Below are 72,089 nucleotides of genomic sequence, written 5' to 3'. Positions count from 1 at the left end.
CTTCGGAACTGCTGGTCTCGCTGGCAGTTTGTCGCTGGTCTCTCTAATGACATAAATCCTCAGGATAAATTAATTGCCAACGTATATGCCCCATTGGTGGGTCTTTTATATTGTCAGATTATCAATTCATATCATCTTTCAATTCATATATTATTTCAATAATAATATAATAAGTAATATTCGAGTAAATCAATCATATTATTCTTTATGATCATACATCATCAACAAATATCTTCAATCATAAATAATTTTTAATAATTATTTTCAATCATAATTAATTTCAATAAATATTTTCAATCACAAGCATGCCATGAATTAATATAATTCAAATTTATAATTTATCAGATAAATTCAATAAAATAAAATACTACTTATCTCAAAAGAAAATTCAAACTAAGGATTCCTAGAAATCTTGAAAATCCTTCTCTGAACCTAATACGTCAAATATCATATTTTTGATCAAAATTTTATCAAATTAAAAAATAAAAATAAAAATTCTAAAATTCAATGTCCTCACATGGATCAAGTAGATTACAGCATCCAAGATTTTTAGATTGATCCATGGAAACTCTTTTGTATTTCTTTTATTATTATTACTATTATTATTATTATATTTTTTTATTTTTTTAAAATCTATTAATCCTAAAAAAATCCAAGAGAGAGCAGAGAGAGAAAGTCTCTCTCTCCTTCTCTTTCTCTCTCTTCCTTTTTTTTCTTTTTCTTTTTTTTTTCTTTTCTTTTTTCTTTTTTTTTTTTTTTCTTTTTTTTTTTTTTTTCTTTTTCTTTTTTTCTTTTTCTTTTTCTTCTTTTTCTTTTCTTCGTGGTCTTCCCTGGCCGAAACAGGGGACTGACAGATCCCCTCCCTTTGACCGGCTGTCCGGACCGGAGCCAACACGGCGACGGTCGGTGATAAGGGGGCAACCCTCTCGAGTTCGAAGATACCAAAGTCTGAGTCGGCAGTGATCGTCGGTGCCAGAAAATCAAAGAGAAGAAGAGACCAAACAGGAGGGTCCCTTCTCCAACAAAATCCGGCGACATCCGTCACTGGCAGTTGTACACAGAGGCACGAAAAAAAGGAGAGAGAAAAGAGGAAGAGGAAGAAAGATTTACCTCAGCCTCCGGTGATCCACCGGCGAGAAATTACGGCGAGCACGAATCAAGGAGCCGCGGCTTCAATCGAAGAAATCAGGGAGGAAGAGAGGAAGGAAGATCGATGAGGGGTTCTTAAGAAGGGGAAGGCCTTTTTATAGAGAGCCCTAGGATCTCTGGTGGTCCTAAGACTCTCGATCCATGGTGGCTCATCGGAGAAGAAGACTCCTATCGGGAGTCTTCTTCTCGATTTCTCTGTTTTCTTTTTTTTTTTAATTGGGTTGGGCTTGAGTCTTCTCAATTGGGCTTTGGGCTTGGGTCATAACATTCTTCACCCTAAAAGAAATTTTGTCCTCAAAATTTTTCATACCTGTGGTCTCGAAGAGCTGGAGATATTTTTGCTTCATTTCTTCCTCTAGTTCCCAAGTAGCTTCTCTTTCCGAATGTCGACTCCACTGTATCTTGACATGAGGAATGTTGCGACATCTCAACACTTGTTCTTTACGATCCACGATCCGTATCGGATATTCTTCATATGATAGATCCTTTCTAGCTTGCAAGGGTTCAAGTTTCACAATATGACTTGGGTCTGGTAAATATTTCTTCAACATAGAAACATGAAAAACATCATATACTCTAGCAAGTGAAGATGGTAAGGCAAGTCTATAAGCCACCTCATCAATTCTTTTCAAAATCTCGAACGGACCCACATATCTAGGATTCAATTTGCCACGAATGCCAAATCTTGAGCTTCCTTTTGAAAGAGACACTTTGAGAAATACATGGTCACCAATTTAAAATTCTAATTTTCGTCTTCTGTAATCTGCATAACTTTTCTGTCTACTTTGTGCTGTCCTAAGTCATTCTTTGATTAATTGAATCTTCTCAACTGCTTGTTGAATAAATTCGGGACCCAATATTCTCCGCTCCCTAACATCATCCCAGTGAATCGGTGATCGACATCTTCTACCATATAATGCTTCATAAGGTGCCATACTAATACTAGCCTGATAACTATTATTATAAGCGAACTCAATCAAAGGTAGATGCTCATCCCATGAACTTTGCATATCTAAAATACAAGTTTTCAATGTATCTTCTAAGATCTGAATAGTTCTTTCTGACTGACCATCAGTCTATGGATGAAAGGCTGTACTGAAGTTCAATTTTGTTCCTAATGCCTTGTGTAAGCTCTTCTAAAATTGTGATACAAATCTAGTATCTCGATCCGATACAATCGTCACTGAAATTTTATGTAGCCTTACAATTTCTTTTATATATAATTTTGTCAGTCTTTCCAAAGTGAATCCAACTCTAATTGGTAGAAAGTATACAGATTTTGTCAATCGGTCCACAATCACCTAGGCTGCATCATTTTTACTTGGAGACTTAGGTAGTCCACTTACAAAATTCATAGTGATATGTTCCCACTTTCATACTGAAATATCGAGAGGTTGAAGTAGTCCTGCAGGTCTCTGATATTCAGCTTTAACTTGTTGACACACCAAACATTGAGCCACAAATTGAAGATCTCTCTCTTCATATTATTCCACCAGTATATTTTCTTTAAGTCTCTATACATCTTAGTACCTCCCGGATGAACTGTATAACTGGTCTGATGGACTTCCTGAAGTATTTCTTGTTTGAGTACCGAATTGGGTATGCAAATTCTATTTTCGAACCTCAACAAACCATCATCATATATCTTGAATTTAGATTGAACACCAGCTTCCACTGAATCTCTTATTTTCATTAATTGTGGATCACCATTCTGGATTATAATTCTTTCAATGAGTGTTGGCTGAACCCTCATGTTGGCTAATCATACTATTGAGTCATATATTCGAATGTCTAATTTCAGTTTTCTTATATCCTTCAATAATTGACTTTGATGTATGATTAAAATAGCCAAATTTTTCATAAATTTTTTACTAAGGGCATTAGTGACAACATTAGCTTTTCCAGGATGATAATGAATTGTTAAATCATAATCTTTCAACAGTTCTAACCACCTTCTCTATCTCATGTTTAATTCTTTCTGCGTAAAAATATACTTCAAACTCTTATGATCAGTAAATACTTCACACTGCGCACCGTATAAATGATGTCTCCAAATTTTCAGGACAAAAATCACTACAGCTAACTCTAAATCATGTATTGGATAATTCTGTTCATATGGTTTCAATTGTCTTGAGGCGTAAGCCACCAGCTTACCATGTTGCATCAATACACAGCCAAATCTCTTTTTAGATGCATCACTATATATTGTAAATCCTTCATTTCCTGTTGGTATAGTAAGGATAGGAACTGAAACTAATTGTTGCTTTAATTCTTAAAAACTCTGTTCACAATCCTCGATCCACTCGAATTTAACTCCTTTCTGAGTAAGACAAGTCAAAGGTGCAGCTAGGCAGAAGAATTCTTCTACAAATCATCTGTAATAATCTGTCATTCCCAGAAAGCTCCGAATCTCGAAAATATTTGTAGGTCTGTTCCACTGTATCACAGCTTTCACTTTTGTTGGATCTACAAAAATTTCATCTTTAGATACGATGTGTCCTAAAAAGACTATTTTGTCCAATCAAAATTCATACTTTTTTAATTTAGCATAAAGCTTTTCTTTCCTCAATATTTGTAGTACACACCGTAAATGTTCTTCATGCTCCAATTTGCTTCTTGAATATATCAAGATATCATCAATAAATATGATAACAAACTTATCAAGATAGGATTTGAATATTCTATTCATTAAATCTATGAAGATCGCTGGAGCATTGGTTAACCCAAATGGCATCACTAAAAATTTATAATGTCCATAACGAGTTCTAAATGCAGTCTTTGGTATGTCCTTTACTTTGATTTTTAACTGATGATATCCTGAACGAAGATCAATTTTATAAAAAACTTATGCATCTTGCAGCTGATCAAATAAATTATCGATTCGAGGTAGAGGATACTTATTTCTGATAGTGTTCTTATTCAACTCTCTATAGTCGATACAAAGCCTCATACTACCATCTTTCTTTTTCACAAACAAGACTGGAGCTTCCTAAGGAGACACACTAGGTCTTATAAAACTTTTATCCAATAAATCTTGTAATTGATCTTTTAACTCTTTCAACTCCATGGGGGCCATTCGATAAGGAGCTTTAGAAATCAGACCGGTATTGGGTGCCAACTCAATGATAAATTCAATTTTTCTGTCTGGTGGTAGTCCGGATAAATCATCAATGAATACATCCAAAAATTCGTTTACAATAGGAATATCCTGTAACTTCAATTCATCATGTTCTATATTCTTTATTGATACTAGATAACCTCTACATCTCTTTCTTAGCATCTGTCTAGTTTGCACAAATGAAATAATACGTGGAGGGATGGTTCCTGTACTTCCATCAAAACTGAATGCTAATTCTCCCGGTATTTAAAAGTTCACTCTCTTTCCATGACAATCCACAGAGACATGATAAGTAGCAAGCCAATCCATTCCTAGAATGACATCAAAATCATGCATGTATCTGTCAGTAATTCTTTTTCTCCTATTCTGATACTACATGACTTGCACATACTTTCTGTACTCAAAATACCACCTATTGATGTCTCAACATATAATTTAGTTTTCATAGGTTCACATACTATATCATGTTGTCTAATAAAAATAGTGGATATAAAGGAGTGTGTAACACCAGAATCAAATAAAATAGAAGCATAAATATCAGATACAGGAATGATACCTGTCACCACAGCATTAGAGGCTTGAGCATCTTGTTGTGTGAGTGCATAGATCCTTCCTTAAGTTTTCGGCTTTTGATCTCCATCCTTTGTTTGTGTGGATCTATTCTCATTCCTCTGGGGGCAATCTGCAATTTTGTGTCCTTTCCGTCCACAGCTAAAATAAGAATCACTATTCCATGGGTAATTAGAAGACTCATGCTCTCTTCGGCCACATCTCGAATATCTAGCCGTCTCATTCTCACGATTCTTATCATTTGCTGACTTCTTTGCTGGATCCTTATTATTCTGATTTCGTCCTTAAGTTTCACCAAACCTATTTCTCTTTTTCTGATTCCATTCTCTCTCCGCATATGCTTCATTAACTTTTCTCTCAATTATTAGAGCTTTATTCACAACTAAGACATAAGTAGTTAACTCATAGGGTACAACTTATTTTTTAATTTCCATCTTCCGTCCCATTTCAAATTTATATATTCTATCTTGCTCAATTTCAATAAATCTTGGAATAAATTTGGCTAACTCCGTGAATTTAGCTTCATACTCTGCAACGGATCTTTTTTCTGTTTCAGATAAATGAACTCTTGCTTTTTCTGTATTCTGACACTTCGAAAAAAGCACTTGTCAAAGAATCCACCTTGAAATCTCTCTCAAGTGAGTGATATCCTATCGTGTTCATATTTTTGCTCAAGTATACGCCACCAGTTGTATGCCTCAACTTGTAACAGATATGCTGTGTAGCGAATCTTCTCATCATCATGGCACTCTTGCACGGCGAATGCCTTCTCCATCTCCATAATCCAATTGTTAGCTTCCAGTGGCTCGATGGTCCCTTTAAAGGCTGGAGGAGCCAGCTTTTTAAACTCGATGATGTTGTTTCTCTGCATTGGATGTTCTCCATGTCCAGGTATCGGTGGAAGATGCTGACGTGGCTGCACATGTTGTTGTTGAAGTAACTGTTGCTGTGTTTGTACTAGTCCTATCAGAGTTTGCATTAATTGAGTCATGTTCGGCTCTTCCTACACTTTCGGAGTAGTTCTAGTAGGGTCAATGATTCCATCCTGCTGAGATGTGCCGCTATTCAATTGGGGAGTGTTATCACCAAGTGAATTTGATGTTCCTCCTACTGCTCTTTGAGTATTCTTCATTCGTCGTGGGGGCATATTGACCTATGACAAATTTGGAATGATAATTTATCCTTGATAAAGTTATAAACTTTCTTAAGATAGGTCAAATCATAATCATCATAAATAACCTCTCAAATTTTCTGATATCTATCCATCACTCGTCCATTCTATTATACATGTCTTTATCTATCTACTTATGCTCTGATACCATAAAAATTATCACGCCTCCGATCCGAGATTGTGAGTCGAAGGTCATGGCAACCACCACATACTCATAAGAAACTTTTCCATAAGCATGCAAGGCATCTCATCATGATATCATACACATAAAGTTAAATAAATTTTAATTTTAATGATCAAACCTTAGTTCAAATAACAAATCAAAACTCAGTATCAAAAAAAAATAATAATTGTCGGATAAAGTCAACACTTAAAATAAAAATCTTACATCAATTCTGAAAAAATCCTAAATCAAATAAGCTAACTCCATCTTTAATCGCTCTCCCAATCGAAATTTCGCATCATGCTAATTTTCTGGATCTGTAAAGAAAAATATAAAACTCATCATGAGCTAAATAGCCCAGTAAACAGTGTATACCTTTAACTGAATAAATCAGACAATAATACTGTATATATCGATTTACTGATAATAACAAAATCAATATGTAAATTCATGAATTCATAATTTAATTCATCACACTATTAATCATGTATAAAATTTTAATTCATCATAATTTCAAATTATGCCTATCATCTTAAATTCATCAAATTCTTAAGTTCTTCTTACCAACTATGAACTATGACCATATTTTTTTCTGTGGCAGGGTCATAATACCGTGTATCTTCTTACGGTAGGCTGTGAATCATCTGGCAGCAAAGTCCTTCTGAACCGCTGGTCTCGCTGGCGATTTATCATTGGTCTCTCTGGCGACATAAATCTTTAGGATAAATCAATTACCAACGTATATGCCCCCATTGGCAGGATCCTTTACATAGCCAGGTTGTCAATTCATATCATCTTTCAATTCATATATTATTTCAATAATAATATAATAAGTGATATTCGAGTAAATCAATCATATTATTCTTTATGATTATACATCATCAACAAATATCTTCAATCATAAATAATTTTCAATAATTATTTTCAATCATAATTAATTTCAATAAATATTTTCAATCACAAGTATGCCATGAATTAATATAATTCAAATTTATAATTTATCAGATAAATTCAATAAAAGTAAAATATTATTTACCTCAAAAGAAAATCCAAACTAGAGATTCTTAGAAATCTTGAAAATTCTTCTCTGAACCTGGTACGTCAAATATCATATTTTTGATCAAAATTTTATCAAATTAAAAAATAAAAATAAAAATTCTTAAAATCCAATGTCCTCACATGAATCAACTAGATGACAGCATCCAGAATTTTTGGATTGATCCATAAAAACTCTTCTTATATTATTATTATTATTATTATTATTATATTTTTTTATTTTTTTAAAATCCATTAATCTTAAAAAAATCCAAGAGAGAGCGCAGAGAGAGAAAGTCTCTCTCTCCTTCTCTTTCTCTCTCTCCCTTTTTTTTCTTTTCTTTTTTATTTTTCTTTTTATTTTTTTTTTCTTTTTTTTTTTTTTCTTTTTTTTCTCTTCCTTTTTCTTTTCTTTTCTTTTCTTCGTGGTCTTCCCTGGCTGAAATAGGGGACCAACAGGTCCCCTCCCTTTGACCAACCATCCGGATCGGAGCCAGCACGGCGAAGGCCGACGGTAGGGGGCAACCCTCTCGAGTTCGGAAAGGTCAAATCCGACGGTCGGCAATGATCGTCGGCGTCGAAAAATCAAAAAGAAGAAGAGACCAAACAGGGAGGTCCCTTCTCCGACGAAATTCGACGACACCCATCATCAATAGTTGTACACAGAGGCACGAAAAAAAAGAGACAGGAGAGAGGAAGAGGAAGAAGGGTTTACCTCAGCCTCTGATGACCCGCCGGCGAGAAATTACGATGAGCACGAATCAAGGGGCCGTGGCTTCAATCGGAGAAATCAGGGAGGAAGAGAGGTAGGAAGACCAGTGAGGGGTTCTTAGGAAGGGGAAAGATCTTTTTATAGAAAGCCCTAGGACCTCTGATAGTCCTAGGACTCCCAATCCATGGTGGCTCATCGGAGAAGAAGACTCCTATCGGGAGTCTTCTTCCCGATTTCTCTGTTTTTTTTTTAATTGGGCTTGGGCTTGGTCTTCTCAATTGGGCTTTGGGCTTGGGTCATAACAAGTATTTTGTGAGATGGATTGCTGGTATTGATTGTTCAAACAAACAACACACCCAAGTGTCATTATAAGATCTCATCTCAACGAAGGAGAAACTCTATAAAATTACTATCTACCTCAATATCTTTATAATTACAATACCCAACTACACTCATAGCTTTGAACAAATTTCAAGTGCCTAGAAATATCGAATCCTTACTTTGGAAAAATACTCCCTCTACTTAGATAAACCCCCAGTACTCCTAGACTCTTTTCTGACTCTATGGTCAATATTTGCCACTTACCCTATGCTGTATAGGATTATTGAAATAAGAGATAGGTATGATTTTTTAACTATTCTTTCTTTTAGATATGCAAAGAGATTTTAAGAAATACTCTACTTTCGATATCCCTTTATCCTTTTGACATTATATGATGAGATCTTTTGGTTGCTTTACCTATAAAGATTGAGTTTATTTCTTTACTATGATAAGATACAAAAAAGATACACAATGTATTGATTATTTTGACATATTTTTACAATTATGTTTCATTTTTTTGTACATATTAAAAGATAAAAGAATTTATCTAACATAAAAAATAATTTTTTTTCTTGAGAAGATGAGAATAAATGATAAGCCATAATTTTTGAAAGCTCTCACTATACAAACCTCATTGATAGTGGTCTTTATGGCATTGATGGAATTATGACCATAATTGTATGGATTATAATCTAATATGACTTTATATTGCTTTTTGTATTTGAATTTTTATGGTTATTGGTATGGCTAAAAATTTTTATTGTATTTATTTGTTGATTTATATATCATATTTATTTTTACTATGTTTACATCAAATATATATGCATGCTTATATATATAATCATTATATGTATGTGTACAATATATTTATATATCATAAATACATAAACACATACATGCATGCATGCGTAACTGTTCATATATATATATATATATATATATATATATATATATATATATATATATTTGTATATTATATCTACATATTTATGTATATCATATATGTGTATTATGTATGTATGTTTATAGTTATAATGAGTACACATGCATTCATACATATATGCAAACACATGAACATGTTATGCATGCATTTATATATGTATTTATAAATATATAACATATGCATATATATAAAAAAAATTCTCTTATTTTAATTATTTTCAATTATTCTCATTATATGCATACGTAAATTCATGTATTGAAATAATATATTATATTTGACAATGCAAACATAGACATTATACATGAAAAATGAAAATATATTTGTATAAGTAAAAGAGAAAATGATACTAAACATAATGCCAAAAAATATAATATATAAATCAAAAAATATATTGAAAATTTTAGTCCAAGTTATTAAGTACAAAAATAGTTTAGTGATCTATATTCGTACCACCAAGAGAGGGTTAAGAAAAACTACCAAAATTATTATTTTGGAAGAAATGTTTATACATATAAATAAATATATAGATGCATATATATTATATTATGTAAAAATACTCATAATGTGTGCATACATGCTTAAATTGTATGCATGTAGATATATATATTTGATACTTTTTTGAGTATACATAAATTCATACACATCTATTCTATTGTATATATAGATTTATACATACACACACACACTCATACTCATAAAAAACATATGTATAGGTGTATTATGTATATTTTATGCATCCATAATTTTTTATAAGCTGTGAACTATTTAAAGGATGCATCGATCCTGCTGGACAAAATTTACAATTTTTATCATTTGTTTTAGAAGTGATAATAGTTATAAATCAAAGAACATGGGGAAGAGAGTCCCTGTTCTCTCCGTCCCCCCATCTCTCCCCTCTCAACTCTACATGGGCTCACAAAATGAATATCCTTAGGTTGATTCCTAATTTTATTTATTACTTTGTACAACTACCAAAATTGAGGAAAAAGAAATGAAAGAACCTAGTCAGATAGAGAAAGAAAATGGAGGGGAAGTGAGGGAACAAATTGAAGCTATTGTGGAAGGAGATAGAGGTCACACTATCATTGATCTAGATACGTGTATTGATTTCTCATGGTTTGACATATTGATTTGCTGGGGATTTCCAACCAATTTGATATTTGCTCTAATCTTGGCACTTTCACTAACAAAAATTTTTATAGCAACTATAATATTGGTGCATCTCTATTGATTATAAAATTAATAGAGATAAGATCGTATCAGGTTTACTTTTGTATCAGAGCACACCATTATCCAAACTTATGTGTCAATGAATGCATATATAATCTATGAAAGAATGTAAGATTTATTTGAAATCCATTTTATATTGAAACATTTACAATCCATAAAATTAGTAATTCTAATCCCATCTATCTTACTATGTTATTCTAAGTCCATAGATGTCTTTGAAATTTATTTGCTTGAACTCTAAAGAGCTACTAGTGAGAGTTTTAGTACATTGACATGGAATGCTACTTATAAAATGAGTTTTTACAGTATAGTATAAGCATATTATTTATAAGAATGATTCTTTATATCTTTTTGACACTATAAAGCGGTATAATTTTAGTTTTTTATCTATGAAAGGTGAGTTTTTATTTCTTTTCTATAATAATAAAAATAATATGTAAACAAGCCTATATAAAATATAGAATTTATGGAAGTGACTTAAAATAGATAATTGATGGCTTTTCACCAACTCCTGAAGATCTTTAGTCTCATACATCTGATTTCTCCAAGAATGCTCAAAGTTTCCATCCTTACACTAGTCACCTCTTATATGATCTACAATCTCATACATAGCCTACAATGAATCACTTCAAATGAAGAATTGAAAAAACTTAAATTGAAAAAAAAATTTAAAGGAAAACTTTATTGATTATGACTTGATATCAAAATAATACAACTATGACTTATTAATAGATATAGATTGGACCTTATATGAGTTCTCATAAAAAATAAATAAATAAATAGTGCTAAGTAGTTATATTCAGAGCCTATTTATAGGCCATATGTTATCTCTTTTGGTAATTCTAATCAAAAAAAAAAATAGAATCATAAAATAATTCTAAAAGGAAAAGAATTCTTGGAAAGGCTTATTTACAGGCTTCCCTAACATCATTTGGATTTGTTTCTTTTTCTTTTCCTTCTTTCATGCTATAAATAGATGCATAATATGTTAGTTTTAAGGGCATATTTTTTATTTTTATTTTTTTTTTTGCATGTATATCTTTCTAAATATTTGACTTTACATGAATGTCTTCCCAAAATTGATGTTGTCATGCATACCCTCATAAAGTTTTTTTTTTTGCATATATACATTTCTTTTTCTTTTCTTTTTTTTTTGATATGCACCTATATCATCTAACATCATTAAATTAAAAATTGAAATAACTAAAATAGGGTACACATACAAAAAGAAAAAAAAACCTATAAAGATATACATGAAATAACAACTTTACAAGGGTATCTATGCAAATTTGAATATTTAAGAGGGTATTCATATGAAAAAAATCCTTTCAAAAAATATTACTTACAAAAAATTTATTTTTCCTTTCTCTATGGTTATGTTTTCATTGAATATTGAATATAAGTTGAGAATTAAATGAAGAACAACTATAGGAGCATCAACAACATTATTTTCTCATGGAGGAACCAATTGTGATTGCAATTCATACATAGGGAGCAATTGAGAAGGGGATATAGTAAGGGAGGTGAGAAATAAAAGAGGAGGTGCATAGAGATTTGAATGAGGATGAGAAGCTTGTTCGCTAATTTTTCTATATAAGAACAACTTCACCTCTTATCCAAAAGCCAAAAACAAAAATAAGAACAATCTTATTGGAGCTAAGGCTGCACAAACCTATGCATGATTACAAGGCATATATGTTGATAAATGTCAATAAATAATAAAAGTTAGAATTCTTTATTAAGAGAAAGATGAAGCGATAAAAGGGAGAGAGACATCGAACTATAATTATCTAATTCTAAACTTTTGGATGTGTCACCTAAGACTTAGATTTAGAACATGTGCTTGCTATGTAGGGGTTTTGACTACTGGGGTTGATCAGGAGAGCTTTAACGAAAGGTAGAGAGGGAGAAAGGCTATTAGTGTGGAGAATTGAATTAGAAGAGAATATGCCATAATTTGATGAAAGAGATTAGAGAACTTTAGAAATTAAAAAATGAATCGTTAGTGAAATGGATGGAATGAATAGATCATGTAATTCCAGAGAAACTCATTAACTAGACCCATTTTTGTCATAAAAAGGTAATTTCATAATTATAGTCAATTTTTAGTTTAAATAAATTTGATTTTGACTAATAGCTTCAACAAAACCATTATGTTCGGGGTATTCATGCAAACATAAAATTTTAGGAGGGTATATATATATAAATATAAATTTTGGAAGGGTATTCATACGAATTCTAATATTTAGAAGGGATTTATGCAAAAAAATTTTTTATAAATATATTCATTCTTTTATAAATTTTGAAAGTTAGAGATATTTATCTAACACATAATGATTTTTATTATAAGATAATTCTAAATAATAAGTAACAACTAGAATACAACCGGTCTTACAACTCTCATTAATATTATTCAGTCCAAAATTATCAATTGGAGCTATTACATTATGTGGTTTAGTCTCTGAAATTTAAAATTATGATGCAGTGTTGACATACTTGGCTAATGTTCTACTACAAAAATAAATGGAGAAAGAAGAGTTTTCCATTATTTCCATCCTCCAAAATCCAAGAAATTTTATTTGTCGAAGATGAAATGCTAAGTTAGGTTATGTACCTTTGTATTAGAAGTCAAATGGCTGCTATTCTTCTATCATATGGTGTTGGAGATTTTATTTATTACAGAAAATATTATAAAAATGTAAGATCTTTTCTACTTGCCTACTGATCGATATTTTGTATGTTGAATATTATGATGTCACTGCTTCTTGCTTTTTAGGCCTTGCTATTTTTATTTCATATGCGAATGTCAAAAAAAAAATTCTATCAAAAGTTGTGGATGAACAGTATACTTTAATCTTATTTTTGCAAGACCTCCATCATCACTCATGGCATTCACAACATGGGCATCGATCTAGGATTCCATATGGATAATTATTATTTATTTCATTCTCATCAAAAAAAATTATTTTTTAAAAAAAATCTTGCCTTCTTAGTAGGTGATAAAACATAGTCTTGAAAAGAAAAAAAATGTTGTTATACAATGATGTCAACTTATCTAACATCTAATCAATTTAACATACTTCCTACAGCTATTAAAAATAAAATAATCAAGGGATGACTTTTATTTAAATAACTGTTATTCCTCCAAAATTGTTATAATAGTTATTATTTTAATTTACACAATCTATCATCAAATATCCATCTTATTCAAAAAAAATATCACACAAATATCATCAAGTAAAACCTTTTTATTCAAAAGTGGTTTATGTATCTTATCACCTATCTCTCGCTATCACAATTTTAGATAAAATAATAATTTTTTAGATTTAAACTAATCAAGATCATGCCCTAATCCATAATTGATAAAAGATAATTTACATGCATAAGCTTATGGTGGCTATCGCATGCATAAGCTCGTGGTTTGTGAAAGCTATCTCATACATAATTTATAAAAACTATTTTATAAATAATCATGAAACTATCTCACGTACAAGTCATAAAGGCTATCTCATAATAAGCTTATAAGAATATCTACATGATGAAATTAGTCCCAACACTTTTACTTATCCATTTGATTAATTAACTTTATTCTTGTCAAATAAAATATATTTTTATTTTATATTTTTTGCTATATTTCATATTAATCAGTATCATATTTTATGTGACAAAAATCATCAATATCAAAAATACATTTATATGCTCAAAGAAATATGATAGATGGTAGGATATATATATATATAGACATACATGGTATGCATACAACACTGACAATCATACAATAGACGATATCATCCTGTGCAAAACCGAATAAATTATCGATATATGATACATATATAAATATAGTTACAAATATAAATGATCGCGTGCAAAAATTTTTATCTTTATCAAGATAGAATCAAATATAATATGTACCGGCCCACACCTTAATATAAGAACTAGGGTTTAGAGTAGCTTGCTCACCATAGAATCAAATCCCTCGTAGAATCAAATCCAAGTATAAAAAGAAAATCATAATTTCTCACAAGAAAAAAAAATCATAAAGTTAAAGTCGACAGCCCAGAATCCCCCCAAGTCCTTTTGACTAAATCACATGGATCATTTAGAGAGAAAGTGAGAAGAGAGCGGAAATGAGAAAACCATGGAGGCTTCCTCTCTCTAAACAAAAGGAGGGGAGGGTTGGCCAGCGATCGCATTGGTCAGAGGGTGATCGCCTGGGCAACAATTGGTGACATCAACAACCGACAATAAAGGTAGGCCAACGGAAGAGAAACAGAAAAATAAGAAATAAAAATAAAGGATTCAGTCTAAACATAGGGAATGTAGTGGATTCGACTTCAATCATGGCAGCCAATAATTTGCCATACGGCCATGAAGCACTCAGGAGAGTAGCAGAGGCCTCAGCAACTAGCGGCAACCGACGGTAATAAACGGCAAAAACAGAAACAGAAAGTCTCGATTCAATAGTAATCTGGTGACTTGCTGGCTCTGATCAGGCCGAGGAATGACACCTTGGAACTGGGAAGAGTGCAGAGGAGAGAGATTTGAGTCCATTACCTCAGCTCCGATGAGGTACTAAGACTAGCTCGATGAGCAGTCTCAACAAGAAACCAAGTCACGATGACAACAAATGGCGACCAAGAGAAAAATTAATGGTGGGATGCTAGAGGAGGGGATCTTCCTCCATAAAGGATCCCAGCGCTCCACCCAAGTCCGACAGCTAAGGTCTCCTGCTACTAACAGAATCCGGAGAGAGAAACTCCAATCAGGTGTCTTCAGGCCCAGCACATGTAAAAGCATGCACGAGTGGCCAGTCTGGGCCACTTTTGGCCGGTCCAGACCGGTTTAACACAAAGTAGGATCTCACAATACTAACACCATCAAGCACACAGCCTACAGACAGGTGGTCAGCTGGAAGCAAAGGAAAATATTTTCAGTCAATTTTCTTTAGTGCACAGCTTTCTTTCTTCTTTCAGTCAAATTTTCTTTTCAGTCAATACTTTCTTTCTGTAGTTCAGCCGGAAGCAAGTTTCCTCGGATCGTCAATCCAAACTAAAGCGGAATGAATTCCCCTCATATTTCAAAAACTGCGCAAAACAGTGACATTCAGTTAGGCTTATCGTCTCCACCTTGAAAAACTACCCAAAATTCATATTAGACGATTATGAACCATCCAATTTATCCAAAAAAAAAAAAGAGAGAAATATGGAGGTCAAGGCAGGATCAACCTCAAGTCCGCCGTAACCACAACCGCAAGAAGGCTGTACGCCTGTACCAACAGAACTGGTAAACCAAGAGACATAAACAACATAACCAGGCCTGATCGTGCACGTATCATGAGATTCATACTGAACTAAGAACAGACTTTGATCAGCACAAATTGTAAATGCCTAGGGCCGTTTCTTTGGCGTGGCTAAACTGCTGGCTTAAATACACAGACAATGCACTGAAGGATTACTTTAACAACGTATAATTTACTCTTTTTGAAGCTTCAACAACGACACCATAGACAATGCACAGCTCCGGTCGGCTCAGGACTCGCCCGAGCTTTCGACAGAAACGATGGTCCATGTCTACAAATGAAGATCCAGTCTAGTTCTGAGAACAATTTATATACCTATGTTGATCATTGTTAAGAACTCTGACATAACAGAGACCTTTGCAGCCATCGGAACATCTAAAATAAGACCCCCACTGGTAAACTCAGACCACCGATGTCTGCAGATCCACGAACCTCATTATTGTCCTGAGATCTCATAGGAGATGTAGTACTCATTTGCAAGATAAGAAGCTATTGCTGGAAAGTCTGATAACTTGATCTTTTTTCTCAAATAACAATTTAGTAAAAATAATCCAATGCTTCTGACATACAGAAAAGATCGATAAACATAGATAATAATCTGTTACATCAAACCACCAAGATCCTTTGTGCAGCAGAGGATAAAAAAAGTAATGTCCATCAGACTTAAGGATAACAAAATCAGTGAAATGCCATCACATCGCCTGCCATGACAGAGTAACAAAAAAAGTAATGTCCATCAGACTTAAGGATAACAAAATCAGTGACATGCCATCACATCGCCTGCCATGACAGAGTAACGTGAATTTTTTTTTATTTTTTTCCTCCGAATTAATCAAAAGCACATGATGATACGTAAACTACCTGAGAAAGGTCTGCATGAAAATGTGTTCACTGCCAAGTGAAGCGTTTCCAAATATGTACCAACTCATGTTTGTAAAAACTTGTGAGGAACAGAATCGAAATCATCAAAGTCAAACCTTTGTCTTTCCCTACCAATCTGCATGACAATGAAAATCCTGTTAATGACTAATAAGCACAGAGAAAAGAGATCAAAAATCCATTCTGAAACTCACCTTTGTTAAATAAGCAGGATCACATGAAATGTGCTCATCTATTGAGCTCAACTTTTTCGACAATGCCATTAACCTAAGCAAGGATAAATGAGAGAATGAAGTACCATCAAACAAGATTTTAGACATATGGGTCACAGACAAGGTGACAGTAATAAACTAACAAAAGGCTGGAAGCTGATCATGTACCGCTGGATTGACGAATCAATATGCTCTATCATCTCACAAGTTTTGTATTGCTCTGGATCCTCATGAAAACTGACCATTCCATCCTTTTGGTTTATTGTAGCAAATATCTCACCATCTTGAATCTGGAATTACAGAATAAAAAATTATGATTACCGATCCATCAAAATAAGCTAAAAATATTCGTGATGGAATTATGCAACAAGCAAACCTACCATCCGAAGTACATGCATCTCAGCTTCCCTTGGGGTCTTGAGCTGTGCAGCACCAGCTATATCTTGGAGTGACAGAGTCAAGTAAGTTTGAGTCAGTCTCTGGATATTCCGCTTGTATAGAGAAGATAGAACTTGCCTCACCAACCCAAGGTTGTTATCCTGAAAGATGATTTAAAATGACTCACATGTCACAAGAAACCAAGGGAACATCCCTGAGATTCACCTCATACGGCACTATAGTAAAGAAGGTAGGAAGGTGAATATATCCTAAAATAATTAGCAGGAAAAAAAGGCAAGAAGAATCCACAGAATCTCGGTATACTACTGAAAATACTGTATAGGTATCCACCACCTTCAATGAAATACTGTATAGGTATCCACCACCTTCAATGCAGGAAGAAAAGGAAATGAAGAGGATGAAGGAAGAAGCAGAAGAAGAATCAAGATCTCATAGAAGTGGTAGTCAATAGAGTACTCACAGCTTGAAATTTTTCAATATTTGTCTGGATGGAGGTCTCTAATTCAGAAAATTTCCCCGTCGCATAGCAATTAGCCAAATCAGTATATGGCTGCCAAAACAATAGTACAACATCCGTAAAACTTTTGGCAACTACAGTTGACTCAAGCATAGAATATATCAGAAATGGTTCAACAGCAAGGCATGCATGTACAGCATCTGCAAGAAGAGGTAAAAGCAGAATACATAATAAGAGAAATATGTAATAAGCGAAATATGTGACAAACATAGTGGAAATGCGCCAAATGTTACCATCACATGATAAGAAAATTGCTATGCTTACAGCAAGAATGGATTCTTAGTCTAAGCAGACATGGGTGATCTCCATGGTTGTTTTGCTAGGTCTACCAATTTGGGAAGTTCTATGACTGCTAGTTCATGGCAATGCCACTTGCCAAACTCCCACCTTGTCCACCTCAATTTACATGCTCCATTTAAACAGTACCTGTGATGATCTATCATGCAGATTTTGGTATTCTCTTATGTTCCTCGCAGTCCCACATCATTTGTATCCATAGCACATCTAACTTACTAGGCTAGGTTTTCAGCCTTCTCAATCCTCTAAAAGTACACAAGAATTACTTTCCAACCTCACATTGCATGTGTTTTTTATTTTCTTTCTGGTAAGAAAGAAGGGTCATACACTTCAACTATAAAAGCTCAAAATAGACAACCTGTACGATCTGCTGGAACAATAGACCAAAGCCCAGCAGGATGATAACAAGCCCAGATCCATCAGCATGGCAACTTGTAAGCGATCCTGCCAATCTGATCGCAAGACAGGTTACGTTCCCTATAAACATGGGAAATCCTCGAAGTAGGTAAGTTGCAGACAATAATCCTGAAATCTTTAAAACAAGGGCACCCAGTTGTTGCATCAGAACATTTAATCCAAGCACCAATGATAGAACCATTTTAAGCCGAAATATTTTCTGCTTGCACTTGCTCAGTGGTAAACCACAAACCCCTCCAACAAGATGTTGGTACAACAAAAGGCACCAAATTTCTTGTTAAAGGAGCCACACCTACTGCAACTATTCTCCCCATAACGTCCAACAACACAGCTCGCTCTAGATAAACTGCCCTGGACAGTCTCATCAAACTTCAATTTGGCATAATTGGAAATTTAACTGGAAGGATTGAAGAGAATGTTCATCTCCTATATCCATGCCTTCCTACATCTCTGCTACAAAGCATATTCATTGAAAACAATATTTAAAGATTGAGCTCCAAAGAGTGTGCTATCTGATTCAGGAATGGAGGGAGGGGAGGGGACCATGATTGAGACCATAACCTAGTACAATACTCTCAAGCCCATAATCTTTTATCATTGGCAGACCATAATACAACAGGCACCATTAATGCAGCACTACTTATTTATGTTTCCTACAACATAGTCTGATGTAAGACACCTCAGTAAGTTCCAAATTGTCAAAAAAATGGAAATGGAAGAACACTCTATGCTTGCTGGTTGGGAGTCAAATTTCCAAATAAATTTTCATTTTTCTGAATTAATTATGCAAAATCAAATGAGGATTCTAAAGCCCAAATTTAAGATGGGAATTCTTCAGTAGAATATTCTATACAAGAACTTTCTCGACAAAGACATACAAGAACATGGTTAAGGACATACAAATTAGAATAACATAAAAGTCAGCAAAGAAATTGATCATCCATAGGCCACAATTGTAAAAACAGAGGACAAATGAATCTCAAATTACCACAATTGACTACCTGAGTGTAGTTTTTAAGGTTCCTCTGAGCAGTTCCAGATGTATACTTTGGGAATGAAGGAACCTGTTACAGATATTTATTAAAATCAACATATTCAAAATTAAGATTCTAACAGGTTTAATCAATGTCCAATTTAAAAAATATCAACCTATACCATCACTACAGCTATGCGAAAGCTAGACCAAGAATCACAACTAAAGTACGTAACCGAACAAACTAAACTAAATGCATTTTCTAGAACTTAAAAAGCAGCACTACAAATTCTGTTGTTGCAGCAACCTGAACAAATAAGAAGGCTTGTTGAATGGCATTTCTAAGAATCATTCAGTAGACTGCATTTCAGATGATCGAGCTTTCTAGTATATCAATGAAACACTAACTGTTTTCACCAGATGGCGACCATTTCGACCAATCACTAACATATGCATGTATATGTTCCCTTCCATCATGATAAACAAGGATTACACACACCATAGACCTCTTATGCTTAATCTTTACACATGTATAGCAGTGTTGCCAAGCCAATTTGTCGAGGTGCCTTGGCCAAGTCTGCAGCATAGCCAGAAACTACTAGACCACTTGGACTCTGTAGTTTGTATGGATCCATATTGTGTATTTTGTTTAGTGAACTCAACAATGTTTAATATTACCAATTACATTATATGTAATTAGGTCTCTGCATGTGTGTGTCAAAAGAGTGAATGTCCATGTGCACATGTTTGCATAGTTGTCTCTATATATGGTAAGTCACTCTAATTATTTAGAACATAATTGCCTAATATATCTGCTCAAGTATACAAAATGCCAAGGACAAAATATAAGTAGCAGTGTTTTAAGGCGTCGTGCGTGAGGCCATCCATGTATACATCGTTCCCTGATTGCTCCGTATACCCTATATGTGGCTGGTATATGCAATTGGGTGGCATATAGGTCAAAAAGAAGGTTTGCTTAAGGAGTGTCTAGCAATTTAAAGAAGAATGACAGGTCTGTTAGATAACAAAGCAGTATCTCCATATACCATCACTTCTAAACTGAGTGCAAAAGGCTGCCATGCACTCACTAGCTAAAATTACTCTTTATGCTACTTACCTTCCAACAGTAAGGTACTTCAGCCTATGTTACATGGACTCAGGTGCATGTGTCCGTTGCAGGTCCATGTCTATGTGCCGGATCCTTTCAATCCCTAAGAATTTCTTTTAGCAAAGCTGTGTCCAAATGTCATACAAATCCCCGTGATTGTTGGGTGCAGGTACTTTAGACCAACTGAAGGGTCCACATAACATAGGCTTCAGCTATGCAAATGCCCCCACTTTAAATGACCTCCATTCTTCTCATACTAAAGCCATTCGTGCTATATGGTTATAAAGAGATTTACCATTTCCACTCTCTTTTCATAAACCCCTATGTTTCAACAAGTGATAATCTTCCAAACTTAAAACTCATCTCTTATAATACACAGGGTGCAAGTTGTTTCGAAGCCAGGACATCACCAAAGATGAACATGTAACTCTGCACTTTCAACTGACTAATTCCATTTATTCCATAATTGATAGAAATTATTAGTACCTTCAACAACCACAAAAGTATATCGTTTTAGGAAAGCACATGCATGCACACACTTAGACACTTATATCATCACAAGAAAATAATGTAATCAATCATTGTAGGATCTGTAATTTACTTGTATAATTTTAACCCAATTCTTATTTAGATCATTTCATGTTTCTCACAGGTAATCATAAAAGGAAATATATAAAGATTTTAGGTATTTATATTTTGAGATGTATGACAGAGGTGATAAAATGATGAAATTGTCAAAAGGATACATAACCACATGACAAATGCAACCAGAACGATTCACCCAAGAAATAAGGAAACACAGCTTTCTAAAATTGGGCAGTTATACATTGTTAATTTAATATGATATAAGTGTGATAAAAGTGTTACATATAAGATATATATGCTATAAATTTCTTCAGGATGTTGCTTTGGGACATATCAAGGGTTCAAACATCAGTGCCAAGTATCCTCCGATCAATCAGACCAGTACTTGGTTTCACCAATGTATGACTAGTAAAATGGATGGTAAACCATGAACCAAGGCATCCCGAACTGTCCAGTTCAAAGCATACCAAGCCATATTAGCTGCAAATTGAAATTGTTCCAACAATAAAATTGAGAAACCGACGCACAGTGAGAGAGGGAAAGAGTGATAGGAAGGAAGGGAGGGAGAGAGAGGGAGAGGTTGGCAGTGAACAACGGCTGCCAGAACAAGGCCAAGGGAGGGCGTTGGGCCCTTTCTTCTCCATGCATCAAGATGGGGGCGGAGCCCCTATTTCGTTTCAAAACAGGGGCATCAGCCCCTCTTTCACAATAGAAGCAGGCACTTCCGACTTCATTAAAAAAAAAATTCAAAAAAAAAAAAGAAAGAAAAAAGGGCTTCACCCGTCCCAATGCATACAGAGAGGGCGGCCCTATTTCGACAGCTGCCACTTACCATGCCCTCCCCTCTCAATCTCTCTGTCTCTTCCTGTCTTTCCTTTTCCCTCTTCCTCTCCCTCCGCCTCTCTCTATCCACCACACTCTCCCTCTCCCTCCCTTCCTCCTCCCCCTCCCTCTCTCTCTTTTTCTTTTCGTCTCTCTTCTTCCCTTCCCCCTCCCTTGGCGGTTTTTTTATCGGTCCATGCCGAACTGGCAAGGCACGAGAGCGTACATAGCATACCGTACTGCTGGACTACAGGCACGAGTGCCAGTTCTGTACTATAGACCTTGCCATAAACCATATGTGAGTGTAACCTTGAAGTAAAAATCTCAAAAGACGTTTATCAGAAAAATCTAAAAAGAACATTAATTTGGAAAAAAATCAACATAGGAATGTGTAAAACCTTATGTAGGTGTTTTTCTCACTACGCCTAGTATAATGGTTCACATAACAGTATATTTTGCAATACAAAAGCTGGTACCATAGGGGTGCATTACCCAACGTTTAAAAACGTGCGGTAAGGTGAGACCTTTGGGTACTGAATCAGGTGAGATATAAGCATGAAGGCAAAAATAATAGGCTCACTGATTTTGTAAGAGGTTTAGAAATGTAAGAAAAACAATGTGAAAACCAGCAAGGTAGGGTATGTAAGTGTTATGTTCAGACCTAACTACAACTTTTGTTCTACAGACTGCATGACCAATGTACCACATGCAGAAATGACAAATCTGAATGGTTACTATGCAATAACATAGCATAACTCAATCAGGAGTTTAAATCCAAAGAAAGCATCATGCAAAAAATACAAAAAGCAATCCATTTTCTCCCCTCTCTAGTTGCAGAAAAAAATGAAATCTTAACTGACAAAAGATTTAATTCAACAATACAAGGTATCCATATGCATGAACCTCTTAATGAAAGTTCACATTATAAGCATAATCAAGGAGCAGAAAGGTGACTGGCTTGAGCAAGTATGAAAACACTCTGATTAATCTTGATGCTATCAAAACCATGGAACAATCAAATACTCACACGTCCAAACTAACTCCATAGACAGCAAACTTGACGAAGTTCACTAATGAATAAAAATTAATTATAATATTGCCAAGATCCAAGCTATAATGTGAAAATTTTAAATGTCGAAATGATTTTGCAATACATTGTCATTTAGTCCAACAATTGGATTATGATACTATTTTATTTCTGTGAAACGAGTGTCAGATACAACAAAGATAGTGATACAGAAATTAACAAGGCCAATCATTCTTTCGGAACTCAGTTTTTATATCAGTTTATTTTGAAGTTTAGAAGATTTAATTCAACAATACAAGGTATCCATATGCATGAACCTCTTAATGATCCTTCACATTATAAAGCATAATCAAGGAGCATAAAGGTGACTGGCTTGAATAAGTATGAAAACATTCTCTGATTAATCTTGATGCTATCAAAACCATGGAACAATCAAATACTCACACGTCCAAACTAACTCCATACACAGCAAACTTAATGAAGTTCACTAATGAATAAAAATTAATTATAACATTGCCAAGATCCAAGCTATAGTGTATAAAATTTTAAATGTCGAAATGATTTTGCAATACATTGTTATTTAGTCCAACAATTGGATTATGATACTATTTTATTTCTGTGAAATAAGTGTCAGATACAACAAAGATAGTGATACAGAAATTAACAAGGCCAATCATTCTTTCGGAACTCAGTTTTTATACCAGTTTATTTGGAAGTTTAGAAGATTCTGACTATTCAGTTCTGTCAGGTAGGTCCGTCATTGTAATGATATTATGATTCTAACTGCTCAAATATCAAATCATTCTGCCTTATGTTGGTATTTTGAGGTATAGATGTATCTTTTGCCTTCATAACATAATATCATTATGTTTTACTGCTGGATTACGACAATTTTTTGTTTCTATGAAACTAGTTTACTACTACTGGTCTACAACAAAGATGCTGTTACAAAATTTCACAACATCAATCATTTTGAAGGAACTCAATTATATATTTAGGTTTATTTAAAGCTTTATAAGATTCCATATATTCAGTTCCGTCAGTGACACCAATTCACTGTTTAATTTGCCATGAACTAACTTCAACAAGATTGCTCCCTCATAATAAAACAGTGGAAAGGTGTAGGACATGACCTATTATGCTTAAAAAAGATCAACAGAGACAACCTTTGAGACATGCAAATACTTTATGTTGTAAAACTGTTATAGTGGAAGCCCATGTCAATTAAGCTAAGGAGAAAATTGAGGTCCATGCTGGATTTACTGCCATTTTATGTTTAATCCCCCTTTCACTGAAAATTCTATTCCCATCCCTTGATTTTGATGACCATTTTGTTTTTAGTCCCGAGCCATGCATAAATCTGTTAAAATTAGGTGCAACTTTGTACAGAAACAAGTATAACTGTGTAAAAAAATAAAGAAAAAGTTCCCATTGTATACAAGGGGACTAAATATTAAGCACTAACTCTGTAGGGATTACAAGTAAAATAGCAATCAAAGACAGGACAAGGTGTTAAGTTCTCCTAAGCTAAAATACTAGATTCATATGAAAATCTTTGTGGTATGGTACGCCATACAGGTCAGTACTGGTGCATAGCAAGCATACAATGTCATTCCGATGCCAACCAGTATACAGTATGGGGGCTTACCGAGTGTCAGTACAGGGGCAAAACCCTTGTACCGGGCATAGTGACACCGTACCAAGATGTCACCAATATGACGTCTAGTATCAACAAGGCGAACCTTACTTTGCACCAGTACTTGGCATTTGAAAAAAAATGTGGAGCAAGGAAGAAAGCAAGCATACCTGTCCATTGTGAATAAGTGAAACCAGGACATACTTTTTGAATGCTTCAACAGCAATTGCATTTAAAGATGTCATTGGTGCGGTAACAACCTGCAATGAAGTTAACTTTATACCGCGTTACCAGATTGATAAATGAGATAACCAAACAACATCTAGGCACTTTACACACATTGTGAAGACACTCCAAGGCTTTATGGAAACGCTTTAGTCCTATATTTATCATTCCCCTGTTACACAAATAGATCAGTTAGAGTATGACAGGTTTGGCACCTCCGCCAGTACAAGAAGCCAAACTGAGCATTTATAATCAATAATGACTTGAAGGAAAGCAAGAATGTAAACCTGTTAAACAGTTTCAGTATGAAATGCTGACAATCTGTCCTTACTGGGCAGATGATTAAATTATTAGTGCATAAATGTCTATAAGAAGATGAAGCCCAAAAAGACCACTTTGTTCACAGTCTAACATATATATATATAGGGGCAGACTTTGGATAAGGTCGAACGGATTTGGACTCAAATCCAGTCAGGTCAAAACTGGACAATGGGATCCTACATCGATGATCTAAGCTATAGGATGCGATCTACTATCTCAAAACTGCTTACACACCAAAAATCATATGATTTGGAAACCTCTAGCTTATGCATCAAGTGATCAAAAAATACATCTAATTTAATTTTATCTAAGTTGTCCAATTTTTAACTACTTGATGCATAGGCTGGGGATTTCCAAATCATATGATCTTTGGTGTGCAAGTAGTTTTGAGGTAATAGATCATGTCCAACGGCTTAGATAATCGATGTAGGACCTTTTTGTAGAGTTTTGATAGACCAGATCTAACTCCAAATTCGGTCGACCTTATTCTAGTCTAGCTACACACACACACTTATGTATGCATGTATTAATGTATGTATATGCATACATGTTATGTACATATGTAAATACATATTTGTAACCCAGGAAGTAGCTTTTGATGTTCCCAAGTCTCAGCATTGTTAAAGCCTCACCTATAACTACGCACAATATCATTCATTTCTCAAAACTAACAAGTTCCTAGGCTATCTTTCTGAATTATCACATGTTACAAATTTATGATAATAATAGCATGTTTGGTCAAATGATTCAAATCAAAATCTTACTTTGGATTTAAGTTCATCATGCAGTTTAAAACAATCTTAATCCTTCTCATGCAGTCTATGAGACATGCATATATATGTATACTTGTTACAGGAGAATTTTATCCCAGAGAAAGCAAATTTACAGCATATATTACAAGGAAAACATAACAATTATGAGGGTCTACCAGAACAGTTAATGGCCACATGCCACAAGCACTATGATGATGGACTATATAAATTTATTATTGGCAGCACTAAAGCATGTCCAACCATCCAATGTAGATTACTTGTGTAAATAAAAACTCTTCTACCACATGCATGATTTAATGGTTCAAGATTCTCCATCTACTTGAATACTCTACTATCGCATCCTTTATTTAAGTAATCCACTGCCACTGGCAGAATATAAAATGGAATCTATGGAATTGCAAGAATTACCAACTCTGCAAGCACTCATGCATAAATCAACTCAAACCTAGTTGGAGGAGTGATTTTGATGCCTAACTAAAGGAACCTACCATCCAATTCCCAAACCACCATTAGGACTTATTTGCAAGTTTGTCTCATTCAAGGCTTTATTTTTTGTTACCTTCTATAATTCTAGACAAATACATGAGGTCCCAAATGCTAATAGATACAAACCCCCTAAAGGTCAGACATTGTGGAAATGAATATTATTCTCTTTGATAATTCTCCCAAATTCTTATTTGACGAGACATTGTGGAACCTCATTGTGCAGCACTACAATTTGAGACGAGATAAAGGTCAGGAGTTCTCCATAGCAGCCCTGCGAAAACTGCAAGTGCAAAGCCTAAAGGTCTAATAGGAAAAGGAAGTGCAAGAAATTCTAGTTTTCCCTTCTACACCTATCAATAATATCTTCTCATCCTTTTACCTCTGTCATCATTTTGCTTCCACAATTCCCTTAGTTTTTCAATTGCTTTTGCTCCTTTCGTAACTTATCCAATTCATGACTCAATACATGCTGTGGATTAAGGGCATTTTTAATCTCAGCATATATCATAGACCCAAAGAAAGACCATCTCACGTGCAATAAAATACTTGTACTGTTTCATGTGTATTCTTTGAGCCCTTCTCTCTTTGTTTTTTTTTTTTTTTTTTCTTAATCCTCGTCAATGTTAAAGAAAAAAAAAAAAAAAAAGAAAGTGCATCTATGATAAATTATCCTTGCTCCCCATTCAAGACATATATTCACTTTGATACCTCAACATCAAAGGTTGGAAACAATTGTCTATTCCCTTTATCAAAATCATTAGTCAGGAAGATTAAAATTACTCAATTTGCCACACTTGCAAGTTATATGCAACGGCGCACTATTGACAGCTCACTTATCTGTTCCTTAAACCACCAAATCTCCTACAGTTTCTCATGAATACATGATTTTCTATCTTCAGTACATCAAATACTCCTAGAATTCTTGCGATAAAACATTACCAAGTTCTTAAGACATTTTCCCTATCTTGTACACCTTTTAAACCATATAGGCCAAGGTTAGCTGAATTGAACCAAACTGGCTGGTTCCAGACATACCAAACTGAGCCGACCCTCCCTCTCTCCCCTCCTCTCCATCTTAGTCCGAAGCTCTCCCACAATGGCTTGAACCTCTCTCTCTCTCTCTCCATCTCTCCCACCCTCCCTCTCTCTTGGTCCCACTCGCCAGATCCAGAGCTCTCGAAGCTCCCCCACGATAGCTCAAACCTCTCTCTCTCTCTTGGCCCCTCTCTCTCCCCCCCCTCCCTCTCTCTCCCTCCCTTCCTCCCTCTTCACTCTCTTCCCTCTCCTTTTCCCTCTGCCCCTCCCTCTTTGGCTCTCCTTGTTTCAGTATACCCAAGAATGGCTACAAAACCATACCACATCGAATAACTTACCGGCCAAGATGAGTACCCGCATCGGTTTAACAAACCTTGCTACAAGCCCTTCTATCTAAAGACAAAAAGATACAAGCTACACTCAGCCTGGATGTCACTCAAAGCTAGCACCGTGCAAACCTCCTCTCAACCAATACATATTGCCCCAAACTATTGTTCTGCCTAAAAGAATAAAAGTCTTTGGTACATTATGATTTAGCCAAAAAAAAAACCAGTCATTTTTTTCCAAAGAAAACTATTACAATTATAGCCAAGAATTTATTTACTAAATAATACTAAATCTAAATAAGATAATATAAGTTGGGTTTGTATTTCTAAATGATTCATATGCTTAAGAACTACTTAAAAAGGACTCCAAATTTCCAAAGGATTTCAAAACATCCAAATTTCTAAAGGATTTCAAAACATACTTACAGAGTATAGGTGAGAAAATGAGTTATGGCCCTGTTTGGGAAAATCCTACAAGAGCTAGTGGGATAGGGCAGAAAAAGAGCAAAGTGACAAAGTAGTAAGCCATAGCAGGAGAGGGAGAACTCGCAGATGGAGAAAAAGCCTCTCAAGTTCCTTTCTTCACCTAGTAGGGATCGAGCCCCACTATAATCCCATGCTCTTCTTTCCCCTCTCCCCCGCTCTCTATCTTCCTTCTCCAGCCCATCCTGCCAGATCCAGCCAGATTCAAAAGGAATTTCCCAAATAGGCCCAAACTCTTATTATGCTTTTGGTTTACTTGACTATCAAACACAGGATTTTAAGATAGCATATCAACAATCCAGGACACCATTAAACACAATTTGGCAAATTATGCTCAAACTCCAAGTTGGTCCACATTCGGACCAGGTTGTAGGGCCTTATGTTGGTTCTGCTGCTATAGATGAAGGTTTTGGACCTGATGTTATCAAAGCATCATAGAACATGCAGAACCTTGTCTCCATTTAATATGACAAAATTGTTGAGATTTTACATAAGCTTTCTGGATGTTACAATGATTAGCAAATGAACAAGTATTTGAGAACATTTTTAATAAATATGTTATTCTGAATCATGATGTGTTTCTGTTTCCTCAGTCAAAAGGTAGCAAACTCTTCCTCATAGATTCCTGTTTGCAAATTGTAACTCCCAAGTAACTAGAGAAAACATTTTAAAGCTCCACTATCTTTATTTAAAGTACAAATGTATAAAATGTAAATAAAATTTAACTAACCCATAATAGCAATAGAGGAAGAGGTCCCTTGGCTGATCAACCTCAAAGATATCATCATCCAAAATGCTTAGGCCAGCTTTGTAGCACTTTGATAGCAGACAGAGAAGAAGAAAGTCTGGATGTAGAGTAGTCAAATGCTCAGAGGAAGTTTGAAGTTTACGAATAGCAGTCCGCAAGGGAGCCACTCCCCGTATTGCCACTTCAAGCTGCATAACTTGATCCTTGAAACTCTTACAAACAGAAGTAACTGCATAAATAAGACATGTACTATAAAAATATGGATATAAAAATTATTTATAACTAGAGAAAGTGAAGAACACATGACAAAAGGACACATAGCTGACAGGGTTCGAGCATGATCAAGACTGTCATACATTTATCAGGAGCTAGACGTATCTGTTCTGCTGAGCAGGAATCAATAAATTCAACAACAGTCAAAAGGTAACCACTAGCTTGCTCCTCCAAAAGTGGTCCAGATGAGTAAGCCTCCCTGTCGAACCATTTATAGTCAACAAAGCAAATAAGCATTATCTAGCAGGAAGCTTTAGTTTAAGTGAAGGGATAGCAAACAATGACTGAGTATACAAAAACTGAAATAGATGAGATGAGAAAATAAGAATAAAACAGAGAGGAACAATGCAAAAACAAGGTGGTTAAATTATCAATAATTTGCCACTTAGAAAATTATCCCCTTGGCTTTAAAACTTGCAATTACAAGCATAATAGAGCATACATAAATGGTAGCACACCTCCAATTTATATCTTGCAACTCTGAATAATATGATCATATAGTAATAATTGCTGAACCAAAGCACTATCTTTGAAAAAAAAAAAGTAACATAAGAGCACGATTAGTAGAAACATCAGAATGAGATCCACCAGCAGCCATTCTTCATGAGCCATGAATGTGGCCATTAACAAGATTCCATGAACTGCTTCTTGCAGTTTACTTCCCTCCTAATTCATGTCTATGTCACCAAAATAGCTTCTCGAAATCCTTCCTCACGGCTCCTAACAGTAACAGTCCAAACATTCCCTCTTAAGAAGATTGTGTTTAGCTTTAGTTGCAAAAGCTTAAACCATCCTAATCAGCTATTAATCACAACACTGGTCTCCATGGCAAGATTGTTGAGTGTAAATCCCTAGCTGACTGCCCAAATTATTGCAAAATGATCTCAGCAATAAATACTAATCCTTGGAGGTCCAGAGACACAGGTGTTGGTGGGTACAAATTCATTACATATTAAAAAAAATAAACTACAATATATGAATAATTTTCTACTAGTAGTTTATCGACACATTAGGTGTACATGCATTTAATTTCCACATTTCTTTACATGCTTCCAATTTCAGGCATGGGTATCTAAAAATGTTAAGGGCTTGTTTAGATATTCCTATAGGATTGAGCTAAAAAATTTTGTAAGAATCAGGCCAATTGGCTCATACATCTTGCATTTTCTAAGATTCTGTCCAAAGCCCAAATCCTGGCCTTTGGGCTACAGGAAGAAAAAAGACCTATAAAGGCCTTCTTTCCTCCCACATGATTTGGGCTAGGTGGTATTTGGTTGATGCAGGGCCATTCTTAAATGGATGGCCCAATCCATGAATCATACCGGATTTTCAGCCCAATCCTATAAGAACATCCAAACAGGCCCTAAGATTGCTTGTTAAAACTGCTCAGCATGGCAATGCCCTACACACCAATATAGATGTCAATTCTTATACCAGCTCTTAAGCAAACAACCATGTTAGTAATGTCAATGAAACATAACCAAACAAATTATAATCAGGATGAAGAAAAGCATCAATGACACCGGATGCTTGGCATGTTGCAAAACAAGGGTCAACCGAATTGAAGGCCCAAGAAAGTATCAAATGGTGAATCTAAAGCATATGGTCCACTGCTTCAGAAATAGCAGTCTATATGGCCACATATGCAGCCATGCATGTATGCAGCCTCTTAAATGGCTTGTGTAGAGTCTAGGCAGCTTTTGTATGTAGATAGGTCACAATAGCACACACACAAGTGAACTGCATGAGCACAAGCCCCGGATGTGCGGCCCTCCACCTCCACTATAATTTTGCTTCTTTTGTTCTGATTTTTTATTGAGCTATTTCTAGGTTTTAATTCTTTTATCTGTTCCTGTGAATTTATTTTTGACTTAGATTTTTCTTAAATGTGAACTGCATAAACACTCAACTGCAGCCATGTACCACTTAGGTACCATGCGGTAGCTTGACTGCTGCATACTTTTTTTGGAACCTCGAAAACAACACAATTAAGATGTCTCTATTGGATCAAGAATGACACAAAAACTAGGAATGTATGTAAAGGAGCTTAACAAAAGTATTGGATGAGTTGTCATGTTGCTTTAAATTGTTGGCTATGCAGCAATAGAAGAAATAATGGCTCACCAGGACAAGTTGTCAGTACTTAACATTTAACAAATAGACAAAAACAAAATTTAGATAAGAATTCATGGCCTTTACCTTCTATACAACCAACTACAAAATTACAGTTTTGCCATTCAAATCTGAATAGAATAACTTTGTCACATAGATCTCAATTCAAACTTCAAATACCGGTTACCTCATCAAGAAATACAGTGGTATAGGAGTTAAATATAATTTGGATTTTCATCCTTAGATTCAACTGCTTTCTCTTTTCTCTTTTATAATGGAGAATTAGGTTTATTTTACAAGAGTTGTACTGTAGTATAACTTATACTATAGAAAAGTGATGAAATAAATTGAATCCTCGATAAATGTATTGGTTCCAATATTATTTGATTCTCACCTTGATAGTGTTGGTGTCCTTTAGGCCAAGTAGAAAATTGGGTAGTTACTCCTAGGTTCCTTTAGGAAGAGAGAATGCAATACCTCTGATCATCTACCATTCTATTCTTGTTATTAACATATCCAAAATCATTAAGCATCTAGTTTTATCAAAAAAAAAAGAAAAATGTAAAGATGATCCAATTGAGAGTACGCTCTAGACATCAGCCAGCAATATTGATTGTGGTAAATTTCCACAACATGTTTTAACCCAGACTTCCCATATGCAGACTGAAAAATAAACTAATTACTAATTCAAGAACTCTTCATCTACTACATACTAATTGATTATGAAAAGCAAACAATAAATATCGGCCATGTAAACCTGAGACCATGTTAATATTTTTTTGTCTGCTTTCAGTAGTTTTCTGAGCTATAAATTTGTAATAGTAATACTACACAGATAGTCATCTTACAACATGACATGTTGGCATTAGTCAAAGGCCCATACAGACTGCATTATGGAACAAAGGGACGGTTAGACAGGACTGAGAAGAGACAATGAATCACCTGGTTAATTGAGTTAGAGAATCCAGGTACAGGTTTAAAAGGAATTAGGCTTTGAAGGCCCATACAGACTGTATTATGGAACAAACGTACGGTTTAGACAGGACTGAGAAGAGACAATGTATCACCTTGTTAATTGAGTTAGAGTGTCTAGACATAGGTTTGAAAGGAATTACGATTTGAAGGACTAAACATTTACAATATGCATTCTAGGAATACGGTTTTAGAGACTAGGGATCATAAGGCTTTCTAAGAGCAAAGTCATGTATAACATTAAGCCATAAGTAAAAGTGCATTGAGATGAACCATGATGGTATAGAGAGAAAAAAAGCAGTGAGAGAAGCTCTTGACAAAGTGCAGTTGTTTATAAAACTGGGGTAGTAAAGGGCCAAATGCTTTCTTGCTAGCCAAGCTATTTGACATCACTACAGACCAAATTGCAAAACCAGAAAATTTTTGTTTTAGAATTCTCTCTAAGAAATTGGTAACAAAAGATTTCAGAAGGATAAAATCCATGAACATAAAAAGAAAATTGCATACTCAATGATAAACCCTAGCAACAAATCAATACAAAAACAAATAAACCATAAATCCTACTAACACCAAAAAAAAAAGATAATTAACGTTAGGAGGAACAAGAAAAGAAAGAAATAGGATGTGAGCGTTATTTATTGCTTTTAAGGATGCCCGACCAATTCATAACCAAAAAAAAAAAACAAAGAAGTAACAGTCCGCCCAACTGCCCTAGGAGGGCGGCATACACCATAGTAAGATATTGAAACAGCTTGCGACAAAACCTAGCCGCCCGTATTGTTTGGCATCAGATTTGAAGCAACAAAACCCGACCTAATATTAATCCTCGCACAACATACAATACTCCAAATTCCTACAAATTAACCTTAATCACATCAAAAGAACGCGATCAATCGAGATGAAGAAATCAACCAGATGCGAGTAGAAGAGGATTGTAAGGGACATGCGAGGCTTACAGAAGATAAAGATAGCCGAGGGAGTGCTTGGAAGGGTCGAGCTGCTCCAAAAAGGGGAAGAGGCGAGAGGCCTGGGAGCGGAGGGAGTCCTCCGATTGCTTAAGAAGAGAATGGAGGTGTGAGACTTCCTCGGGGTTCCCCGATAGCGCCTGGACGTGGGCGACCAGAGCTTCCACGGAATCCATGGCGATCTCCAGTCGAGCTCGAGAGGAGACGGAAACAGAGCGCTCTCGGTGCCGCTACGAGGCAAATGGATTGGGACAAAAAAAAAAAAAGGCATGCCTCCGTAACGCAAGCAAGCTTTGGACGGAGAAAGCAATGGACGGTTGCGATCTGCTCTACTTCATTTCCACGCACGAGACGCAACGTCCATCAGAACGGCAAGGCACCGTCTATCAGAATGATAATGGCACCCAATCGACCTTGAGTAGACTGCTACCCTCTGTTTGGCCCATCCCACGATAGTTTGCTTTGATCATCTTATAGCATCATCTTTTAAATTTTGGGGTATTTTTAGACATATTCAATTAGCTCTCTCTCTATACGAAACTTGTTCACTTTTCACCATCAAATCTGTCTTTTACAACCACGTAGGAAACCACACCAGCTTTAGATTCTGGCTCAGGTCTTGCTTTACAGCTGCCATACGTATAGTGATCTCTGGACATTAAGATATGATGCAAACAATATCCTCCACGTCCTATGAGCTATGGATTAGAAGGGTGATGAGCATTTGCTAAAATAAGTATAGGGCATTTGAGAGGTCAAAATACTTGTATCTTCTAAAATTCTTGCACTTTAAAGGATATTCCGTGATCATAAGTCCCATCGATATATGTTCCCTCCTTTTGAATATTGTTGATATGTTTTGATGAGATGATTTATCTCTTTGATTATATCGCCTTCCAAGCACCATAATCAATCAAAATTTTTTTTGGACATGATCTTGTATGGCACAAAAATATTTTAAGGAGCTGAAGGATTCATCTTCTACATCACTTTTAGTAATTCTTGCTCACTTCATTTTTCTCGAACTGTTTGTCTTCTACAACAAGATGAGCCAAGATCTTACTTGTGACATCCGGTCTATCCGGGCCACCCCTCTCCTCCGGTTGCTCTTTCCTTATACTCCAATCACCTCTCTCCTTCCATCATTCTCTCCCATGCATCTCCCCCCCACCGATGCTGCCTCTCTCTTCCCTCATTTTCTCTCTCTTCTTCTTCTTCTTCTTCTTCTTCTTCTTCTTCTTCTTCTTCTTCTTATTTTTCAACTTCTCCTCTCTTCCCATGCTCATCATCACCATCTTCATTCCACCTCAACTTAGATAAAATTTAAATCTTACTTTTTATTTTCATCTTCTTCTTGTTAATTTTTGTTTTAAAGAGAGCAGGTTTGCAGCAATTGGAGGATGGCATGACCATCCCTTTCTTCACCAAGAGAAGAACAACTCTCTTTCCTTTTCTCTTTTGGTATAGGCCTAGCTGTCTACTTATTCTCTTTCTTTATTTCCTCAAAAATAAACCAACATCCTTTTGATCTCTCTCCCTCTACATCCTTATGTCCTTTTCTAAATCTATCCATCAATTGGGTTGAGCCAACCTCATCTTGCACTGATGATTAATCTAAATCAAAAATTAATCTTCAACTTATTCACTTCCCTAATTTTCTAATTTGAGATTGATTTAATTTAGGTGGATAGCAACTCTAGTTAGAAAAGAGCAGTGCGGCGTCTCTTCTCCAACGTACTAATTGAGATAAATTCAATCCATTAGTTTCTTAAGTTAACCATATATCTAGGATAAAATTGATAAGTTAGATTTTAGAGATTTAGAAAATTAGGCCATAATTATGAAAATTAGAAAAAATGATAATTTTTGAATTTCATAGTACCAAATATTTATTTGGGGTTACCTGGATGTTCTAGGTGTACGATGAGTTGAGTTGGCATATTTATTGGATTTTACGACTGATAGAGATAAGAATTTCTAATCACAATCATTTGCATGCTTATGAATATTTAGTATCATATGCTAGAAATTATAGATATTACATACTTGCATGTATACAAGCTTTGATTCTCTATGATCCTAAATTATATCCAATTGCACAAATATAGTATATATAAATAATTTATAAAATAATAATAATGAAATGAAAGGGAATAATTTGTAATGATTTAAAATTTAGATATCTAGACTAGTCATGATATCATTATGACCTTGTCACGGACAGAAATATCTTATTAATATAGTCTCACCATGAGCAAGAACATAATACATTTATCAATATGGCCTCATCATGAGCAAAAGCGTGGTATACTTTGAGTATAACCTCATTATAGATAGAAATATAGTACTTGAGTATGGTCAATCACGGAAATATCATGATTATGAACTATCCAAATATCAAAAAATCAAATCTGACCCATATTAAATATATTATAAAAAAATTAAAAATGATAATAATAGCTTAATATTGATGTTAATAGCAATAATAACAATTAAAAATAAAATTTTTATTTAATGAAATTGATGATCCGGTTATGTATGATAGGCTTATCAAGGCTATTATTTGATGGAACATCATATATATTTAAATTATTACTATGGTAACTTGATGAACATATTGATGTCAATATTAAGGTAGGCATATAGATGCTTAATTGTTGATTATTGAGATTTGAACCATTATTTTCAAAACAAATATATTAATTAAAGTATTGATTTCATTTATATGCTCGTGTGTGTATTTAAAAATCCTTATTGAGCTATTAGCTCACATTATTATTTCTTTCTTTTTTCAGAGTTGCAAAATACCTAACTTAATGGGGGGTTTAGTTGGAACTTTTGTGTGAAAAATAATAATAACTAAGTTTTTGTATTTGATACCAGATGTATCTGAACAATGTATTTTGGATAACTTTAACTTTGAGTAAAGATGTAATATATTGTTTGCATTAATCATTAATCTATCAGTATTAAATATTCTAATTCAGCTTTATTAGATGTTGCATATATTGTTGAATTACACTTTAGGGAACGTGTGGTCGTATCACATGGCCAACCTAAGTGTGGGGTTTGGGATATAACATTGCTTTTCTTTCTTTTTTCATCCATGAGAAATAAGAGAAATTAGAGATACCGATTCAAAAATCCTATAATCTTTATTTATTAAGTTAAATCAATGGCATTGCATCTGTATTGTTTGCTGATATAATGATTAACATCAATGCTAAGTTCACCACTCATTAATCAAGTTATGACTATGAAGGAATACTACAACCAATAAAACAATGTTATTCCTCTTAAACTAAGTAGGAAATCCTCTGCATTGATTTATGTTAGGCATTATATTCCCGATTGATCAAACTTTTCAAGTGCTCTCTCAGAAGTTTTCTTTAAGCTTCTTTTAGATCACACATCACTTTTTCTAATAAACAAATATCAACTCACTTTGCAAACTTTTTGTATATAAGACTCGAGCTCTTTTGCAATCTCGAACCTAATTATAGCATGGTCTATTGACCGACCTAGTTCAAAACAGGCCTAAAAAAAGATAGAAACAGTGATCAAGTTGGAAAAAAAAGGGCTTCAACTCCTCTAGACTCCATCAAAGACTAAAAAACTCTAGATTCTAATAGCCCCAAGATACACCACCACTACCAATAACCCCCATCTCTCTTTCTTTTTATTTTTTTTATTTTTTAAAAATTTTCTTTATTATACTACCCTCCTCGAATCTTACTAGAGTCAAGGCAATATGCCTCAACCACTTTGGCTATCCCTCACCTTGCTTATCCTTGTTTAGGGCCACCATCATTGGCATGGTTTTCACCAGAAAGCATTAAATTTTACTATCCAAAAATCTCTCCTATTCCATCATGGGTCTCATCTCCTATTTTGAATCCAAAAATTACCACTTCCCTCTCCAACCGTCTCTCCTCAATGCTTTGTGGCTAACATTGAAGTCTCAACAATTGATGAGCAAATTCAGTCCTAAATCAATGTTAAATTCTTTTAATCCCACCCTACAATCGTTCTTCTTTATTTTTTCCTATCATTTTGCAGGCTATATATATATCACGATTGTTCATCTTCGATTCTTCAACTACCACCCATCATTGCCATCACATGTTTTAAGGACTTCTGTCCTTCAATTTCTCTCTCTCACCCTCTCTTTGTTAGCCTAAAATATGGGCTCTCCTCTTTTTCCTCTCTCTTTCACTTTCACTTTCTCTCTCTTTCTTGCATTGCTCTCTCGCTCTGTCCCTTGTGGACCATAGCTGAGGGTCTCTTTCTCTTATTTTGTCTTTGTATGCCTCAATCGATCCTAGACCACACATCATGTTGGCCTTCACATTGATTTACGTCGAGTATCATTAGACCTCACCATTGATAATCTATATCATGATACCTTTACCTAATCAAACTCTTATTTTGCAATCCAACTGATTGAATTATCGAGGTAAGTTTGATTTGGGCGACTAGACGACATTATCTAACTGGACTTATTCTTCTTCTATCTCTTCCTCATATTTTACTGTCGTTACAGTTATTTTTTTTCAGATTCTTCTAATGATTTATCTTGATTTTGTATAGAGGTTAAAATCATCCAGACAAAAAGTTCAATAAGGATTTACACTCTAATCCTTAAATCAAGGTAAAACCCTAACTTATTTATCCATTTAATTTGGTAATTAATATAGATCTAGGTAGGATACGGAAAGATAGGGTTAGAGATTGTTTGAGGATCAAAACTAAACTAAAAAATTAAATAATAAAATTAATATTGCTTATGTCTAATCATAGTGGATTAATTTTCTAAATATGTCAAAGATTGATTTTAATTAATTAGATATTTTAGGTGTATCCTTAGGTTGATAAGCACTTTGTTTGGATTTTTTGCCGGTAGAGGAAAGAACCTCCATCCATAATTACATATATACATATTATATATATCTTTGTTTATGTATATGTGCCATGTATCAATGATTCTAGTTTCGCAGGGATATTATACTAATTTGTTTCAAATTTTATATAGAATATGACATTAATTTATATTTTAATATGATAAATATAAAATTAAATCTTGCATATCTAGATGATGGACAAGATGTATTTGGATTAGCTATGTTAATATGGATTGCTAATTATAGGCTGGAATATAGTATTATACATTGATAGACATGGACTGAAACATGATATTTGATAACCTCGCCATGAGTAGGAACATAGTATGATGATTTTTTAATCATGATCTAGAGCATGATTATCATTAATTTAATGTTAAAAAGATAACTATTATTAATCTAAATCATGTTAATCATAGAATCGAATACAAGTTATTGGACATCACATTTAAATAGAATAATTATTTTGATGATATGTGAATATAACACCATTGGATAGAATATTTATTTGATAATATATGATGTAGTATACATATGCATGATGATTGTTAAGTAATAACTATAAGTGATGGATAGTCGATGCATGATTTTATGATATTTATATTTAGGATAAAAATTAAGAAAAAAATTCTCTACATTTTATCTTAATTTGTAAATATTTGCATCTTCAGTTTCAGTAATATCCATCCTATACTTTGCATATTATTGTAATGTCCACTTCTGACCACCTAAATTGAGCTTGATCTCATTGTCGATGCCTACCTGCCAATATTTTTATCTTTAGTTGATTAATGTGGAATTTGTTGTGATATCAATTGTTGAGATCCAACACCATCCTAACACCACCTAGGTCTGATGCCACTTGTTGGATAGGATCTATACCACTCATTATGGTAGGAAGAAAGAAGAAATAAACATAACAGCATATAATCAAGTATGTAAAATAGTCCAAGTGCTACTTTCACGAGACATGCAAGCTTCACTATGAAAGAAAAATAAGTATAAAAGAGATCTCCACACTCTCAACTCTCCGTACACAAACCTCTCTCAACTAGAAGCTACCCTCACAAAAGCTTTCTCAAAATTTTTCAAGGAGATCCTCTCACAGGCCTACCAATATCAAGATCCTCGATGCCTCTGGATGCTTTCTGTGGAGCAAACCACTACATCATGCCTCCGGCCACTCACACGGTTGTTGGCTTGCTCTATCTGATGTTGTGCTCTGCTGCGTCTGCTCTGTTGGCTGCATGCTTTTGACGCTCGTCGAACTCCTCTCGACTGCTGTCAGAGCCTCTCTCAGCTTTTCCACTTTCAACAGTACCCAACAACCCTATTTAAAGGCCTTCAATCCGTGTCTTCCACCAAGTGAAAATGGAGTTCGTATTGGACTTCAAACGGACTCTGAACCTTGTTGGAACACCAAGTCTCGACACCCTTAGGAAATCCCTTTTATTGGATCTGCACTCGACCCATAGCTGTGCGCCCGCAACCCACTTTCCATCAGACTACTGTAGCTAAGCTACAGTAAATGTGCACCGCAATTTTTGCTTGTGAACCCTTAAGGGTCCACAGGCCTGCCATGGTCATGATAACAGGAGAAGATCCATCATGGACCGTGCGAAAGGCATAGAGAAATGAAGAGGGCAGCGCCCCATGCATGCCCGCGTGCACCCATGTTGGGCCCGCCCGCATGCTGGGTTAGGCTCTCTTATCTGCGCTCGTGTGCTGGGCCACGGGTCTGGCTGGGCTGCATGCCTGGATGGGCCGCGATCACAGGCCTAGGCTCATTTCCTATCCTCTGGCCTATGTGCTGTGGGCCTTACTGGTCTGCACACTGCATGCCCCACTACTCCACATCTTTGGGCTCCGCACGATGTACTCTTCGATCTGGACTTCACTGCATTTGAGTTTTCACTCCTGTGGATCGAATTCGATATATTTTTTTTAACAATTTTTATCTCGACTCGATATTTGACCTCCACCTGACTTTACAAGCTTTTGGATCTCGCCTCCATATCCTGAGGTAAATGTTTGCTACTCATGGATGAGCAAACATGGGAGTCGAGCTAGGCCACTTGATCCCATCTCTATCCTATATGATCTGAGACCTACTCGAGATAGCCACCTAGCAACATCGCTTATCATTCTCCCGAGTCTCCTGTCTCATGCCTGATCCATCTCCACCAAGAGTTTTACCTCGCACTAGGCTCCCGCTAGCGTCCTCCATGTAGATGACTCCTTCTTGCATAGAAAGCATCGATCAATCCTTCATGGTTGATCTCTATCTTAATTGCACATGTCTTCTCCATCTTAAATCTTGATCAACACCATCCCAACATGTGCTCTGGTACCAACCTAGCTCTGATACTAATTATTATGATATCACTTGCTCTGATACCAATTATTGGGATCCAACACCACCCTAGCACCACCTAGGTCTGATGCCACTTGTTGGACAGGATCCGATACCACTCATACGGTAAAAAGAAAGAAGAAATAAAAATAAGAGCACACAATCAAGTATATGGAATAGCCCAAGTGCTACTTCCACGAGGCATGCAAGCTTCACTATGAAAGAAAAAATAAGAACAAGAGGAGATCCTCACACTCTCAACTCTCCGTATACAAATCTCTCTCAACTAGAAGCTACCCTTACAAAAGCTCTTTCAAAATCCTCCAAAAATATCCTTTATAGGTCTGCCAGTACTAGAGTCCTTGATGCCCCTGGATGTTTTCTATGGAACAAACCACTACATCATACCTCACAGTCACTCATACGGCCATTGTCTTACTCTGTCTAATGCTGTGCTCTGCCTCGATGCTCTGCCTATGTCTGCTCTGCGGACTGCATGCTCTTGGCGCTTGCCGAACTTCTCTCAGCTGTTGCCAGAGCCTCTCTCAGCTTTCCCACTTTCAATAGTGCCCAGCGTCCCTATTTAAAGGCCTTCAATCCACATCTTCCACCAAGTGAAAATGGAGTTCGTATTGGACTTCAAATGGACTCTGAATCTTATTTGAACATCAAGTCCCAGTGCCCTTAAGAAATCTCCTTTATTGGATCCACACTCAACCCACAACCGTGTGCTCGCAACCCATTTTCCATAGGACTACTATAGCTAAGTTATAGTACATGTGCATCATGATTTTTGCCTGTGGACCCTATCCTTAAGGGTCCACAGGTCTGCCATAGTCTATGATAATAGGAGATGGTCCATCATGGACTATGCGAAATGCATGGAAAAGCAGCCGTCGATCCATGCACCGCACGTGGACTGCGTGAAGAGGGCAGCACCCCACCCATGCCTGCTGGGCCGGCCCATGCGCACCTGCGCTAGGCCCACCCGCATATTAGGCCGTGCTCTCCTATGCGCACCACGCGCTTGGCCGCAAGACTGGCTGGGCTGCGTGCCCGGCTGGGCCGCGCTCACGGGCTTGGGTCCATTTTCTGCCTTCTGGCCTGCACAATGTGGACCAAGCTGGTCCGTACACTGCACGCCCTACTACTCCATGTCTCCAGACTCCTCACGACGTGCTTTTCGAGCTGGATTTCTCCACATCTAGATTTTCGCTCCTGTGGATCGAATTCGAGATATTTTTTTCAATAGAATTATCAATTTATTTTAAGATTTTTCTTGGAATGGCTTGAACTCAAAAGAGTCCATGTGGCAAAATACCCAAGTGGCACCAAAATTTTCTCCCAAAACTAAATAAATTACCACTACTTTAGCCTCTTTTGGTCTATATCTTGTTCTCTCTATCTCTCTCTCAACTATGGACAACGAGTTCTTCAAATTTAGAAGTTTGAGAAGAAGAAAATTTGATATTGGTAGTGGCAGCCTGAAGATATGTCGTTGCCATCTTTTAGTTGTGAAAAGACAGCATGAATCAATGCAAATCCAAGAAAGAGGTTTTGGATATGCCCTAATAATGATGTAAAGAGTCTAATTTATTTAACTTTATTTTACTTGATTTGATATTACAATGGGAAGGATAATGAAAATCATTTTTAATTTTTTTTGTAGTTTAATGGAGGTTGCATCTACTTTTAATGGTTAAATCTCGAGGGGACTGGATGTGCATTCAAGGTAATCAACAAATTATAAAAAAAATTGAGAAGTTAGAGGTTGAGAAGTTGTTGGTCTAGATTGAGGATGAAAGTATAGAATATAAGACATCTCTACTTGAAAATCAACTTGCTAAGCTAAAAAGCCAATCTATATTAAGGGAAGAGAGAGGAAGATGTGACAGATTTATAACTATATCTTGTTTGATTATGATTATTCTGATTTTCTTGGCCTATAGGCCTAATGAATCTATTTGTCAATCCTACTTACCATGATAATGTATTTATCTTCTTGTAAAAGTTATAAATGTGAATGCAAACCATGTTCTGGCTATAATTGGATGGATGTCTACTTATAAAGCCACTTTGTTATTAAAATAGTTAGTAATAAATCAATTACCATACAATAATAATTTTTTTACAAATCGTCCATTATGACCATGTTACATATTAGTGGTGCTAATATATTAGATTATTGTGGTATCATTACATCTTCTAAACTCTTACAATATTACAATGGGGTCAGGTTTTCCACTTGTTATCAGATCTTAAAAGTGAATATGCCAAATGAAGATGTCACAATACATTAGCAGCATATTAACTACTAAAGTGATACACAACCAATAGATAACTTAAACAATCAAAGTTTCAGCTAGCACTGGCATATTAACTGCACATACATTGGTGAAGTCTTCTAGTATGTCATAATATATTAGCAGTATATTCACTGCTAATATGATATGTAACCAACAGACAACCTAAACAATCAAAGTTTAGATGGTACTGCTTAACTGCATATATATTGTATCAGTCTTCAAGTATATCACTATACATTAGCAACATATTAAGTGCTAATATGATACATAACCAACAAATAACCTAGACAGTATAACATTCATAATTCATTGAAAAGAATATATCACATTCATAATTCATTGAAAACCAATGTATGACATTCATAATTCATTGAAAAATAATGTATTACATTACATCGAAATCAAGGTATTACATTAACATTGATAGCCAATGTATCACATTCAAATTGAAACCCAATGTACCACATTCATATTGAAATCAAAATCAATGTATCACTCTATCACATTCATATATTATTTTCAAAAATGTAACATTCACTTAAATTACAATCAACACAACATTCATAAGTATAACCAAAATCATCTCTAAATAGTCATTGTTACTGTCCTCTTTCAGAACCATGTGCACTACTGCCTTGAGTTGATATGATCCTTTGATCAACTATAGTGCCACCCTTGCTACGACCACCTCTTCTAGTACCATACTTGGATCTCCTTTTTCTTCTAGGTTCCTATAAAGTAATGGAAAGCTTGTTAGTGATTGTAAAGTAGTTAACAAGCTGATACACAATCTTTAAGTCTCATTTGGTGGATAATACCAAATCCATTGCTATTTCAATATACGTGGGTCAACATCGTTAGTACTTCCACTTATAATTTGCCACATTATAGTTTTGCATAAATAATACATAAATAAAATATATAAAATATATGAATAATCTAATTATTCTTACAAATAAACAATTCCTATAGATAAACTTATATCTGCATCTCTATCTTTTCTCTTCTTATTCTTTTGGATTTTCATATCAGGTCTCCTTAGCTCTTACAAATCTTGTAATTGTGTCTGGCCTGCATACAGTTTGAGCACCTCATAGAATGATATCTAACTCACTCCATCCTATTTTTTAGGCTTATTAGGACCTCTCTTCATACTCTTTTTAGGCCTTCCTGGTTGCTTCTTCATTGTAGGAGGATCAAGAGATTCAAAGTTTATTTTTTTTGAACAAGCAGAGGTTCACACTATCTAGTACGAGAATGCCCATAAAATTAGAAAATAAAATATCCCATAGGGTTTATGTGCACGTCTGTCTTATCACTAGGTCCAGTCATTGATGTGCTCAATCATGTAAGAGGTGACTCAATCAGTGATACTGTTTGCCTCCCGAAAGATATGTTGAATAGATATCATAATGGAGTCATGCAAGAAGTCCAAATATCATGAAGGAGTAGGTGGGACTTCAGTTGCTTTATGTCGTCCCAGATCTAGTCTATAACAATGACAAAATCTTCTTTGATGAAATCCTCTCCGTCTGTAGCTCAAGTCTAGCATAGATATAATACCCTCTCCGTCTGTAGCTCAAGTCTAGCATAGATATAATACCCACTCATATGGCTCGAAACTTCACTTTCGAGATGGAAGGCTCGAAGAGATGTGCCCCTCCTCACCAGCAATCTGAGTTCAGACTCCAAATGAGAAAATCAGCACCACTACTGCTATCCCTGATATTACCATCGAAGTTGATCTTAACAAACTCTAAGAGAGGGGGCTCTCAGGAAATGAAGATAGCCCTGTGAAAAATTTATTTTCACCCACTGTTCCTAACTAAAAACATGATAAATCATGGGCCCATATGCTTTTATAGAGGCTTCCTTCCTATAATAATGATCGATATACATCCTAGAATATTATTTCGAGGCATATATGGCAGCTATTGGATGTTTATATGGAACTCCTGTAACTTTCATTTGTTACACCCACAAGACCATTTGTTTATGTCAACACAAAATGTCCTACTAGAATAATTCACTTGATATATTAAATTTCCAACATATGTAGACAAACACATATTTAATACTATTTTCTTTTCTTCCCGTATCCTTTGTATACTTGGTGTTATTTTTCATTGGATGCTCTTATTCCCATCTCACTTTATCTGAAACCTTTGCATAAGTGCAAATCTAATCCACTCTGCCATTGTGAGTATTGGCCTATATCCCTTGCCTCCACAATGTAGCAATTAAAAGACTCGCAAAGATTATTCACTATCAGATCTATCTTGCTCTTATGCTGAATATGTGTCTTATCTATATCTTTTCTTATGCCAGGCATATAGTCATAAGTTGATATTGATTTAATTCTCAACTTCTCCATAATAATGTTAAATTCAAATTTTGTATATGCAGATGCTGCCATCCGTAAGTTATCTTTCAAAACTTTGCCTTCGTGTCCTCTATCTTTGAAGTTGGCATACATATGCCACATGCAGATTCTTAATTCTACGACTAGAACTATACTATCAAAGGCTCTATCAAACCTTACAATATAACAAAAAAAATTAGAAGATATTTGTGTAATAAACAATAAATTATTTCTCAGAGGCAGCAATCTAAGAGGAGAGGGGGTGAATTATGTTTCTTAAAAATTAAAGACTAAAAATTAAGATTTAACTTTGAAACAAGTTGTATCCAAAATAATTTAGATTGTGTAAGTGAGGTGATGAGCAAGAAATTAAAAGTGTAGCAGAATTAAAAAGAAGATAATTTAATCACAATCATGAATATAATAATTTTATAATAGTTCGGTGTTAAACTCAGTACCTACATTTACTTTCCAACTAAACTTGCTTGAGAATTCTAACTATAACTTCTTAAAGATTATGGTTCAATTATTTTTTAAAATTCACAATCTAATCTAGTTGGTTTTCATTAGCTCACCAATCAAAATCTTACAATCGATTATTTTTCAGGCTCACAATCAATCATGATTGTTTCTTTTGAGCTCATAATTAATCTTGATTGATTTTTTCGAAAATACTAATCAAAACCAAACAATATCTAATTTTTTAGGTTTGGACTAACTCCAAGTTTCTACATCCAAGAAACTTATTACAAATAAGCAATGATTGAATAGAAGAAATAAAGCTAAGAATAAGAAAACTTTTTTAGATCTGAAGAAGTCGAGATAGTTGAGCTTTCAATACTTAGACTTCTTTCTTGAATGCTTGAGAGATTATAGCAGTCTTTAATACTTCTTTTCAATGATAGAATGGGTGGGCATAAAAAATCAAAAAATCAAATCAAACCAAAAATTAGTCTTAACCAATCCAAATTTCTCGATTAATCAAACTGATCGATTCCATTTTGGTATGGTATTTTTAAAAAAACCAATTTTTTGGTTCGATTTCAGTTTCATGATTTTGAAATCAATTGGTTAACCGAACTGAACCATATATATATTACTTTCATTTTTAACTATTAGCCAACCCATCTATCTTTTAATATTTTTTTCATTTCCAAATTTTTTTTTCTTTCCCAAGATGCATAGTTCTCCTTCGATCTCCATCTCTCTTCCTCATAAAACATACATATACAGTATATTCCCTCCCCAATGCCCAATAGTCCAATGCAATAATGCATCTCTTAGACTCTCCCTCTCTCACTCTCAGTCCTTATCTCTCCATCTCCCTGCATCACATGCTATGCACGTAGCCACGCACCCCCTCCCCCCTCTCTTTGAGTCCCTTCTCTTCGTCTCCCTGCCTCACATGACGTGCATGTGCCCCCTTCTCCAAGCTCTCCCCAACGGATAATTGGCCCCTCCATCCCCCTCCAACTCCAAGTCCCCAGTACACTTTCTCCTTTCTCTCACTCTAAAAATATTATTTGATTTCTCTGAGATTGTGCATCCATGGAGGTCTCTAATGCTCACCAACATGTCTATTTTTTTTAATTTTTTTATCCTCTGACTTCACTTTTGAAATCTATTTTTTTTATTTCTAAGTATGTTGAGATCGTAGAATCTGATTTTTTTTTTTTTTAAAATTAACTTGACTTTACCTTTTTTTCTTGGTAGACGTCAAGTATCGGTGATAATGCAAAATCAACGGTGGAGAGTCCTAATACCAATCCTATTCCTACACCTTCTGATATTGGCTATTCGGCAAAGCCTCCGAAGCCTAGGCCTTCAAAGGGTAGTGGAAAAAAAAATCTTTTGGGTGTGGGAGCACTTCACCAGGATTGATTGTGAAGATCTAAGTGTACAAAGGACGACGTGCAACTATTGTAGTAAGAATCTTACTTGTCCAGCTGCTAATGGTACTAGTTGTTTGAATAATAATTTGAGTAGATGCAAAAGTATCCACACAATCAAGTAGATAAGAAGCAAAAGACTTTATCCTTTCAACCTATAGTAGGAAAGGAGGGGAGCTCTACACACACTAGCTGCTTGGGTTTTTGATTAAGAAAGGTGCAAAAAGTCACTTGCTAGAATGATTATCATTGATCAGTTGCCCTTTAAGTATGTTGAATGTGAAGAATTTCATAATTTTTGTAATGACATGCAACCACATTTTGAAGTTCCTTCATGATGCACACTTTTTAAAGATTGTTATAATCTTTTTTTGGATAAGAAGAAGTTAAAGAACTTTTTTAAAAAATTATCTTCTGAAGTTTGTCTCACCATAGATACATGGACTTCTGTGTAAAATCTCAATTATATGTGTCTCACTACTCACTTTATTGATGATAATTGGAAGTTGCATAAAAAGATCTTAAACTTTTGTCAAATTTTTAGGCATTCGGGTGAAGTAATTGGGAGAGCAATTGAGTGTTGTTTGCTTGATTGAAAAATTGATAGGGTGATGACAATAATAGTAGATAATGCTAGCTCAAATGATATGAAAATTTAATATTTGAAAAAAAGACTTAATAGTTGGAAAGGGATTGTCTTAAAAGATAAGTTCTTACACATAAGGTGTGCTGCACATATACTAAGCTTCATTGTTAGAGATGGATTGTCAAAGGTGGATGATTCTATTGTTAAAATCCATAATATAGTGAAATATATTAGATCCTCTCCGATTAGATTACAAAGATTTAAAAATTATGTCGAAAAAAGAGAAAATAAAATGTAAGAGCATGGTTTGCCTGGATGTAGAAATAAGATGGAACTCTGCTTTCTTAATGTTAGAGACAGCTCTTAAATTTTAGAAAGCATTTGAGTTGTTGGAGAGTCCAGATTCTAAATATGTAGAGGAACTTACTAATATTGCCAAAAAAAAAATAACATTGGTATGCCTAATAAAGTGATTGGGATTATGCACGCAACTTGCTATCATTCTTTAAAATCTTTTATGATGTCACTACTAAATTGTCTGGCTCATATTATATCATTGGTAATGAGTACATAAAAAAAATCTTCAGCATCGGAATGATCATCCCTAGGAGGTGCACTTCGAAAGATGTTGGTACAAGTTTGATGGCTTCCAAAATGAAGAGAAAGCATGACAAATATTGGGCAAATATTGATAACATCAACCTTTTATTGTTCATTGCTATGGTTGTTGATCCTCGTTACAAGTTACAATATGTGAATTGGATAATTAGTAATCATATGAACTTGAAAAGGCAAAAAAATTGTAGGACAAAGTACAACAAGTTTTGAATTCTTTGTTTAATTTCTATAGTGCTACACAATCATCTTCTAATGTGCAATTAAGTATTCAATCTCAAAAAACATGTGAGACAGAGGTTGATTGTATAGAAGATGTTGCAGATTTCGTGGATTCATTGCATACAAAGCAACAAATTGGTCAAGGAAATTTAGAGAGCAAAAATAAGTTGGATAAATATTTAGGGAGGAGTGTGAAGATCATAAGAATAAGTCCTTTGATGTATTGAATTGTTGGAAAGTTAATTCTTCCAAGTATTGGATCCTTGCATCTATGGCTCGTGATGTGTTGGCTATCTCAGTATCAACCATTACTTCAAAATCCACTTTTAGTACTGGAGGTTATGTGCTTGATCCATTTCATAACTCTCTAATGCCAAGAATGGTAGAGGCTCTTGTTTGTGAATATGATTGGTTGCGAAGAGCATGTGTTCCTTTTTATACAGAGAAAATCATAGATGATACGGAGTCAATGGATTCAGGTAAGGCCTTAAACTTTTTTTTAAAAAAAATTAATGTTCATTATTATGTTTATGTGTGTATGTGTCTTGCTTTTCTTTAGATGCATCATGCATAATGGACGAACATCATGTTATACCATTGATGACTAAGTATCGCATTTGAAGATAATGTTGTAAGCTTCTAATAAATTTATTAATATATTATTATTTATTTATTTTATTATATTGCATAAGTTTTAACTTGTAATTTACCTTTTAATTTTGTAGATTTATCAAGCTTTATTGGATAGCTTCCATTTTGAAGTGAGTTATGATATAAAGATAATATGGAATCTTATTTAGAGTTGTAATTGGTAACTTATGCTCATGTGATGTTTAAGAACTTGTTTTTATAATATTTTAGATGTATTAGATAATTGAAACTTCATTGTTGTGTATTTTATTTGATAATTAAGATTGTATTTCATGATTTTGAGTATTTATTATTTACTGGACTTTTATGTCACTTATTAGCAATTTGAAATAGGCTTTAATAGAAAAAAAAATTAAAAAATTGAAAAACCATATCGGTTACTAGTCTATTGGTTAACTGTCTAACCGGTTCGATTTTAATTTGATTTTTTGTAAAATCGATAGGATCGGTTCGATTTTAAAAATAGAATAATGGTTCGGTTAACCAATCCATGCCCACCCCTAAATGGTAGTTGCTTGGAATTCAACAACTCTTCCTTTCTTTCAATCAAATTGAATGTAGGAAGGATTGAATTTATGATACCCTTAACTTTCTTTCTCTTTCTTTTTTGGTTCCACACACTATCCACATGTTTAAATTCTCAATATGCTTCTTTCTTTCAAAAAGTTAGTTTTCTCTACGAATTCTTCACATTTATTGACCCAAAAAAGTCTTTATTTCATGCTTTAACCATTGGAAGCATGAAAATAGCCACTGGAAAGAAATTAGCCAAGTTTCAAAAATTTTGAAAAATTAGCTGTTATTTTATCAGAATTTACTGAGTCGGCTCACCAAACTTTGAGTTGGCTCAGCAGTAGGTACTCAAAATTTAACATTCTATCTTGCTCTATCTGCCTGAAACAAGATCGGCTCAGATGCTGTCTTAGTTGGCTCACTTGAGTACTAGATCAGTTCACTGACTCTCTGAGTCGGCTCAGAATAATTACTAATTTATACTATTTTCTATGTTTATCTTTCTCTGAGACTGAGTCAATTCTTTTTTTTATTGAGTCAGCTAAGCTTCAGGTGGGTTTGCTAAATTGATCATTGGGTCAACTCAAAAATTTTTTCTGAATTTGTAAGGCTTCTATCTTTCCTGTTGACTAACACTGGATCGATTAAATTCTGTTTGGATCAGCTTTGTGGTATGCCAAAAGAAGTTTCAGAGAGCTTTCTTGATCTAAAATATTTTTAAGCTAGACTTGCCTTCTCAAATATTTTTTATGCTTATTAAGAGGTGCATCTGGACTAATTTTTTTTTTCAACTCATAAACTTCGTTGCTTCCAATCTTGAAGGACTTGGTTTGGAAAACTGAATTTTCTTGAGAATACAACCCTTTGAATAATATGTTTTAAGCATGTTGAGGCAACCTACTATCACTCTCAAGCATATTATTAGTAAACATAATTTATACTCAAACATCATGTATAGTAAGAAAAAATATGATTTTGACATAATTGATGAGGTATGTGCAGCATCTCGACGGGTCATCATGCAAGAAATATGATATATATGCTAGGTTATGACCTTCCATGTACTGGAGCATAACTATTACTAGTCTAGTATCAAAATTAAATTATGATTTTAATATAATTGATGGGGCATGGGTAGCCTATAGATTGGTTGGCCATGCAAAAAGTATATGTATATGTAGGGTCGGTTTTGGGTTGGGATGAAGCATGTGTTTGGCTTGCTATGGTCTAGGTATGGTTATAACTAGTCTAATACTAAAGTCAAATCAAAATGAAAAATTATGTTTAACTAATATTTTTATAAGTATAATATTATGAAAAAAGGGGCATTTGGACTAGCTGACATGTGTAAAATATAGTATAAGTGATGTCAATTATGGGAGCTTAAAATGGACTTGTTTTCTATTTAGGACCCTATAGGGTTGGAAGATGCATGGCAGGTGTCTTGTTGGTGTTGGACCTTATCAACTAAGACATGGGCTGGAGTATTTGCAAATCTAATTCAATGTTGAAAAAATAATGCTGTCAAGATCCAACTTATATTAATTAATCAATGAAAAGTAATCTTACTAAATTACTATTGAGTAGAATTATTGATTTGACAATATATGACATGTTTAATAGAACTTTGACAATATTATTTAATTATCAAATTGTTGATATATGAATGTTACTATTTTCTTATTAGCTATATATATTTGCTAAAAGATATTTTATATCATACTGGTATAAATGTGGTGGATTTTTATTGGATTGTAAAACTCACACCACTCGTTATCTTTTCTTTCAAGAGTCACAGAATGCTTAATGGTTGACTATAATTTGAGATCATTGGTGAGTGAATGAATAGCTGGAGCATCATTGATACTAGTAATAGTTGAATAAAGATCATTGTTATCTTATGATGAAAAGGTTGTAATAATTTTTAAGGCCTTACATATTCTTTGGGGTCTTGTCTGGAAAGCATACGGTTGTGTTACGTGACTGATTGGGTGATGGGTTCAATGTGTGACATTAGGGGTGCATGGTGCCATGCCCATCATATGTAGTTTGGTAGAGTATCATAAAGATAAACATGTATTGCATCCAATGGTTGAAAATTACAATTAGTTAGTAGGATTATTCTTCAAAACTATGAATTAAAGATGTGTATCATTTTTGCAAAAAGAGACTTGATGTGGATGACAATCAATTAACATGTTAGTCAAAGCCAACTTTACATTATGATGTGATTTAGAGGAATAATAAATAATTTGTAAGAGCCAGCATAGATGTGTATTTATTCTCTTATATAGGATCAAAGAAGCTGAATAATACCTCTTGACTAGTCTTTTTGGATGAAGTCTTAAGCCACAACAAAATAATATCAATATAGATCCATTTCATGGCTGATATGGACTAGCAGATACTACAGCATGAGCCCTTTTGAGACTGACTATGAATTTATTGTGATACTTATGATTGGATTTGATTGGATTTGGACTCTTAGCTTGATGAAGATGCTAGGGCTAAAGGTGGCAATTAGATCAATTTGGATCGGATATAGGTCGAGATGGATACAAGTCGTATTAAAAATTGGCTACTCCGAACCTATCCTATTTATTAAATAGGTCAAAAATTTAAATTTGAACTCAACCTATTTAATCCAATCCAACCTGCATAATCCATTTACTGAATAGATCAAGTCAGGTTAAATGTGTCAAACAAATTAAGAAGATTTTTATCGGATTAAATTAATTTAAATGAATTAAATAGGCTAAGTGGATTTGGTTGAATAGCATAGAAACAAGTTAAGCATATTTTAAATGGATTAAATAGGTCTTAAACAGGTTAAATCGATTATGTAATGGCTTGGCCTAATTATTAAATAGGTCAAAGCGGGTTAAATAGGTCGAAAGTTTAAACCTAAACCTAGCCCGCTTAGTAAACGGATTCGAACACTTTGACCTATTTATGACCTAGACCAATTTATGTCAAACTCAAATTTGCTTAAAGTGGATCATTTGTGGGTCAAGTTTTGGGGCGGGTCATAAATTATCATTCCAAGTTAGGGCTTAAATAAAGAAATATTTAAGGGCTCTGGGGATATATGTTTGGTCTCTTGTATTGGATCAAGAAACTTAAATAACATCTTCTTGGTTGGGTGAGGTCACAGGTTGTTACACTGTCATTCTTGTATTTTTGAAATTATTTAGTCTAATTAAATTAAGCTGTCATTGGAAGATTTAATAGAAAAAATTAGGCAGATTATTAATAAAGTTACATATTAAAATTTGTTTTCTACTTCTAATTTACTTATCATGCACATGTGGATTTACAAATTGAGATATAAGTGTCATTAGAGGAGTGTAAAATTTGGATGAAAGTAGATCAGATAATATCCATCTGAATTATCATATCTGAATCTATTTGGATATAGATAGAAATTCGAGTATCCAATTAATATCCATATCTATTAAAAAAAATAAATATAGATATGAATAGATAACTATCTGATCCATATTTGAATATCTGATTCTATTTATAATTCTATTTAATTTTACGAAGCACTTATGATTTTTTAAAAAAATAAATGACCATATTAGCATGCTATTGATTTGATTTATCATCTACTTAGAAATATCTTTAGTTCTATGATTATAAAGTTTAATCATCTGACTTATATCTATATTTGATTCATGTTTTTAGTATTCGATTTGATCTGTATCTATTTAAAATAAATATGGATATAAATTTTTGCATCCCATGAATATTCATATTTATATATATATTTATTAAATAAAATAAATATAGATATGGATATACTAATATCCGATTTGTTTTCAACCTTAGTGTAAAAAAATGCAATCTCTTTTCATACTTGTAAGGGTATGCATAGGTCGGATTGGATTGGTCTTGAGCTAAATCCAAAACCGAACTAATTTATACTAATTTCCTAAAACCAATAGCAAAACCAAACCGACCGTCTACGAAAATTGCTTAAAACTGGCCCGAAAAATTCAATTCAGTCAAGTTTGGTTTATCGGATATACATTCTATTCTATATATTAAAAAAATATAAGAAAAATGAATATATATATATATATATATAAACACCTTGGTAGTATTAAATTGGATCGAATTGGGTCGGTTTCAATCAGTTTTCTGGAAACTCAAATCGAAACCGAACTGAATTTTTTCATTCAACAATTTTCCAAACCGAAACCAAGGCAAATTTTTAGAAAAAAAAATGATATAAACCAAATCAAATAGACCAATTCGGATTGGGTTGGCAGTTCTACCGGTTTTTTACACACCCCTTTCTACTTACGTATTGACAAATAAGTGTGGCTGCAACAAGCTTTTGATCAGGAATCATTCATCTTCGCTTTTTCTTCTTTCCTTGATTCATTTCTTCTTTTATTTTCTGATTTAAAACCTATACCATACTTGATTCAATCAATAGCTTGGAAAGTAGACGATCTGATATTTAAAATCTCTCAACTAGACATTGCCATCTTTAAAGCTTTGAAGATATTTAATGTTCCTCTCTTCAGAGATTAGGAAAAATTGCTAAACTACATCAAGCAAGGGTGGGCTATGCATATATACATACGTATATGTATCTATGTATGTGTATGTATGTATACATACATGTATGTATCTTTGTATGAATGCACGGGCGTGCGTGGACGCAGAATACATACATACACGTTCTTATTGAGACCCTTGTTGGTAAAGTGCAATATGGAAGCAAGCTGCTGTGTACTTGGCGTCCTTTGAACTTTCAGACCTACATCACTGCCACCTGCAGAGGTTCCACCTTTCTCCTGTGAATCACTTGGAACTTTCCAAATCCTGAAGAGCCAGTAATTTTGAAAGGAACCTATCTTAGATCCGACTACCAATCAATTCAGCATCTGAAATTACAACAGGAAATTTTCCTATTTGCCTGATCACTCCATTATCATGGTAGTAGTTTTGATCCCTCGTCTCAAAAGATGAAGTAACACCAAACTGAGGGCATCCAAAGCTATCTTTGCAAGTTTTTAATCAACAAGAACTGTGGCTAATATGGTGGTAATATCTTGCTGTGAGTACCAAGGCAGCAGTGCATGGGAAAATGTCTACTATTATACCATCCTATATGCTGTACATCATCTGTATCTTGTGGAGCATATTGTTTCCTAACTAATGAAAAAAGAATGGAGCATATTGCTTTAGTATTTAAAGTACAAATTGACATACATACAGATATGTGCTTGTAACCTATTTTTGCCTTTCAAACATGTGGTTTACTATCCCAAGCAAACTAGTTTTTGTTTGGTTCGGCGTTCTTTCTTATTGATTTCTTTTTTTTAAAAAAAAAAATTCACATGCCTATTGTTGGCTTGAACACGAACACATTAATGACAAACACTTACCATCCCATATTGGTTCAAAGGCTAGAAATCAAGCTTATTATTTTTATCTTTATCTTCCTAGCTTTTGTTAGGCTGATAATTACAGTCTTTGATGGCAATACAAGAACTAACAGCATGAGACTGGGTCAGCCATTTGCTGGCTGACTGATTTTTTTCAGAAATATGAGCATAAGAAAATTTTCATGTCCTCTGGCTATCCATATAGCAGGAATGCGATGGTGTAACTCAAATTAGTTAATAATTGCAGAATCCCAAGAATTGCTCAGTGGAGCAACAAGACGGTCACTATTAGATTAGAATTCAGATTGGGGTGGGGGGACGGCTTGGGAACTTCTAGTAAAACCCATTCGAAAGAGAGGATTTCTATAGGTAATGGAAAAATTTTGAGGAGTTCTATGCTAATATTTTTATAGGTAATAATAAGATCATGAATAGCTTCAGAAAAAATTGATCTACTATTTACCCATTCTCTTAAAAAGCAAAGGTATGCCACATGGTTGCATTTATCAAATAGAAGACTCTTGTTCACTGCCAATTCCAGGAGACAGCCGGGGCAATATAATGTCCATTCATTTAATATGTAAAGATGATCGAATAACACAAGCAACTAAATTGTTTTGAGAGCAAGAAATAGCTAACATCATGACTTAATTTTCCTCCTTCCCAGCACCCTCTTTTTCCTTGTTTCTGCTGGATCCACTGATCTATTGCTTGTGAAGTATGTGAGATGCTGGCAAGGCTAACAGAGGAAGGAGCAGCATATGTAATCAAGGCAACTATCAGTACAGTCATAACAGCAAGAACAACTGCAAAAAGAGAGATCATAATAGCTACAAACCTAAGAACCTGAATAACAAAAAAAAAAAAAGAAATGGAAGAGAAAAATTAAGAGAAGATTGAGGAGATGAGAGCAACAAAACACTTGCCATTCATTGATGATCCTATCCTGGGTGTCATCTGTGCTTGACATAACTTGGGAAGAAGGTGGCTCCATCTTTCTTTCCCTTCCAGCTCTCTGCGCAATGAGAGACTGCTGAAGCCTGAAAGGATGAAGGATGCTAAAGTCTTCAGTTCAAATGCTTTTTGAGAGGTGCTGCACTTCAAAAGTTGATAGAGATGGCCAGTGGAGGGGCACATGGCCTTGGACCTTGGGTCCACACTTTTGTCTCTAGTGTTGGACGGAAAGTTGAAGCCGTGCTGGGCTAGTTTTATGAATATTTTTTTTGACTGATGACCAGGAACTTTATTCATACTTTTTTAAACAAGTTTACAGTACCCTAGCTGTAAGGTTCCCACTTGCTACGGCTATATTTGAAAGGCAAGAACATGACACTGAATTAAATGTGTCTCAACCAAGATTTTCTCATTAGGAATTCAAATGATAGTTGGGCAATCACATCATATTGAATCACAAAGAGTTATAGAGTCCAATAAAAAATATATATGAAAAGCATCAAGGAATCCAAGTACTGGCCTGTGAGAGGGTACGCCAGCAATGTGATTGTTAAGAGGAGTTAATTATTCTATTGAAGCAGTAGTTAGACCCAAAAACTAGAGGGATTAAAGGACCGGACTTGCTAATGCTTGGGACTATGTATCACTGCACGTAGGGGTTGTTTGATGATTGGCTACAATTGGGAGGCCGCAAGCTTTGAAGTCAAAACAAGCTTATGCGAACTTGCAATTGCAATTGCAGGCTCCAGCAAAAAAATATTTAAATTTGCGGTTGGAGTTAAAATTGGTTGCAGCTCCAAATATAAGGAATCCTGTAATTGAGAAGGATTTTGTGAAAGAGGTCAGTTCATCACTCCAACCATTCACAGTCTCTTTCTTCAAGATGTTTTGAAAATACTAATAACAAAATTATAGTATCATTATAATATCACAATATTATTTTATTATATTATTAAAAATATATTATTATAATAATAACAATATAATATTATTATAATATTAGTAATACTACTATAAATAAGGTTTCACTAACGGAATTTTTTGGTGGACATGATCTATCAAAAATTTCTGACGGATTATTTGTCAGAAACAACTCCGTCATAAAACTCATCAAAATTTTTTATAAAAAATTTTTAAAAATATATAAAAAAAATTTTGTGATCGATTTTATGATAAATTATTTATCAGTAATATTTTTGACGAAAACTTCTGTCAGAAGCATAATTTTAATAATTTTTAAAATTTTAAAATAATTATTTCTGATAAAAAAGTAGTCAGAAATATTTTAATAAATAGAAATAAATTTTGTGATTGATAATCGATCAGAAATTGGCATTATAAGCTCGAAAATAAAACTCAAGATGTGTTTTTTAATTTAAAAAAAATATTTACAAAAAATAGATGGAAAAATTCTAACTTTAAATCATGTCATAAGGAACCAACCATTTAACCACCGGGACGTAACCTAAAAGCAAATGTTTATTGATTGACAAACTACCTATACAATTTAAATCACTATTTATAATCTTTAATATGGGACACGGGACATTGTTCTCTATTCTTTCGAATAAACTTCTCTCACTATTCAGCTGCCGCATTTCATATCCCTCATCGACCTAAAACCTATCCAGCATTGGAGGTTCCCTATTCGGCTGCTCAAAGCCTTCTACCATCCAAGCTTTGCTATTCGGCTGCCCCAAGCCTCTCACTCGACACCTGAACACTGAAAAAATAGAAAAAAATCGAGGGAAAAGAAAAGTCTTTTCTTGTGCATCCACTCCAATCCTCTAGAGATTTTGAAAGATAAAATGTTTTTCCTCTTTTCATTTTTTTTCTTTTCATTCATTCTCTTTTTCAAAAATTTGAGGGGAAGGAGAACACCTTAGGTTCCGATTGGGGTTTGTGAGAGTTATGGCGGTTTGAGTTGGTCCTTGAGGCTTAATCTTTGTGGAAGAGATCTAAGGGGCAGGAGAACACATGAGAGATAGTGGAGGGTTTTCTTAGGTTTCGGTTGGGATTTGCGCAAGCTGTGGTGGTTTGAGTTGGTCCCTTGAGAGCTTAAGCTTGGAGATCTGAGGGGAAGGAGAACATCTGAGAGAGGGCAAAGGGGTTTTGTAGGTTCGATTGATGTTTGTGCGACTTGTAAGGAGAGGAGGGGAGGAGGGGAGATGAGGATTGTGAAGGAGAGCCCCATCTCAGCCTACGTCGATTTAAGGCTGGGAGCGTGGAGCCAACCAACCACCACACCTTCGGCCATAACCTGGTCATAATCAAGGGGATGAAGAAGTGGAAGAGAATGATCATTTTCCTTCGGTTTGATTGTCTTTTCATGATCGGAGGGGAAGGAGAGAACCTGAGAGGGAGTGGAGGGGTTTCTTAGGTGATTTTTTTTTGGTGAGGGGTCTCTTGAATTTTTGAGAGCTTAATCTTGGTAGAAGCATAATACTTTACGAGGTTTGGGTGTTTGGTTCTAGACATGCTACTAGATAAACAAGATCATATGTGCTGTTTCTCGGCAAGCTTTGGTTGATGAGACATTTAAAGCTCTTATTTTCTTTTTATGTACCTACTTTGAGTGCTTGGCAAGCTTCAAAAGTGAATTTCCTCCTCTTCCACTAATGCAAAATTGTTCCCATCTAGTTAAGCTTTGCTTGATGGTTCTAACATATCAAGATCAAAGATTTCTGTTCACTTTTTTTCTGATAATCGCAAATGTCTATGAACAGTGTGATAACAGCTAGGATGGTGATATGTTTGAGACTAAGAGAATGATGATATTATTAGATTTGACTTTATTTTTCTGAGAGCAATACATTACACAGTTATTATTGAAAGCAATACTGCAATGAAGGGTGCCAGCTAGCTGCGCTAGCATCTATTAGTGTAGAGGGCATAATACTATTTATTATCTGTTTCTATAGAAATAACATAGTCATTTTTGCTATTATCATCATAATTCACATGGAATTAAGTTGTTTTCGGATAGCTATTTCCAAGAATTGCTCAGGTTGTAGCATATGATGTAGTTGGCCACAATAATGGCTATAGTTATAATATTTAGCTGGCTGACTGTCATATTTTATTTTCTAGGAAGAGAGTCCTTGAAAAATTTGCTATTACAGCTATTCAATAGGCATTTATAGGTAAGGCAAAAGATTGGTTGTGTGGGGAATAGCAAAGATATGTCAGCATTATTACTTTTATATGTATATATATGTTGGGGAATACCCATCGACCGACCGACCGATGGCCGGAGGGACCGACCGACCGACTTACGGTCGGATGGACCGACCGACTGACGCCATCACCGGCCAATTGTCGGCTCACGACCGACTGAGGATATATCGGGCGCACCTTTTCCGACCGACTAAATCCGGAGGTCTGATGGCCGACTCACGTAAGGCTCGCCGACCAACGGAGGAGCCCGACGCCACTCAGCTGGCTACCGACCTAGGTCGGTCGACTCCTCTGATCGCCGTGCAACCGCCAGACCTTATCAGTTCTGACAGCGGCATGCGGCGCTGCCACCTAGGGGCATTGTCCCGCCTAGGGCTTTGTCAACCCTAGTGATTTGACAGCCCCACGGCGACTCTGACAATCTACAGTGAGTTGACAATTCCTCACTTGTCTGCGCCATTAATGACGGCGCCATACCGTGCTCCACTATATAAATCGGGGAAGGCAATAGTGCAAGGGATCCGCTCCCCCCACTTCTCGACTCCTAAATCACAGGCTCGCTCCTCTCCCCCTCTCTCTCTCTCGATCGAGCTCTCTGTCTTCATTTCACTGTTGCCCAGTCACCTCTCTGACTTGACCGTCGGAGGGTCCCCGTCGGAGCCGCCTCCGGTCAGTGTGGACTTCTCGTTTTGCAGGTGCACGTCCCCCGCGATCGGACGACGAGGCGATTGGCCGCAACAGATTGGCACGCCAGGAAGGGGACAGCATGACAAAGACAAGAGCCCAACGATCGAGGGTCACCGGGTCGGCGAGGCGCTCTTCCCGTCGGGAAGAGGCCTCCCCGCCACCGTCGGCGGTGGAGCCCAGCTCTCCACGCCCCGCAGTGACCACGGAGGCGTAGATCGCGGCCATCATACGGCAGATGACCGTACTGACGGACGCAGTCAAGAGCCTCCAGCAACAACCGGCGGCCCGTCCGATGCCCTCCAGAAGCAGCCGTCGATGACCGCGCCGATCCCCGTCGTCTCCGCACGAGCGCCCCCAACAGTGCTCCCACGGAGAAGAGGAGGGACGGCCATGGCGCGACGACCGACGGTCCCACGGCCCTCTCCTTCCCTGCTGGAACGGGCAAGGAAGGAGAAACGACCGCGCATGCCGTCGGCCTCCCTCTCGGAATCTTCTGGAGACTCCACTCCTGGGGTCTCCCAGCATCGACGAGTGGACGACTACGAGCGCCGGTTCGAGAAAATCGACCGCCGGCTCGCGCAGTTGCAAATGGACGGCCAGAAGTCTTCGAATGACGTCGACTTCCAGACGCCCAACCTCTCTCCCGACTAGTTCTCGACGAACCGATTTCCAATCGGTTCAAGATGCCGCACGTGGAGCCATACGACGGCTCCACCGACCCAGTCGATCACCTCGAGAGCTATAAAGCTCTCATGACGATCCAGGGGGCAACCGACGCTCTTTTTTGCATCGGCCTCCCCGCTACACTCCGCAAGGCTGCCAGGGCCTGGTACTCCGGTCTCCGATCGGGAAGTATCCACTCCTTCGGGCAGCTCGAGCACTCGTTTGTGGCCCATTTCAGCACCAGCCGGAAGCCGCCGCGAACGTCGACAGCCTTTTCTCCCTCAAGCAGGGGAAAAATGAGACGCTCCGACACTTCGTGGCGTGATTCAACATGTCACGCTTGAGGTCCGGGACCTCAACGAAGACATGGCTATCTCAGCCATGAAGTGGATCTGAGGGCGTCCCGATTCACCTACTCTCTGGACAAGACCCTCCCCCGGACGTACGCCGAGCTACTGGAGCGCGCATACAAGTACATGCGCGCGGACGAAGGAGCTTCCGACCGTCGCCTGACTTAAGGCACGGGCCGAAAGGAAAAACGGAAGAAAGGTCGGACCCATGCTGAACCCAGCAGGCCCTCCACCGATAGGCGGGTCTTGCCCCGACGACGGAGTCCGAGACCGACGCATCACAGGTATGGCTCCTACACCCTTTTTCCGCTCCTCGTGCGCAGATCCTGATAGAGATCGAAGGAGCGGAGAATCTACGACGACCTCGGCCTCTGAAGGCAAAAGGCCCGACCAACATGACTCGATCATCGATCGCCGAATCAACGGCTCGATTGCCGATCGCCGAATCTACGACTCCGTCGTCAGCTGATCGTCGAATCACCGAACCAACGGCTCAATCAACGTCTCGATCGTCGGGATGCATCGGACTCTTACGAGGACCAATGTATCTACATAAGCGGGAGTCACACTCCTTCGACGGTCGATGATACATCGGACTCTTACAAAGACCGATGGACGGAGTTTACACTCCTTCGACGGTCGACGATACATCAACTCTTACAAAGACCGATGGACGGGAGTTGACACTCCTTCGACGGTCGATGATACATCGGACTCTTACAAAGACCGATGGACGGGAGTTTACACTCCTTCGACGGTCGACGATACATCGGACTCTTACAAAGACCGATGGACGGAGTCACACTCCTTCGACCTTCGACGACATATCGGACCCTTACAAGGACCGACGCATCTGTACTAACGGAGTTGACACTCCTTCTACGGTCGAACTTTCGGGCCAGACCATCGCCGACATACCGATCGGGCCCCGACCAAAGAAAGGCGAAATACCTACGCGACCGACATCGCGACTCCCGACCGAGCTACGGCCAGTCGAAGGATATTCGGCTTACCACCGTCTATCGCACAACGCGATCTTAGTCGCATCCATGACTTACCGATGGGCTACGACCGGCCGGACGATATTCGGCTTGCCACCGTATATCAAAAGGCGCAGCATGAGTACCCGACATAAGGGCATTGGGATCCGACTTGTCGTCGTTTCCCCGACTGAATGCGCGAGGACATTCGACTGAACGCGTAGTGGAGACCCGACTACCAAACCTTTGCCACATTCGGTCGGCTTCCGACTCAACAGACGGCCCGACTGACGACTTTGACTATCAGAAGCCGATCCAAAGTCGGGACTTACTCTACGTTCATGACGGCACGAGCTGCCGAACGTCCTTACCGACCTATATGTGTTAGCAACTTACGAAGACATTCTACAACGCACGAAGGAAAACAAGCAGAGAAAAAGCTAAGTCCAAAAACTTTGATTTCATTGAAGAATCAAAATAAGGTTTACAAAGGAAGGCCGGAGCCCGATTACAAGTCAGAGCAAAAACATAAAACAAAATCGACTAATCGTCGGAGTCAACATCCTCCACTGGACGACGATGGGGGTTGGTCGGCGGATCAGCTCTGACTTCTGCAGTCGGGGCCGACTGATTTTCGACAATCGGCTCTGCGTCCTCTTCGCTTCCGCCCTGGTGGAGAGACCTTCCGACGCTGGTTCGCCGTCTCCTCCGCAGCTGGGGCCTCCGACTCCGGCAGAACTATGCTGCTGAGATCCAGTTCCGGGTACAAGCCTCGAACGGCTTCCGAGCGTCCTCGTACCCGACCCGTACGAGAGGTAGCCGCTCTCCAGAAGTTCTTCTCGGTACTCCTCTGAGTCCCGGAAGACTTCAACGGCCCGACTCAGGGCCTCCTTCGCCGACTCGACCTCGGCCCTCGCGATGTCCGCATCGGCCTGGGCGACGGACAAGCCTTCTTGGCCTTGGCGAGCTTTTCAGACTCACTCGGAGTTGCTCGCGGTCTGCCTCCAGCTCCTTGGCGATGCCGTCTCGCTCGTGTCGGAGTCGACGGATGGTCCGGGACTTCTTCTTTGCATCGTCCTTAACCGACTGGAGTCCCGACTCTGACGACGCCAAAGCCCCCTTGAGTCGGGAAACCTCCTCCGAAAGTCGGGAGACCTCCCCCTCAAGTCGGCCCTCCCGGTCGACCGACTGCTGCAGCTGATCGATGAGGATGACTTTGTCGGCTTCAAGGGCTCCGACTTTGTCCCTCCACGCCGCTCGCATCTCGCGAACTTCCGATATCCGGCCTCCAGCTCAGAGATATTGAAGACCAGCTGCACAAGGTGAAACCGACCGATGAGAAAGCAAATTTATGAGAAACTACATTCAAAGTCGGAAGAAAGAGAAACTCACCCAGATCATCATCGGATAGAATGAAGACAGCATGTCGGACACACGCTGATTCTTCATTGCGTCAATGTCGGCGGAAGGAGGAGCGCCTGGCACAATTTCCTGGCCAAGTCATGGTTGGCCAGGCCCGATGCGCCTTCGGGAAGTGGAAAGTCGGCCGATCGTCCGCCAGCCGACCGACCTTCGTCACCCGACGCCATGGAGCTTTGCCTCGGCTAGACGCCCAGGTCCTAACATCGGAGATTGACGGCAGGCTTGACCCCGACCGGGTCTCGACCGACGGTGCGGCGGCAGCGTGCGTCGGTCGCTCGGGTTCGCGGGCCTCCTCCCGAACTTCCGAAGCCTGCTGAGCGGTCGGCGGCCATCTGCAGACTCGACAGCCCGTCTGTCGGGTGAAGCGGCGCCCTCGACCGATGGTCCCTCAGACGGGACATCGATGAGCACTGTCGGCACCGACAGTGCAATTACCGCTCGCCTCCGACCCAGTCGGTTCGCTCGGCGGAGGCGCACGGGGCCTCTTGGGAGGCTGCGACGGCCCGCGCCTTGCGCCGGCCTCTTCCTCACGGCGTGCTGGCGTATGTCGGCTGCGACAGTTGTGTCCTCGGGCATATCTGAAAGGGACAATAAAAGGTCAGCGCCGAAAAGAAAAAAAAGAGGGGTCGGGAAAATAAAAAACCGACCTAAACGGGGGACCGGGCTAAGGCCGACGTCGTACAAGGCCTGCTCGGTGACGAGCTCGCTCTGCTTCGGCACCGAGATGTCCTTTAGCCGGTGGAAGTCCTCCCGATCATCAGCCTCCACCCGACTGTTCTCATTCGGCTCGGTTCGGGGATTCCCCAACGGACGGGAAACCCCCAAGAAGCAAAAGACGACGCAAAGAAAAACTGATTCTTCCATCCGTGAATGGACGATGGAAGACCAGTAATGAAAGAGAGTCCTTTTCGAGGGACGAAGTACCACCACCCTCGGGCTTTAGGGTGGGGTCGGAGGACAAAGAAGACTCAAAAAGAGAGATCCGAGGTTCGGTAGGCAAAAGCCGACACAAAAGTGCAAAACTGACTATCAGCCGAACCGAGTTCGGCGCAAGTTGTGTCGGGCACAGCCCGTAATAGTCAAAGATGTTTCGGACGAACTCTGGAACCGGAAATCGAAGGCCGCCCGGAGGTCCTCCAAGTAGAAGGCCACCTGGCCCTCAGGCGGCTGTTAACCGGCCATCGCGCCAGGGGCGAACAGTCGAAACTGCTCGGGATGCGGTACTGCTCCCGGAGCCGATCGACGTTCCGAGGATCATCCGGAGTGTCTTCGGTCGGCTCCCCCAACGACTACCTCGTGGGGACGTCCTAGCCATGGATTCAGAGCAGATGGCAAGGAAGAAGAAGAAGGTGGGGAAGACACCAATGGCCCTTAGAAGAAAAAGAGGGAACTGCAAACGAAGAGTGGAGCGGGAGAGTACCTGGAGCAAGGACTCACGCGGGCAGAGTTTCGACAGTAAAATGAGGAGGGTAAAAAACCATGTGGGGGTAACTTTGTATATATAGTGCCCCCCAACGGTCGAGATGAAGGCACGGCCAACGAAGACTCCCAGATCTTGCCGCGTGGCGTCATCCGGGCCATCCGTCGGTCCGACGGTTGACGCACCTGCTTCAGATGTACCACATCACCTCCATCCAGTCCACCGAACCTGTCCCAATGGCTGCACGCCACGTGGCGTGAGGGCCGCGATGTTTGGTATCCCCGAAGGGACGGCGGGAACGACGGTTCCCCTTCCCGATGGGATGGGACGTCTGACGACTGACGCCGGCATTATGACTGATGCGGGCGGGACATCCGGCACTGCGGGCGTCCGACGCCGACATGACGCCTGACACCGTATTAACCGGCGGTACGGTCGGATCTTTGCGTACGGCGAATCCACTCCTTTTTCGCCCGAGATTGCTGCCCAAATAAAAAGCATTCGTCAGCTCACCGTCCGACTCAGGAGTGGAGGGGGCAACTGTTGGGAATACCCACCCACCGACCGACCGATGGCCGGAGGGACCGACCGACCGACTTACGGCGGATGGACCGACCGACCGACTGACAGTCGGACCGACCGACTGACGCCATCACCGGCCAATTGTCGGCTCACGACCGACTGAGGATATGTGGGCGCACCTTTCCCGACCGACTAAACCCGGAGGTCTGATGGCCGACTCACGTAAGGCTCGCCGACCAACGGAGGAGCCCGACGCCACTCAGCTGGCTACCGACCTAGGGTCGGTCGACTCCTCTGATCGCGTGCAACCGCCAGACCTTGTCAGTTCTGACAGCGGCATGCGGCGCTGCCACCTAGGGGCATTGTCCCGCCTAGGGCTTTGTCAACCCTAGTGATTTGACAGCCCCACGGCGACTCTGACAATCTACAGTGAGTTGACAATTCCTCACTTGTCTGTGCCATTAATGACGGCGCCATACCGTGCTCCACTATATAAATCGGGGAAGGCAACAGTGCAAGGGATCCGCTCCCCCACTTTTCGACTCCTAAATCACAGGCTCGCTCCTCTCCCCCTCTCTCTCTCTCTCGATCGAGCTCTCTGTCTTCATTTCACTGTTGCCCAGTCACCTCTCTGACTTGACCGTCGGAGGGTCCCCGCCGGAGCTGCCTCCGGTCAGTGTGGACTTCTCATTTTTGCAGGTGCACGTCCCCCGGCGATTAGACGACGAGGCGATTGGCCGCAACAATATATATATATTGGCAACATGTTACTTATATGTTTTAGCTTTGTTTTTAGAAAAGACCGAAGGTAATGCAATGCATTATTTTATGTTAATTTACTACCTTTAGAATGCATTTAAAGGTTTTAAATCTCATCAATCATAAATTTTGCCTTCACCTGTATTTGCCATGTTTCAAGAATGGGGGCTTCAGATGTAAATGCCAATAGTATAAAGTGCCAAAATATTTTCGTTAATGATATAATATTTGTTAACATTCTACTTGATATTTAAATTTATCAACATGATGTAATATTTGTGATATAGTATTTATGATGTAATATTTGCAATGTCAGTATTTGTTGTTAATTATTGTATATAATATCTATAAAAGTGTATAAAGATGAAATTCTCTATTATTTATGCTGTTTCTTGTATTAGTACATGTTATTTATCCTGTTTCTTTTATTAGTGTAGAACTAAAATATATTTGAGGACCATACATGGATGTATAATCGATTAACTAATGGATATATAAATACCAAATTTATTTCGGAGGTTGAAGAGTTTCTTAATTTTATTTTTTTCTCAATTTGTGTATGTGAGTGAGAACAAAATAAGGTGTCTGTGCTCTAAGTGTCACAATCAAAAGTGGGATACTCATGATGAAGTGAGAGTACAATTATATAAAAAAAATTTATTGAAGGATATACTGTATAGATTTCACATGATGAATCCCATGAAGAACAATGGAAATTCGAAGAATCTTCAATAAACAAAAATGAGAATATATATGTGGAAGATGATGTAAATCCATATAGAACAATGGTAATGGATGTAGTAGGTAATGATTATGAGTGGCCTATGAATAGAGTTGATGAGATTGGGTTTGATTCTGAACCTCCAATCCAGAAGCTTCTAAATTTTATGATTTGTTAAAAAATACTGATGTGCCATTATGGATGGGTTGCAAAAAGTACACAAAGTTATTTGTATTTTACAGCTTCTAAATTGTAAATCTGAATTTAACATAAGTGATGGTTATAACAACCATCTTTTTTCCATAGTAAAAGGTATGTTATCAAAGAATGAGAAGTTGCCATGTAACTTTTATAAGATAAAAAAGATGGTTGCAAAGCTTGGACTTTGATCCATGAAGATAGATGTTTATCTTAATATGTACATGTTGTACTACAAAGAAAATGAGAACAAGATGGTTTGCTCGATTTGTTTACATCCTCGATATAAACTAAGAAAAAATATTGGCGACGCAATGAAGAAAGGTATATCTTATAAAGTCTTACGCCATCTTCCTATCACAGAGAGACTTCAAAAACTTTACATGTCCTCAAAAACTACTGAGCATATGATATGGCATATGATGAATAGGTATGTTGATGGTACTATGGCACATCTATGTGATAGCGAGGCGTGAAAGCATTTTGATCGAATCCACCTTGACTTCACCTCTGATCTAAGAAATATGTGACTTGGACTGTATGCGGATGGATTTAATTCATTTATCCACTCATCAACTTTTTATTCTTGTTGGTCAGTGATTATAATCGTGTATAATTTGCCTCGATGGATGTACCTTAAACAACACTACATATTCCTAAATATGGTCATACCATGACCAAAAAGTCTAGGCACGTATATCGATGTATTCCTTAGACCTTTGATTGATGTTTTAAAAATGTTATAGAGTACAGGGTCAACACTTATGATATTATCGAAAGTAAAATTTTTAAATGAGAGTAGTACTTTTATGGATAATCAGTAATTTTTCTGTCTATAGTATGCTATCAAGATGAAGCATGCATAAAAAATTGACTTGTCCTTATTGTATGGAGCGTACTAAGGAATTTACATTATAGAAGGGTGGAAAAAGCATCTTTTTTTTGATTGTCACCATCAGTTTTTGCCAATTAAGCACTCCTACGAGAAGCAACGAGATAACTTTAAGAGGGGTATAATTGAAAAATCTCTTCTCCCTCTTTAGTTATCTGGTGATAAGTTATTGCAAAGAGTACGGAATCTCTTTGATATCATATTTAGTATCAGAGTGGTAAACAAAATTTTTTTGACTTCAATACCCAACATAATTGGGTGAAGGGGAGTATTTTTTAGGAGTTGCCTTACCAGCACATGAATCTTATTCGACATAATTTAGATATGATGCATATTGAAAAGAATATTTTTGACAATGTATTAAACACAATAATGGACATCAAAGGGAAGACTAAAGACAATACAAAAATAGATTGGATCTTGCCACATATTGTAATTTGGAGTTGCAAGAAGATGATAATGAGAGAGTATACAAATCTAAGGCTACCTATAGTTTGACTAGAGAATAAAAAATTGATGTCTATAATTGAGTTAAAGAGTTGAAGTTTCTAGATGGCTATGCTTCAAATATAATCCGATGTGTGAATGTAGAGGAATATAAATTTTATGGGTTAAAAAATCATGATTGTCATGTGTTTATGCAGAGATTGTTACCTATTGCCTTTCGTGACTTATTGCCAACTCTTGTTTGGGATGCATTAGTTGAGCTCAGTTATTTTTTAGAGACTTATGCTCTACTGTCTTACATATTGAGCATATGGAGATGTTGGAGAGAAATATTGTGGAGATCTTGTGTAAATTAGAGAAGATCTTTTCTTTAAGTTTCTTTGATTCAATGGAGCACTTGCCAATCTATTTTGCTTATGAGGCAAAAATTGGAGGCCTGTTCAGTTTCGTTGGATGCATTTGTATGAAAGATAAAGTTAATAATCAAGTAATCATAATTTTTTGAATAATTAATTAAGATAATTATTTGTATATCTTGCTAACTTATTGGAGTAACTATTTTTTTTATAATTCAGGTATATGTTCTATTTTATTTATAATTTTTACTTTTTGCTCACTTTATTTTGAACCTAAGGTTCAAATATGATTGAATAAAATTCACGGAATGACGGCAGGAGAGTTGAGGGGGCTGTGGGACTTCTGTCAATTTTCTCCCACCATGGTCGACCATTTGGTCCGATAGGATCTTGTAGGTATATGGATGATTTTGAATATAATACAGCACACATTTACGTCTTACTAAATTGTGATGAGCTTGGATCTCTTATTGAGTAAGTGTATAAATTCTTATACTTTATAGTGATTATCTCATTAGAAAGATAATTTGTAGCACTAATTGAATTCTTATACAATTATAGACAATATAATGATTATGTGAGGGCATACTATCCTTCGATAGGTGATGAAGAGGTGAAAAGGTCCCGTGAATAAGAATTTGCAAGTTGGTTAAAATAGATGGTTAGTGAATGAATATTTCATAGAAAATTATTTTTTTTATCCATATATGGATTATCAATTCATTGACATTTCTATTGAATTGGCAAACACAGCTAGAAATAGATTTGATGACCATATAGTGGATATAGCGCAAGGTTCTTCGAAAGTAGTGAAAAGCTATAAGGGATACTTTATTAATGGATTCAAATTTCATACAATTGACTATGGCCAAGGTAGAAAAATAATGAATAGTGGAGTCTGTGTCAAAGAGAGCTGTTACAATGATTATAAACATGATTATTACGTGATGTTACATGAAATTATAGAGTGCTGGGAAAAAATTATACTATTCAAATGTAATTGGTATGATACAAAGAGAGGATTAAAGTCGATAAACATGGTCTTATTCAAGTTTGACATAATTCACATCTTTCTACAAATAAGTCATTTGTTTTAGCTCAGTAGGTGCAACAAGTTTATTACACAACTTATCCATCAAGAAGAGGAGAAAGATATGACTGGTGAGCTATTTGCAAAATTAGAGCAAGAAGCACATATAATACCCCAGTTGCCGCCATCAATGAAGAAAATGTAGCTATCACCGATGATGTCTATCAAGAGGATGAGATGCATATTCCAACTCCAGTTGAAGCTTCAGATGCACTTGATGGTATTGATATCCTTATAGATTTTAGTATGTATCAAGAAATTGATGGAGATGAGTTAATACCGCTGCAACAACATACGGTAGAATTGGAAAGGAGTATGATGAGAAAGATAGAAAGGAGGAAGAAGAAGAGGAATTTGCTAAAGAAAATGAGATTGAAGAGGAAGAAAATGAGTTTGAATTATCCAATAATGATGATGATTAATTTGTAAAAATGATGTATGTATGTTTGGATTTTCGTAAAATATATTGATCGAAATTATTATCTTTGTTAGATAATTTTAACCTAGGTCAAGTATTGTAAAATTTTGAAGAAATATTTTTTAAATTTAGTCAAGATATTATCTTTGTCAACTAACATATTCTATTATGATATTTATTATTATTATACAATTTTCACTATATTTTAATTATATTTGACTAACAATATTTTTTTTCAAATAATATAATGATACGAGGTGGTGCAAACAGCTCACGAAGTGGCAGGAGAGGTGGTAGTGGACAAGTGTTGTGCCATCATCATCCTACTTCTATTGATGGGATTAGTAGGAGGCCCCCATCATACCTATAAGATATTCAAAATAATCCTATATCACATACACAAGGCCTGCAAGATACTTCTCGCCAACAGCAAAGACAGAATGATACTATTGATACTACAGATGATACCACTTATCCTATAAATGCTTTAGACGGTGATCCATTATTAAATCAGATATCAGATACTAGTCCATCACTATCTGCATCATCTAGAACAAAAGGGTTAAATCACTGGACTCCAGAGCCTGCGGATCTATCAACAAGATAATGTATCACGGTAGAGGATGAAACGTATGCAATGATTAAATTACTTTTAGTTTATAAAAATTATTAGTATTTTATTTTGATGTTGTCCATACAATTTGTAGATTTCATGATCCTAAGGTCACCAGGATGATCATAGCCACAATCAAAGAGTTGTACTCTGATCCTTGGCTTGTATAGAGTTTGGTGCCAGAATGCACCAAACAAGAGATTTGGCGATGGTTTCAGGTGAGTTGTAAAATACAAATATAAATATTTATGTTACATAATATAGATCATTACTATTCGTTAATTTATATTTTTTTTATTGATATGATAACAGGCCACATACATTTGGACTCCAAAAATGCATGCACAGATTCTTGGAGTGTATCATGCGGCAACATCTAAAAAATTTAGAAGTATTCTCAATGAAGAATGAAAAAAAGTAAAAGATAAGGTAAAAAAAGAGAAAGGTCGGGATTATAAGATTTCTATGGAGTGTAAAGGATTAGATCCTAAATGGATGAAACCTGGCATATGGGAGAAGCTTATCGATGATTATTGGGCCACAAAAAAAAGACTAGAGAAATCTAATATGGGGTATGCTAATCAGATGATGGAGAAGGAGGGATTTATTACGAAACACTCATGCGGTTTGATACCTATCGTAATGCACAAGAAAAAAATGAGAGTTAATAAGTCATAAACATTATTTTAACTATTTTAGGTACTTGGTCTTAAACTTTTTTATTATTCTATTATATGTTGTTGAGTGTAGATGCAAGTATGGTAGAGAATCGAATCGTACAGAGTTATTCAGCCGCACTCATACATTGAAAGAAAAGTTAGAATATATCGATGCCAAGTCAAATAAAGTTACTGTGAGTTATGAATTTATTTTATTTAGATATACTACTTACTACTTAAAAATTTATATATTTATTATACTTGCAGAAGTCTTATGCATCGACTATTTCGGTCAAGTATGGTGATGATACCTCATTGCAACTTCTTTTGATGCTGATGCATGGGTGGAAGCAACTGAAGGCCCCAATAAAGATCGATTATATGGCTTTGGATCTATGGTGAAAGCAACGTCAATACTTGGAGGTCCTTCTGCATCCTACTTCTGCTCATAGCTAGACAACTCATTCCAACCTAATTGGACACAGGGGTAATTTGACGACATGCTCAACAAATGGATGGAGGAGCACTTGCAGGCAGAGACTGTCGAAACAGAGGCACGAGTCGAAGTTCAAATGATGATTCAGATTTCTCGCTTATTTGAAATGTGGACATATTCAAAGGGTATGGAGGTACCACCTTCAGGCCTATTTTCGTCTCTC

General features: G+C 36.7%; 1 protein-coding gene across 2 annotated transcripts; it reads right to left on the bottom strand.

Annotated features, from left to right (window-relative positions):
- Window positions 1-16,203: 16,203 nt before the first annotated feature.
- LOC105061520 (COP9 signalosome complex subunit 3) lies at window positions 16,204-33,561 on the bottom strand. Of its 2 annotated transcripts, none has more exons than XM_010945595.4 (12): window positions 33,294-33,561; window positions 29,337-29,452; window positions 28,963-29,209; window positions 24,923-24,980; window positions 24,754-24,843; window positions 19,434-19,496; window positions 17,662-17,751; window positions 17,183-17,341; window positions 16,971-17,092; window positions 16,785-16,857; window positions 16,573-16,708; window positions 16,204-16,412 (listed from the first exon to the last, which is right to left on the bottom strand). In XM_010945595.4, the coding sequence occupies exons 1-11, from the start codon at window positions 33,476-33,478 to the stop codon at window positions 16,637-16,639; spliced, it is 1,275 nt and encodes a 424-aa protein (XP_010943897.1). In that variant the 5' UTR covers window positions 33,479-33,561; the 3' UTR covers window positions 16,204-16,412; window positions 16,573-16,636. The 2 variants fall into 2 exon arrangements, with proteins under 2 accessions (XP_010943897.1, XP_010943898.1); XM_010945596.4 differs by having other exon boundaries at window positions 16,270-16,491.
- Between the last annotated feature and the right edge of the window lie 38,528 nt (window positions 33,562-72,089).

The sequence above is a fragment of the Elaeis guineensis genome, chromosome 4, assembly GCF_000442705.2.
Source record: "Elaeis guineensis isolate ETL-2024a chromosome 4, EG11, whole genome shotgun sequence".
In the NCBI taxonomy this organism is placed as follows: domain Eukaryota; kingdom Viridiplantae; phylum Streptophyta; class Magnoliopsida; order Arecales; family Arecaceae; genus Elaeis; species Elaeis guineensis.
The sequence above is the reverse complement of the archived record's forward strand: the minus strand, read 5'-3'. Positions and strand labels throughout refer to the sequence as shown.

Bases quoted from the DNA above. Each gene is read 5' to 3' on its own strand.
- LOC105061520 (XM_010945595.4), bottom strand. From the start codon at position 33,478: ATGGATTCCGTGGAAGCTCTGGTCGCCCACGTCCAGGCGCTATCGGGG. The intron at 29,210-29,336 runs GTATGACAGTCT...TTATTTATGCAG, and splicing joins ACGTCTAGCTCCTGATAAAT to TTACTTCTGTTTGTAAGAGT. The intron at 24,981-28,962 runs GTTAGTTAAATT...TTTGTGTAACAG, and splicing joins TTCCTCTATTGCTATTATGG to GGGAATGATAAATATAGGAC.